This window comes from Malaclemys terrapin, chromosome 2 (genome assembly GCF_027887155.1).
Source record: "Malaclemys terrapin pileata isolate rMalTer1 chromosome 2, rMalTer1.hap1, whole genome shotgun sequence".
NCBI classification, from domain to species: Eukaryota; Metazoa; Chordata; order Testudines; family Emydidae; genus Malaclemys; species Malaclemys terrapin.
This window is the reverse complement of record NC_071506.1, coordinates 48,626,216-48,687,163: the sequence shown is the minus strand read 5'-3', so window position 1 is coordinate 48,687,163 and position 60,948 is coordinate 48,626,216. Positions and strand designations below refer to the sequence as shown.

The following is a 60,948-nucleotide window of genomic DNA, read 5'->3' as shown; positions in this document are numbered from 1 at the left end:
ATACCAAGACAGACACAGCTTCACACACACACTCACACACACAAAATAGATAATGTGTTAAAAGCAAACAAACACCTTACCTGCTCCCCTATAAAACAATCAGTTTTTTCCCCCCACAGGCCTGGAAAGGAAGAAAGAAAGAGATTATTTCTATTGTTAAATACTTGGGACATACTCAGCTACTCTGATGATGAGGGTCATAAAATGCATAGACATTTACAAGGCCTTTTCCTGTATGGTATAACTTAGGTGTTTTCTTGATTCTTTCTCTTGCTTTTGAGGGGAGAGGCTTTGAATCCTTTAACTGACATGAAGTCAGTTTGCTGCACATCCTGTACTATTTAAAGCCCACTCCTGCAATTGGAGCTGTGCAGGCAGACCCCTGCACCTGCCTGGATCCAGTTGCAGGACTGGGGCTTATCTAGATGCAGGGCTGGCTCCAGGCACCACCCTGGCAAGCAGGTGCTTGGGGCGGCCACTCCGGAGAGGGGCAGAACATCCAGCTATTCGGCGGCAATTCAGCAGACGGTCCCTCACTCCCGCTCGGAGTGAAGGATATCCCACCAAATTGCCGCCGCAGATCGCGATCGCGGCTTTTTTTTTTTTTTTGGCTACTTGGGGCGGCCAAAACCCTGGAGCCGGCCCTGTCTAGATGCATGGGTGAGGAGCCTAATGCTCCAGGATGCTGAGCACTATCAGGTGCCACTTACCCCCCTGCAATATTGGACAGCAAGCAAACATCCTTTGTTAAAAATGTCACTATTAATAAACAGCTCAGATGGGAACAGCAAAGTTTGGGTCCAGATCTGAACTCTTCACAGTCTTGGCCTTTTTCAGGTCCAAGGTTTGTGTTCAGGCCCATCCCTGATGAATAGGAACACAAATGATCCCATCAGCGGTTGGAATCACAGTCCTGGCTGTTGCTACTCGAGCAATGTTACCTCCTTTAGGTGACTCCGCGCTGGAGGGGGCCAGGTCCCCCAGCTGGCGGAAGGTGGGAATTACAAGCGGCGCCTAGCCGCTCCCGGCGCTCAACCAGACTTTATCAGCCTCTGGGCGCCGCCTGCCTCCTTCAGAGCGCCCTGTGTCTTGCTCAGTCCAGCCAGACGTTCTGCTCCTCTCGCCAGCAAGCAGGGACGTGGGTGGCCATGCTGCACTGGGGATACGACGAGCACAACGGTGAGGGGGGACAGCTCCTGGGAGGCAGGGGGGTGAGCCCAGGTGAGAGAAGCCAACCTTGGCTCGGCAGCAGCAGGGGTTGCCCCAGCGTTTGCTCCAACTTTTCGCCCTCTACAGTGAGGGGGCTGCCCGCAGGAGGTTGAGCGCGGGCGCTGGGAGCTGTAAGGGACGAGGCTGCTGTTGAGAGCAGGGGAAATTTGGTGCCTGCGCTGAGTTGTCAGGTTGAACAGCTTTTCCCCGCTGGAGCTGGTACTGCCCCAGTAATGGTCCTTGGGTCGTTCTCTCTTCTGGTTATTAGCACCGACTTGAGCAAGCAGGTGTCACGCTAGGGAGCCCCTGCAGGAGGCAACTCAACATGGGAGAGTTTCTTTCACTCCAGGTGAGTGAGGTAGATCCTGCCCATTTCCCCAGAGGGGACATCCTGGTGCCAGGCAGTGTCAACACTGCAGCACAACCTTTGGGTCAAAGATTAGGTTTTGAAGTGGACTTAGGCAGGTTATTTTTTTTCTTAGCACAGCCAAATAGTTCACCATTAGAACATTTTTGCTCTTGAGAGATAAGGGGTTTATCCTCGGATAAGAAATATTGTCCTATTATCAAGCTCTGTAATAGCTGTTAGTGGAAATAGACCAACCGGCTTTAATTAGAATAGTTCTTCATGCTAATGGCAATGTGTTTGCACTTGGAAGTATATATTTATCAGCTAAATGGTAAACAATTTAATAACTATTCTATAGGAATTTGATTCCCCCTCCTTTTATTTTTGCAGTATTAATTTTTGTTTTCTCCTATTTAGCACTGCTAAAAGAGTGTTTGTAAAAGAAATGTTAGTTCCTCACAGCCTGCTTTTTGCTTCTACATCTATCAACCAGTCAATCAATCATATTTGTAATGAGCGTGGTACCAAAGCACCAAAATTCTAAGAGCCAGAATCTGCCATCTTTACTGGAGTTAAGTGATGCCTTACTCTCTGAATATCTCCACTAAAATCAATGGGGCTACTTGTGGAGGAGGCATAGCAGAATATGGCCCTATATTATAAAAAGAAAAAACTACCTTGTACACTGATTCAGTGACAGTAACTGTTTCTTTCATATAAGAAGAGTTATCCAGATGATGCACTGCCAGATTGTGAGTGGCTGCTGGTCATCAAAAGTAGATACAGAGACAGTGAAAATGTATTTGCGCTCTTAGAGGACTTAAAACTTTAAAAATGACTTTGGCAGCTATCGTGTTTGTAAGAGAGTTTAGCTGGATGGAGTATAACTCAAAGGAATATGCAGCAGGTTGAGCTGCATCTGTAGATAAATTACAGAACATTGCAAGTTGAAGAGCTGTGTTTTAGTGTATACTCTGATCTATGAGAACGGTGTATTGGTTAATGGCTAAGTAATATAATTGTTCCTACAAAACTATTCAAGCATGTTCCTGTTAGAATGATGCTTGTTTAATTTGCATATGGACAGTCAACATCAGCTGTATTTTGAAATGGTTGAGTTAATTGTAGCTATTGTATTAAGGAATTTCTTACTGACTTCAGCTAAGTTCTGCTCTGTTACACAGATGTCAATTCCAAATACTTCCATTGAAGTCAGAGATACTCAGGATTTACACCTTTGTAAGTAAGAGCAGAATGTGACCTATTTCTGTTCACCACTGGTGAGTTGGCAAGTGATTTTTTTTTCAACATTTTCAGATTTCCCTCAATCTTCTCATTCTTTTTTGAACTCTCAGGATTGATTTATTTGTTCTTAGTGTTGGGGGGTGATTTTCCTCTCATCTATAATGGCAAATGACTTCAGTGGAGTTGCTCCTGATTGACGCAAGTGTGAGTGAAAGGAGAATTCAAGATTTTGTTTTCAGTGAGTTCATGAAGAGAGGCAGCCCTAATAAAATAAATAAAACTTAAAAATCCTGAAATTGTTTCATTGCTACACAGGTAACCAAATGAGAAATGTGAACGTGTAGCTATATGGTGACTATGTCTTTTATAGATTGGGAGTCAGGAGGAATAGCTATGCAAGTCTCTGCCTTCTTTCTCTACCTCTCTCTGTTTTCACTGCACTTGTGGGGATATACTTTTCAGAATGGTTGGGTGATGTGGCAATGTGGCAATGTTGAAATGATCAGATTTGTTCTCTATTGTTATACATTATACTCTATCCTGTCCCTCTCCCCTCCCCCAAATTGAATAATGTATGACAACTCCTCCTTTATGGAGGCTGAAACCTAAAAAACAAGAATTCTGGGCCCCACCTGCAAGGTCCAGATAAGATACCCTTCCTCTCCTTCTTCTCCACCCTCCCAGCTTCTGGGAAAGGGGAGGGTGTTGGAATGTCTATCAGTTTTCTGTCCCTGGACCCTATGGAGGCCCCAATCTCTCATATCAGGCTCTGCTTGATGACTGATAAACTTGAAACTCTACACACCCCTTAACCCCACCAATATTCTCTCTCTTCTCCCCCTTGAGAGCCCCCAGCTGTTGCTAGACAGACAGATCTTCATTAGTCAATCTGTGGAAGTGGTATCTGCTCTCTACTCCTCCCTAGCAACATTTCTGTTTAGTTCCTCATCTTTTTGATTCTCCATTGCCTGTCTCTGCTCTTGCTCAGAGCTTTGCCGAGCAGCAGAAGTATGAAATTGATGTGATTCTTGACAGTTTCACTGCTCTACATGATTCTGAGTATGTTCTATAAACTACCTAGTTTTAATTTCATTCTGCCAATGCAGTTGTGTCTTCCTGATTCTGCAGGGAGACAGCTTTTTAGTGTCTTTGCTGCTCTTCAAATAGCAGGGTGCTGCTGCTTGGCAAAGCTGCTATTTGAAGAGCAGCAAAGATACTAAAGCTGTCTCCCTGCAGATTCAGGAAGGTAAAACTGCAATGCTTTACATTCAGTTCACATTTTGGATGTTATCTTTGCAACCATAAAGATGAAAGCTTTTTTTTTTTAAAAAATGAAAGTTTATGTTTGCACAAATTGATGGTTTAGGTGCCACCTGCCAGGAAAAGCTTTCTGCTTATCACTGTTAAGAGAGCAAGTGAATTTTTTCAAGCATTACACTGTATTTGTGTGTGTATGTCCCAGTGTATAAATAGATAGATATTGAGATGCACTATGCTCACTGGTATGCTATATAGCTATAGATATACACTATATTCCCTGGTTCCAACTGGATGAAATGGTCAATGCAGATTGTCCAATGCATTTATGTCACCAATACTAAGAGTGTTACTTTGTCACCACACTAATCTTTGCTTTGTTCTTATAAGTGCTCCTATTTCACATGATGTAGGCATCTGATATTAATATAGGGAGGCACAGTAGTGGCACTTGGAGAACTGGCTGCCATGTGGAATAGGGCTCGGTCCTGTAAGGTGCTTAGCACCTCCTATGAAGAGATGGGTGCTCTCAGCACTTGACAGGATTGGCCCCTTAATGACAAATGGGGAATGGTTACCTTTACCATGCTATTTCTCTAATAAGGAATTTGAAAAATGCATGTATGTGTACTGTGTATGACTGTAAAGAAAGTTATAAAGCTGTTGCAGCTATTTTAGGATTAAAGTCTTTTTGTGGTCACTGATAAAAATTAAACTGTTGTGGATAAAGTAATAAGAATGTTTGAGTTTCTCAGGGCATACCTCTGCCCCCATAGGTAGGTTAATTTCAGTGTCTGGTTTGAGAAGTACACGCTGAACTCTGCATTTCTAACTTTTATTTTATTTAGCGCTAGCATTCTTGTGAAACAATATTTTCTTAGAGCACTGTGATGTGCTAGTGACCTTAACTTCAATTTAAGTTTTTTGTGTGGGATAAATCCATGCTATAGTTGCTCTTTACAAATAATCAAAGATGTAATCCAACAACAAACCAACAACCTTACTCTGTATAAAAGAAGCCAGTCCACAAACTGAATATCCTCAACTCAGCTCCTGCAAAACACCAATTCATGTCTACAAATATAAATCTACACCCTCACCTGAATCCTGCCCCCAAAATGCATATAGTATCTCTGATAGTCAGGTCCCAAGATATTTAGGGTTTTATAGGTGAACGCCACTACTTTTAACGCCACCTGAAAATCAGCAGGCAGCCAGAGGAGATTTTGGAGCACTGGTATCATGTGCTCATCATGACAAGCTGCATCTCTTAACACAGGCATGGCTGTCCTCTTCATGAGCTTCAGTTTCCAAGTTGATACAGGGTGTAGCCCTATGTGGAGCGGATTGCAATAGCCTAATCTTGAAGTGACAAACATATGGGTGACGTAAAGTGAGCTTTGCAAGCACGATAAAGGAATGCAATCTTCAGATGGAGGGAAAAACATCCTGGTCACTGTTGCTATATAATCATTTAACAGTCCCTGGGATTCTTAACAAAATACTTTCTGGGATCTCTTTGGCAGGGCTTATCTACACTTACAGTGCTGCACCGGTGCAGCTGCACTGCTGTAGCACTTAGAGAAGATGCTAGCTACGCCAACGTGAGAGCGTCTCTCACTGCTGTAGTTAATCCTCCTCCTCGAGAGGCAGTAGCTATGTCAATGGGAGAAGCCCATCCGTTGACATAGCACTGTCTACACTGGGGATTAGGTTGGTATAACTGTGTCACTTGGGGTGCAGATTTTCCACACCCCTGAGCGACATAGTTATACCAACATAAGTTCCTTGTGTAGACCAAGACCAAGCCTCAGAAGATAATGAAATAACTGCAAGGCAGACCCATCTACTTGCACTCAGATCTGCATGGTTTTGAAGGTATCTGATAGATCCATTAACATCATCATGGACACCTGCGATGAATTCCTGGCCCCAGTGAAGTCAATGGGAGTTTGACACTTACTTCAATAGAGACAGGATATCACCTCATATTTTTTTTACATTGGTAAGAGATCAGTGACCAATGCTAGTAGTGCAGTCCCATTACAGTAACAAGGTCTGAAGTCAGATTGACAAGAGTCAAGAAGATCTGAGTCCTCCTCATTACAACCTTATCCATAAACTTAACCAAAAATGGAAAATTAGATACTGTGCAATATCTGGCCAGACTGTCAGTGTCAAGTGATAGTTTCTTGAGCCACTGCTACACATTTTTCCTTTAGAGCACTCAACATTTGGCCGTTCCTTAAGTATAGACGATTTCCACTAACAAAGGATACAGTATTTTCCTGATGACCGTCACCAGAAAGAAAAGGCATGAGTCCAAAGAACAGGTTTTGGAGCAAAGTTCTCTTAGTATATCCAGAAATGTAAGGAAATAAATTAGTATATCCGTTACAGATTACTTTGAGTTTCTTAGGCAAGTCATGTGGGCATATTGTGAAAGTGTGTATCGACTTTCCTTTAAGGAAGTGCATTCAACATTAGAATGGGGGAAGCAAACAACATCTTCCTGGCACAATGGAGGCATATAGGTCACAGATCAAATTCTGCAGTGATTAACAATCCATTAAATCCCATTGATTTTAAATAGGGTTTCACAGAATGTAGGTCAGCACTGAATTTGGCCATAATGTATAAATAAGAAAAGTTAAAGACTAAAACATTTTGACCTTCTGGCCAGATTCACTGAAAAGCCAAAGTTTATGGTTGCTTTGTGTCACTAGAGTGATGCAAAGCAGCTGAAGCAAACAAGTGAATCTGACCCTCTTGACTTATGAAAAGTAGAAAAGCAGATGCTCATCTCTGTTACATATTTCTGCAATTTCTTTTTTAAACCAAAGTAAACTTTTGGGTGCACAGCTAGCTAATGCCTTGTACTGGTCCATGTATTTTATGTACCAAAACAGTTTCCAACCAGACTTGCAGAATCAGGCCTTTTCATATATTCTAAAGCCAAAAGGGACCACTGTGACATCTATTCGGGCCTCCTGCAAAGTCCAGGCCATAGGATTTACCTGAAATAATTCCTTTTTGAACTACAGCCTATCTTTTAGAAAAGCATCCAATCTTGATTGCCAGTGATGGAGAGTCCAACACAATCTTTGGTGAGTTGTTCCAAAAATGTATGCCTTATTTCCAAGCTGAATGTGTCTAGCTTCAACTTTCAGCCATTGGATTTTGTTTTATATTTGTCTGCTAGATTAAAGAGCCAATTATCAAATTTCTATTCCCCATAATGTACCTACAGATTGTGAACTAGTCACCCCTTAACCTTTCTTTGTTAAGCTAAATAGATTGCGCTCCTGTCACTACAGGACATAGTTTTCCAATCTCTCAAACATTTTCATGGCTCTTCTCTGAACTCTCTCTAATTTATCAACATCGTTCTTGAATTGTGGACACCAGAACTGGACACAGTTTTCCAGTAGTGCTTGCAAAGTGCCAAATACAGAGGTAATATGACCTCCCTACACCTACTTTATCTGTCACAAGTCCAGAGAAGATAAAATTGTCTTTGTTACAATAATTCACAAGAAAATTCTCTCCCACTTAAGGATGAAGTAGTTGTCAGTAATAATTTCAAAATAAATTATTAATCTGGTTTTGTTGTGTTTTAGGTTTTCGATTACAAACTATTTAGTGGTGGTTACAAATTGTTAACATTAGATTGGTAACATTAGGTTTTTTGGCTGTCAACTTATGACTTTAAAATAGTTGCGTTTGAAGTAAAAAGCTATGATGACTTCTTGATCTGCCATTTCAAGCTAGTAAGATGTGTATTGTAAATTCTGCTATTTAGTTAATAGATTTTGAGATTCCATCTTAGTAACTAAAAATTACCCTCGGACAAATCCCAGACCGAAAGTCTCTACCTCTATGCTGTGTGCAGTCAGCCTTTTATCTGACATATAAATTATTGCTCTTCTCTGAGACCTATTCTGTGCATTTTCCCTTTGTTGTTTAGGAGAGCTGTACTCTCTTTATGGAAGTGATTAGAGGAGAAAGTGCTTTCTAAAACTGCTTTCCTAAAACTCAAGTAAGCTTTTTTGGACACACTGAGGGCTTGTCAACCTTGGCAATTAACAGCACTGCAACTTTCTTGCTCAGGAGTGTGAAAAAACACCCCCCCTAAGCGCGGGTGTAAAGCAGCACTGTAAAGCACCAGTGTAAACAGTGCCCCAGCGCTAGGAGCTACGTCCCTCATTGAGGTGGGTTTTTTAGAGCGCTGGGAGAGCTCTGTGCCGCGACCACACAAGGCATGTTAAAGTGCTGCTTTAGCTCTGCCAGTGTAGACTTGCCCTGACATGACACATTGATGCTATTTTAGGGCCTATGAGGTACTGAGTACCAAGCACTCCATTTGAAATCAATGAATGTGAAAGGTACTCAACACCTCTCAGATTTAGGCCATTAGTTGTAAAGCACTGAATGTGCTAGGGGAAGATGGAGCCAAAATGGATGAGGAAAGGGCACAGCTAGTTTGAATAATGGAGACAAGCAAGCCTGGTGTGAATGAAGCTGACGTTTCAAGAGTATTTAATAGCATCCCTAGAATGAATTTAGCAGTGTAATAGTGGGCTAACATTGTGATACTGGTACATTTCTAGTACTGAGGAGACAAGTCAATTGCACTTTTATCAGAGGATAATAGTAGTGCCAACACAAGTTACCATGGGCTAGGTTCTCATATTTCCTTACTCCTTGAGTAATCCCATTGAAATCTATTTGCACAGTGAGACAACTACTCAGCATCTGATTTACCATTGCTTCTAATATTGTTCCTGCTTTTAATTTATACCCTGAAATCTATATAGCCAGATTCTGATACTCTGACTCATACTAAGTACTAATGGGGCTACTCAAAAAAACAAATATCAGAAGCTGGCCCTACATAGCTAACTCCTCACCAATAAATTTTGCTCAATATCAAGAATATCTCTTTTGTGTCTCCTTAAAAGTGATAACCCTACACTCAGTTCGGTATATCTCTTGTACTATTGTTTTCTGATTATCACAGATTTATACCAAAATTCTTTATTTTGCCTGTCATTATTTTCTAACCTTTTATGAACAAAATAATATGGAAATTCATTCAGTCTTACAAAGAAAGCACAAATTATTGTTGTTATTATTATTATACATATGGAAAGCCAGGGAATATGTAGACCAGATAGCCAAGGTTATTGAGACAAATCAGTAGAACTTGTTTAAATACATCAAAAGTCAAATGCCCATATCTGAGTCCACCAGATCAACAAGAGCTAGAAGAATCATTCAAAGCAGCATTTGTTTCTAGTCTGTAAGAGAAATAGTTTTGTTTGTTTTTTATTGGGATGCATGAAGATGTTACTAAAGGAAAGACAATTCAGAATGATGAGCTTGACATTTAGTTATGAATATGTGAGAATCATGGTTAGTCTTATTATACACAGGAATGAACTCCGTGGTCCAGACCCAGCTCCTGGGAACATACTGTCTCCTGCACGCATGAATCTGCCCCTACTGATAAACCATTTTGTTGTCTTAATGGAATGTTGCTGCCATGGCAGGTCTTGATGACTGAAGGAAGGAGGGTGTTTTTAGTAGTTAGGGCCAGTCTTGAAGAGAACGTTAATTACTGGGACAGAGATCTCATACTGGACTCTGTATTCAATAGGCAACCAGTGCAGAGAGTGTATCGTAACCTGTGTTATTAAATAGACGGGCTGCTGCATTTTATACCAGGTGGAACTTGTTCAGTATGTGTGGTTTTATTCCTGAATGTAATTAGTTTGGGAAGAATTATATTTTTATCACTGAATGTTAGTAAATGTCACACACACAAACTGATGAAAAAATATTTGTATCCATAATAATTGAAATTTACAGATAGGCACAGTAAGAAAAATGCTGATTGAGAATTTATTTGATTTAAGGATGTTTACTTTGTATATTTTTACATGTGATGTTAACCCCTTCCTCACCCCACAGTTTTATGCAACTGTGAAAATTTAAATAAATAAAAATGGAAAAAGCTTAAAAATAAACATTGATAGTATCCATCAAAATTATATAACATCAAATTCTGTTAAGCCTATGTATAACAAATTGTAATAATCAAAAGGTTATAAATGACTGGATTATTGTGCCCTAATTCTGAGAGTGACAGGATGGGATATAAACTTCTGGTCCTTATTCTTTGTTTGTGTGGGTCCCCCCGCCCCCCCAATCTCTGTTTGGGTTTATGGTAGCACTGAGGAGACCTAAAGGACCCCAAGCACAGACAGACTTAACAATTTTGAAAGCAGATGCCCTTAATAATGGGAGAAGGAGGAGGTTATAGAGGAAACAAATTCCTCAAAATTATTTCCTCTTCTTAGTGGCATCCTCTTAGTCTTGCTGGATTCATTTTTAGCCATTTGCACTCCTTCCATATGCGGATTTTGGCTAAACACTGAGCATGCTGAGAGATGGTGCTGTTTACATTTGTCATAAAGGAGATATAGAGCGAGGTGTCATCTGTATACTGTTGACACCTCAACCTATTTGGCCTCACCATCTCATCCATTGGCTCCTTCCTGAATAAAATGGAGGCCGGGGCGAGAAGGGGGAAAGGACTGATCCTTATGGAACTCCACTTGTGTGGGCTCTAAAGATGGAGATACAATTGTCCAGAATGCCCCTGAAGTCTGAGTTGAGCCATTTCAAGGAACCTCCATCCACCTCTGCGGCTAGTGGGACAGGAGAATTTGATCAGTGATAACAAATGCTGGAGAAGTGTCCTGCAGGATCAGAATGGAAGTACTTAACTTGTCTATGCACAAACCCCAGCATCCCTGTGACAGGTTGGGTCACAGAGACCCCCTTGGGACTGCCATCTGATATGCTGAGACTACCTCTGAGCCCGTTTCCCCTGCCAGCTGGGGACCCCAGAACCCTGTCTTGTTGAGCCAGACATGCTACTCTGTTGCAACACAGACCCAGGGTCTGAACCACGCCCCCAAAGCTGCAGACTTAACTGAAAACGGCTTAAGAAGTGCTCCTGTCTCTAGCACCCAGACACCCAGCTCCCAATGGGATCCAAACCTGTTTTACTCTGTATAAAGCTTATACAGTGTAAACTCATAAATGGTCCGCCCTCTATAATACTGATAGAGAGATATGCACAGCTGTAGCATATTTTTTATAAAATTATATGGAGTGCAATGTCACAATCCCCACATGAAAATTCTGTGCAGAAGCCCTCTGCCTCTCTTGGCATCCCCCTATTTTATGACAGTGTAGATCCATTGGGGCCACACTGTCAGAGCTTCTGCCTCCAGGGATACAATGAAGAGGGGGCCTTGGGGAAAGAAAATGTACTGAGGTCTAGATGAGACACTGTGTTGGATTAAAGCAAGATCTTTGGTGGCCTGAAAATTCAGTTGAAGCTCACAGTACGCCGGAGGCAAGACACTGGACTGGAAGGAAAACTTGTTAGATATTGGTGTTGCTCAGATGAAGAGTTAAGTATCTCTGAGCTTCCTGAATGTACGGGTGCCTGCTGCATTCCGACTGGCTAGAAATACCTGGGAAGAGGCAAAAAGTGCCAAACTAATGTTCTAATTTGTGTTTGATCAATTAGACTGGAGAAGGATCTGTGATGAGACCAAAGAGCTGTCTGATGACCCAGCAGAGACAGCTGTATAATATATTGAATTCCATTCTTTGGTGAATCTTTCTGTTTTTAATTTAAAATAAATAGATACAATTAATTAAGATAATCCAGGTGAGTTCTTGTGATTGATTTTCTCATTTGTCAATTCCTTTTTTCTATGAAAATAGCAAACACAGTATAATTAATTAATTAATTTTAAACACCTTCTCTCCCCTTCTTCCTCACTTTCTTCTAATGAATTTTAGGGCCTGCTCACTGGAAAGAGGTTTTCCCTGTTGCTAATGGAGACCGTCAGTCCCCCATTGACATCCAAACTGAAGAAACCAAATATGACCCCGCTCTACCTCCTATTAACCCTAACTATGATCCAACTTCTGCTAAAGTCATCCTCAACAATGGACACTCCACAAGTGTAGAATTTGATGACACAGAAAATAAATCAGGTTTGTTTCTGTTCATATTTAATTGTACTTTCTTTCTTTCCCTGTCTCATGAATGGAGTACAGTCTGGGTATGTTACACTGGAGATTATATGATGTCATATGAACAGTAACACTGTAGTTTTCTGAGTCCAAAAGCGATACTTTTTCCTGCTTTTCAGTATGTTGCAATTTTGAGATGATTTCTTAAAGAAGTTCTAAATCACAGTTCTCAGAAAATGCCTAGGATCACATTCTGTTAATTTTTTCCCACATGTTATGGTCTCATCCGTACAACGTCCAACCCCCAGTTTGAATTGTTTTATAACACATTTTTCAAATACTGCTCCACAGCATGGAAGGAGCTTTTGTGTCTTATTGCAGGTCCATTCAAGTGAACAAGGTCCACTCAAGTCTTTTATCTGCATTTAAATGCAGGTATTGCATGATTTATGTCCTAGCTCTGAACTCATGTCAAGAGTTGATCAATAAAGAACGAAGAAATTATATGTCAAAGGATCCTTTTTCTTTCTAAGAAATGTCATTGTCCCATTCTTTTTTGTTTGTTTGTTTGTTATAAACACCCATTGACTCCCCTTTTGCAAACAACTATGGAGGCTCAGAGGTTATCCTGTCCAAAAAAACATTCTGTTATATTTACTGACTTCATATGGGTTTTCAGAATGCCTCCTTTGCATAGCAGAGAGGCAAGCTTGCATCTACAGAAAGCTCTTTTTCAAACAATAAAAGTGTAGCCCTTCAGAAGTGAGAGAAGCCTCTTGTGGTTGATCTGTTAATTTCAGATACTGCCTCACTACTTGGAGAAGGTTGGTGAGAGAAGCCTTTGTTATAAAGGCAAGTGAGAAAATAAACCCAATTTAGTAAAGAAGTGTTTTGATTTTTCTGTTTGACATTTGCAGGATGTCAGGATGTATGAGTAAATATTCTCAAACCTTTCTTTGTAACTCAGTTTCATTAGCAGGTGCTGTAAGATCAAAGGTTGTTTGTATGTATTACCAAGTTTAGGATAGTTAGGAAAGTGAGCATGGACCAAAATAAGATTTACAAAGAAAGCTGAGCAGGAGAATCCTTCCTTCCTATGTTACAGAGGAATGAGGAACTGCTTTAGGCAACAGTTTCATTTCCTTGCATTTACTATATCTTCCCAATTGTTGAAACTTGTAAACTTCTGTAAACATTGTTACACTTTACCCTATTGTGCAGTATATTCACAAGGCAGTACATGCCACATTACTTATGCAGAAGCTGTAACCATATGAAGATTCCAGCACAGCAGACATTATTTTAGGGTTACCATATTTCAACAATCAAAAAAGAGAGGACGGGAGGAGCCCCGCCCCGCCCCCATCCTGCCCTAGCCCTGCCCCTTCCACTCCCTCCCACTTCCTGCTCCCCTCAGAACTCTCAACCCTCCCCCCCACTCCTTGTCCCCTGACTGCCCCCTCCTGAGACCTTCCCCCCATCCTAACTGGCCCCCTAGGACCCTATCCCCTACCTGTCCCCTGACTGCCCCAACCCTTATCCACACCCCCACCCCCAGACAGACACCAGGGACTCCCACGCCCCATCCAACCACTCCCCACCCCCTGACAGCCCCCGCCCCAGAACTCTCGACCCATCTAAACCTCTCTGCTCCCTGTCTCTTGACTGCCCCCTCCAGAACCTCCCTGCCCCTTCTCCGACCCCTTGGCCCCCTTACTGTGCCGCTCAGAACAGAGTGCTGTCGAGCGGCGCGCTGGGCAGCAGGGGAGGGGGAGCAGGAGCAGGGGGAGGAGCTCCAGACTGCCGGAGGCCTGATGCGAATGGCCGGCCGGCGATCTGTGAATGCAGGGAGGGGGAGGGAGGGAGAGAGAGGAGGGGAGTGATCTCAAGTTGCAGGGGCGAGGAGGGGGAAGCAGAGGAGGGGCTCTGGCTGCCAAAGCCCCGTGTGAGTGGCACGATCCAGCCGGCTGCCCCTGTCAGCGCGCGCGCTCTGCATGGGGGGGGGAAATCCGGACATTTATAAATTCCCCCCGGATACTATTTTTTAACTCAAAAAAGCCGGACATGTCCGGCAGAATCCGGAAGAATGGTAACCCTAATTATTTTGAATGAAAATGTTTGTAAACAGAAATGGAACAGTGATATGCTATGAAAAAGGGTTACAGATAATTGTATTGGGAACTTTTTGATGAATTATTGAATATTTCCTTGAACAAAGCATATTTTTCAGTTTGCTTATTTGTAGGGCTGTCGATTTAATCACAGTTAACTCATGTAACTAACTAAAATAAATTAATCGCGATTAATCCCAGGTTTAATCACACTGTTAAACAATAGAATACCAAGTAAAATTTACTAAATATTTTTGGAAGTTTTTCTACATTTTCAAATATATTGATTTCAATTACAACATAGAACACAAAGTGCACAGTGCTCACTTTATATTATTTTTATTACAAATATTTGCACTGTAAAAATGATAAAAGAAATAGTATTTTTCAATTCACCTCAGACAAGTACTGTAGTGTATTCTCTTTATCATGAAAGTGCAACTTACAAATGTTAATTTTTTTTGTTACATAACTGCACTCAAAAAGAAAACAATGTAAAACTTCAGAGTCTACAAGCCCACTGAGTCCTACTTCTTGTTCAGTCAATCACTAAGACAAACAAATTTGTTTACATTTATGGAAGATAATGCTGCCCACTTCTTATTTAAAATGTCACCTGAAAGTGAGAACAGGCATACTTTTGAAGAACTTTTGTAGCCGGCATTGCAAGGTATTTACGTGCCAGATATGCTAAAGATTTGTATTCCCCTTCATGCTTTGGCCACCATTCCAGAGGACATGCTGCCATGCTGATGATGCTCATAAAAAAAAAATGTGTTAATTAAATTTGTGACTGAACTCCTTGGGGAGAATTGTATGTCTCCTGCTCGGTTTTACCCACATTCTGCCAAATATTTCATGTTATAGCAGTCTCAGATGATGACCCAGCACATGTTGCTCGTTTAAGAACATTTTCACTGCAGATTTGATAAAACACAAAGAAGTTACTAATGTCAAATTTATAAAAATAGCTACAGCACTTGACCCAAGAATCTAAAGTGCCTTCCAAAATCTGAGAGGGACAAGGTGTAGAGCATGCTTTAAGAAGTCTTAAAAGAGCAACACTCTGATGCGGAAACTACAGAACCCGAACCACCAAAAAAGAAAATCAACCATCTGCTGGTGGCATCTGACTCAGATGATGAAAATAATCTGCTTTGGATCCTTATCAAGCAGAACCCATCATCAGCCTGGACACATCCTCTGGAATGGTGGTTGAAGCATGAAGGGACATATGAATCTTTAGCGCATCTGGCACATAAATACATAAATGCCTGTTCTGACTTTCAGGTGACATTGTAAACAAGAAGCGGGCAGCATTTTCTCCCACAAGTGCGAACACACTTGTTTGTCTGAGCGGTTGGCTGAACAAGAAGTAGGACTGGGTGGACTTGCAGGCTCTACAGTTTTACATTGTTTTGTTTTTGAATCAATTATTTTCGTACATAATTCTACATTTTTAAGTTCAACTTTCATGATAAAGAGGTTGCACTACAGTACATGTAATGCGGGAATTTAAAAATACTATTTATTTTATTATTTTCACATTGCAAATATTTGTAATAAAAAATAAATATAAAGAGAGCACTGTACAGTTTGTATTCTGTGTTGTAAATCAATATATTTGAAAATGTAGAAAACATCCAAAATATTTAAATAAATGGTATTCTATTATTGTTTAAAGTGCAATTAAATGCATGATTAATCGCGATTAATTTTTTTAATCACTTGACAGCCCTACTTATTTGGTTTAAATACTGTGTTTTTTTAGTTTACAAGTGTGTGTTCAAACAATACTCAAACAAGTGTGTATTCAGAGATATAAAAATCATCCAAAGCACAGGACTTGGTGGTGATGGGGGACTTCAGTTACTCAGACATCTGTTGGGAAAATACCACAGCAGGGCACAGATTATGCAACAAGTTCTTGGAATGTATTGGAGATCATTTTTTTTATTTCAGAAGGTGGAGAAAGCTACTAGGGGAGAGGCTGTTCTAGATTTGATTTTGACAAATAGGGAGGAACTGGTTGAGGATTTGAAAGTGGAAGGCAGCTTGGGTGAAAGTGATCATGAAATGATAGAGTTCATGTTTCTAAGGAATGGTAGGAGGGAGAACAGCAAAATAAAGACAATGGATTTCCAGAAGGCAGACTTTAGCAAACTCAGGGAATTGATAGGTAAGATTCCACGAGAAGCAAGTCTAAGGGGAAAAACAATTGAAGACAATTGGCAGTTTTTCAAAGAGAAATTATGAAGGGCACAAGAGCAAACTATCCCACTGCTTGGAAAGATAGGAAGTATAGCAAGAGACCACCCTGGCTTAACCAGGAGATCTTCAATGATCTAAAAATTAAAAAAAAGTCCTACAAAAAGTGGAAACTAGGTCAATTACAAAGGATGAATATAAACAAATAACAGGTATGTAGGGACAAAATTAGAAAGGCCAAGGCACAAAATGAGATCAAACTAGCTAGAGACATAAAGGATAACAAGAAAACATTCTACAAATGTATTAGAAGCAAGAGGAAGACCAAGGACAAGGTAGGCCTGTTACTCAATGAGGGGGGAAAGAACAAGTTAAAAATTACTTAGACAAGTTAGATGTCTTCAAGTCACTGGAGCCTGATGAAATATATCCTAGAATATTCAAGGAGCTGACTGAGGAGATATCTGAGCCATTAGCTATTATCTTTGAAAAGTCATGGAGGACTGGAGTAGGGCAAATATAGTGCCCGTCTATAAAATAGGAAATAAGGACAACCAGGGGAATTACAGATCAGTCAGCTTAACTTCTGTAACCGGAAAGATAATGGAGCAAATAATTAAGCAATCAATTTGCAAACATCTAGAACATCATAAAGTGATAATTAACAGTCAGCATGGATTTGTCAAGAACAAATTGTGTCAAACCAACCCGATAGCTTTCTTTGATAGGATAACAAACCTTGTGGAGGAAGCAGTAGATGTGGTATATCTTGACTTTAGTATGGCTTTTGATACTGTCTCGCGTGACCTCATAAACAAACTAGGGAAATACAACCTAGATGGAGCTACTATAACGTGGGTGCACAACTGGTTGGAAAATTGTTCCCAGAGTGTAATTATCAGTAGTTCACAGTCATGCTGGAAGGGCATAATGAGTGGGGTACTGCAGGGATCAATTCTGGGTCCAGTTCTGTTCAATATCTTCATCAATGATTTAGATGATGGCATAGAGAGTACACTTATAATGTTTGTGGACGATACCAAGCTGGGAGGGGTTGCAAGTGCTTTGGAGGATAAGGATTATAATTCAAAACGATCTGGACAAACTGGAGATAATAGGATGAAATTCAATAAGGACCAATGCTCTTGTTCAAACACAAGCATAATAGTTGTGTTTGAACAAGAGCATATATTTTAAAAAAAATCCAATCTTGATTTTAAAAATTCCAGCAAGGTAAAATCCAGCCCAACCCTTGGTAAATTGTTCCAATGGTTAATTATCCTCACTGTTTAAAAAAAAAGGTGCTTTATTTCTAGTCTGAATTTGTCTAATCTGTTTTTTCTAGTCTGAATAGCTTCAACTTCCAGCCATTGGATCTTTGTTTATCTTTGTCTGCTAGATTGAAGAGCCTTTTATTATCAAATTTCTGTTCCCCAATAGGTACTTGCAGACGGTGATTAAATCACCCCTTAACCTTCTCTTTGTTAAGCTAAATAATTGAGCTCCAGGATTCTCTCACTATCAGACATGTTTTCCAATCCTTTAGTCATTCTTGTGGCTCTTCTCTGAACCCTCTCCAGTTTTTCAACATCCTTCTTGAACTGTGGCCACAAGAACAGGACGCAGCATCCAACAGTGGTCGCACCAGTGCCAAATGCAGAAGTAATATACCCTCATGACTCCTACTTGACATTCCTGTTTGTGCATCCAAGGATTAGCCCTTTTAGCCATGTTGCACTGGGAGCTCATGTTCAGCTGATTATTCATCACAATCTCCACAACTTTTTCCTGTGTCCCAGGATAGAGTCCCCCATTCCGTAAGAATGACTTACATTCCCTGTTTCTAGATGTATGACCTTACATTTCACTGTATTGAAATGCATATTGTTTTATTACAAACAGCTCACCAAGTAGTCCAGATTGCTCTGTATCAGTGACTTGTCCTCTTCGTTATTTACCCTTCCCCAATCTTTGTGTCGTCTGCAAATTTATCAGTGATGATTTTATGTTTTCTTTCAGATCATTGATTGTTTTAAACTTTGTGACACTGGCTCTTTTAAAGCAGTGTGTAATTGGCTGGGATTTTATTCTCTTTGAATATACCAGTAAATATAATCAAATCATGATAAATTGTATCTAAGTAACTTTTTGTTCTGTGATCAGTTCCTCTTTATATATCAAGATGAGGGTGTAATATAGAATTCCACCATGTTGGACGCAACACTTCTTGAGTTAAGAAATTGTCATCTATATTTTTTTCCTATTTAAGAAGCAAGTCATCCCGTTCTCCACTCTGATTTGGTGTGGGTATTTTAGATTACACCAACTAGTATCCTATCATGTACTTTATCTGTTAGAACATCGATCCATAAGCATTCAAGGTCATTTACTTCTGAGTTGTCAGTGACTCGGAAACAAGTAATGCCATTTTTGACAGTGCCACTCCCGCTCCTCCTTTGTCCACTCAATCCTTCCTAAATAGGTTATAGCCAGTGATTTTAACATTCCAGTAATGCAATTTTTTCCACCAGGTTTCAGTAATACCAACTAGGTATTACCAACTCATAAATGTGCAGTTTCAAATCCTTTTGTTTGTTACCCAGACTCCTAGCATTAGAGTAGAGGCAAATACAGAAATTCTTCTCTTTTCATCCTTTGGTGGATTTTTGTTCTTGATATCTTCACTTTGTGCTAAACGAATGCTCATTTGTTCCTCCTTTTTACCCTCCACTTTTGTTGTTGGTGTACGCCCTACCAGCCTGTGCCTTAGATGACTGGATCCTCTTTTCTATATCTCTATAATGGGTCTAGCTAGAACCCCAGAGCACAACAGTACTTTTTCGGGCGGGTGTGGAGGGGTAGCGGAGAGCTGAAATCAAGATGAAGCTTTTTCTAAGAGGCGGGGGATTCAGCATCAGGGCATTACAGAAAGAGACTGCAGATAAGATCGGATCTAAAGTTCTGATCTTGGATTTTGGTTTGGATCCATCTCTAGTTGGTTTGGTTTTTTTTAAAGAGACAAATATTTAGACAAATAACACACACACATGCCTTTACATATGTTGTTAATGTGCCATTTATTTACATTTTACATGTCATTAATTTTGAACTTGGACAAAACAGATGCATTATTAGCTTCACTTTGTTTATAGTAATTTTCACTGCCTGGTTTTCATGCTTTGGTACAGTACGGTTTCATCTGGGTTTCAAACAGTGCCAAGGAATGTTGAAATAAATTTTTAACCAACTGACCTATTTTCCTCCAATTTTATTAAAGAATCTACCTTTTATGGCACCTAATCTTTAGGCCTAATTTGGTTGTCAGTATCACTTTGAAATGTGTTGATAAGAATGTAGCCGCCAAGTAGGCAGCATAATAATAATTCAATTTCTCAGAAGAATTAAAAAAAAAAAAAAAAAGGTACTGCTTCCTGCCTATAGTAAGACACATTGGGTTATCTCAGTTCATCCCCTAGTAGTAGTAATTAGCTAATTTACATATATAACTTAAATTTTGAAGGGCATATTCTCTTCTTTCTCTTGTTGTTGTGCAGTAGTGGTATCCTATTAATACATATGCTTCGAGAATCTATTTGAGAGCCTGGATCCTGAAATGGTGCTGTATGCATGAAAGTGTAGGTCGGAAGCTTTTATTATAATGCATGTCTCCTTGGCTAAAAATCTCTTATTATCTGGTTTATAGTGCTGAGAGGGGGACCACTCAATGGAAGCTATAGGCTGCGCCAAATTCACTTTCATTGGGGGGCCAGCGATGACATTGGCTCTGAGCATGCAGTGGATGGAAAGAAGTATGCAGCCGAGGTAAGGCATTGCATTGAATTATATAGAGGCCATAGTCTCTCTGTAGTTAAGGCTGTGACTAGCGTTCCATTATAAGACAGATTTTGGCTCCCTAACTTTTCAAAACATAAGCAATATGCCTGAAATTTTTCATGTGTGATCCTATGCCAAAGGAGAATATATTTGGAGACTTTGGCAAAGGATAAGACAAGAAGTACATGAGATATTATAAGTGGAAAATTTAGAGGATTTTTATTGTTTGAGAATTGTTTTAATCTTTTTTGTTTTTATTTTTTAACTTTTCCTTTGGGATCGTTATATCTCAAAATAAGCCTGACATAGAAACTGCAGATTTGGTTTTTTAATCGGCCTTACTGAGGATATGTGCATTTTACTATTTGCAGAAGAGTTGGGTGGTTATTTTTGTGGTGTATGTAGCAATGTGACAGTTATGCCTTTGTTTTCTGTGTACTGCACCTTTAAATCTCTAAGGACTATGCTGCCTAAAGAGACAGGCAGCCATTATGAGTGTTCCATTTAGTGCAGAATGTCACAGAGGAGAAACGCACAGTGTGCTCTCTTGTGGAGTCTTTACTTTTGCTCTTTCTTGTTCCTTGCTTTTGATTATTCAACAATAAAAGTAATTCAGACTGAAAGTATCGGTTTCCTCTTTGCGTATGGGAAAAATAAAACAAGTATTTTAGTTAGGAAAATGGGATCTCAAACAACAAATAGCTCAGAGAAAGTAAGAGTTTTCCTGGGTAAAAAGGGAAAATAGAAAAGCTAAAAATCAATTTTTATGAAAATATGGAAGATTTTCACTATAATGCAAAAGAGGAACAATTTGAAATATATGTACAAAGTCCTGATCAGTATTTTATTGGAAATGCTATAGAGGACAGTGGTAAGAAAAAAAATCAATTTTTCTACCACTGGTGGGGAAAGTGACATTTGCAGTGTTTAAAGGCTTATGTTTTCCACAGGAACCAGGTGAGATGGAGTATAAAGAATTAATAGAGGTGCTTAAAAACATTATGTACCAAAACCAAATTTCTAGCTGAAAAAAAAAAATAAGTTCCATCTCAGAAACCAAATGGAAGGAGAAAATATATCTGAATTTCTAGCCAGTCTAAAAAGCTTCCCACTACTTGTCATTTTGGTAACTTTCTGCAAGAAGCGCTTTAGACATCGTTTTGGTTTTGGGATAAGGAAACCAGAATTAAGATCGAGGCTGCTGAGCACTGGTCATGCAGAAGAAATACCCCAGGAGATGAGAATGCAGTTTCAGTGCTGAACTCCCTGAAGAAAATGCTCTAACAAATCAAGAAAGCACCTCTGCCAAATTGGCACATGCTAGAAGAAAGAGAGAGTTCACAAGCAAAGAAGACTACGTGGCTTGCCCCCTGTCAGAGGACATCAGGAAACAAGAGGGCTCCCCGGTCCTGTTGTGTTGTGACATCGCGTTGGCCAGACCAAGTTCTCTTCAACAAGCTGCAGTGCAGGAGCGGTGGTAAGATGGGATACATCCCTTAAAAGAGAAGTCACAAGCCATTGAGAATGGGGCTCTACCCCAAAATGTTTCACAGCTCTTGTTTTTTTGTTTTGTTTTGTTTTGTTTTTTTGCAAAATTACAGGGAGTAGTGTGGTTTATTTAGCTGTGGGGATTTTACTTTTTGTCCTTTCTTGTTTGTTGTTTTTTAATTCACAATAAAAGTCATTCCGATTGAAAGTATCTGTTTCCTCTTTGTGTATGCAAAATATAACATTTTAAAAGTTATTCAATCTAGCTTTTGTGAATCTAAAATCGTGAATGGTCCGATGGTGACATTGTAAACTCCAGAATACTAACATGCATACATGTGCACACAGAATGGTCTATTGGACTGAGAAGTGAGGTATGAATTCCTATATTCTATTTCTGGTCTTAATAATACTACTTTGGACTTCTGTGATAGCTTTCCTACAAGGATATCTAAGGGCTTGTCTATGCGGGGAAGCTATTGCTAAATAAGCTAGGGTATGAATTTAAAGATTAATAGTTATTCTGTACTAACTCCCCAACGGGACACTCTTACTCTGCAGTGAGAGCACCTGGGTGCAATTTAGCTTCACTTCTAAAATGTATTAAGCTACGGCACACTCAGACACCCTTCGTGTGGAATAAGATTGTCCACACAGGAGCTATTCTGTGCTACCTATTCTGGGCTATTTCCTCATGTAGATTAGTCATAAGGCCACAATCCAGCGACACACTTAAGCATGTGTTTAACTGTAAGCATGAGGGTATTTCCATTGACTTGAATGGGACTTTTCACGTGCTTAAAGGTAAACATATGCTTATGTACTTTGCTGGTTTGGGCCTAAGAGCTTAACAAACGTTAATTATGCCTCACAACACCAAGTACTATTATACCCATTTTACAGATAGGGAAACCTTAAGGCCATAGAGATTAAGCAGCTTACCAAAGCCAAGTCCATGTCTGAGGCAGGGTCTAGAACCAAGATCTCTGAGACCCCTGTTTTATCCACAAGACCACACAGCATCCTATGCAGTTCATTCGGGCAAGCCATTAAGATCCATGTTTTCTAAGGAGGCCTTTACTTTTGGTGGCCCCAGTTTTTGTGTGTCCACCTGGAGCTCAACAAGTATGGCTCCAAGTGAAGTCACTGGGAGCAACAGATTCTCAGCACCTCTGAAAATCAGGTTCTGAAAACCTAAAGATGGACCCAAAATTAAAAGCCTCTTTTGAAAAATTTGATCTTCAACTACTCTGAGCTTATAGACTCTGGGTGAGTTAGTAAATCTTATGAGATTAATTAGATAATTCTTGTACAGTACTTTGAAAATAATAAGTGCTATATAAGAATTACTTTGTCTACACTCAACAGCATGGTAGTGCCGAGAACAGCAGTACTCTGAACAAGGGAGGAGAGACATCTGACTCTGTGACTTAGCTCCTTCTGTAGAGACTTGAGGACTCCTGACAGGGGAATACGAACATGATTTTGGGGAGCATGGCTTGGTGGGAGGGGTTGGAGGGCACTGGGGCAAAGATCACTTTGTTGTTTACCTGGTCAAATCATGGCAATCCTAGGACTGGCCAGAGTGGCTCTTCCAAACTTTGGACCAGTCTGCGTGGAGCTTCCAAGCAATTACACATCAAACAAGCGAGGAGTTGCTCATTACAAATCTACCACAAAACATTCCCAGTCAGAAATCAATTGGAAATGCAGGTGCTCAGCACCTCTGAAGATCAGGCCACTTTTATTTAGATGCCTAAATCCAAAAGCTGGTAATTTTTCCCCCAAACTTCAAGTTTTCTTTGAAAAATTTTCATAAAAAAATTTAAATTTGAGAAAAAAGAGGGGAGGAGGGAGATTTTTTTGGTGAAAATTTCATTTCTCATCCCCCTCCTCATTTCATGATCAGCTGTAAAGCTGATCAATGTTTTGCTGAAATTTTGACTGAGGAAATGGGGCAGGGGAGGGGAAAATGCTGATGAAATTTGCATAATTTTATTCCACCACTTATTTTTACCAGCTCTACTAAATGTGGATTTAAGAGCCTAATTTTAGCCTTCAATGTTTGAAAATTTTGGCCTATGAAATTGCAGTACTTTCCAATATTTAGAACAGTGAGTATCCACAGTATTTCAGATGGTGGTAACTGTTGCTAAATTTTGACTTTTAATAGTAACTGCTGTACCTGGAATGTAAAAACACTGTTAATTGTGCCATTCTCATATCTGTTCAAATCCCAGCCACATCAGTGCTTGTTGTTGCCCTTTGTATGATTATATATTTCCAGATTTCAATAAACATAAATATTTGCAGCTGGAAAATTGAATGCGTCTGAATATAAACAGGTGAAGTAGAAACCTCAACACTAGTACAATTGCATGTTAATTGTAATTGCACCAGTTCAGTGGGAATTGACACTATTTGTGCTTTTGCCTTTCAGCTTCATGTGGTTCACTGGAACTCGGACAAATATTCCACTTTTGTTGAGGCTGCTCGGCAGCGGGATGGATTAGCTGTCATGGCAGTATTTCTAAAGGTAAGCAACGATCGCTTTATCCCTTTTAATAAATCTGTGTTATAAGCTTAAACAACAAAACTGTTATTCTGTAGCAAATATCCCTTTACCCATAATTCTGCAGCAGCAAAAATATGAAGGCAAAACCCACATGCCTAATTTTTAATGTGTTTGTAATAGTAGATTGCTGCACCACCTGGAAGACACCAAAATTCATAGCGTTTAAGACCAGAAGGGACCATTAGATCATCTAGTCTGACCTCCTGTATATCGCAGGCCATTAAATTCACCCAGGCACTTCTGTATGACCCAATAACATGTGTTTTTTCTAAAGCATATCTTCCAGAAAGCACTAGTCTTGATTTGAAGATATCAAGAGATGGAGAATTCACCACTTCCCTTAGCTGTTTGTTCCAATGGTGAATTGCTTCTTTTCTGTCTAAAGAGGAAAACACACATTAGAGGTTTCCTTAAAATCTCTGAACAAGAGTGTGCCTTATACACGTGATAACCTGCTCATTCTAGGATAAAAGAAATCACCCCTTCCCACAGCCTCACTGACTTTGTGCAAGGAGCCACATAGAGGACACAAAAAACTTAACCTGTGATTAGAGGACAGGGTGCCGGGCAGCTCAGTAGCCCCTACTTCAGTGTCAAGTTAATACAGTGATGGCCACTGCCACTTTTGAAAATGTTATTGCCCTGGTTTGGAGCAGTGCTTATGACCCTTGCTGTTGACAGGATTTTGTGGCCTTTGCATCCACATAATTGCAGACCCCTGGCTACACCACAGGCACACACCCTGTCTTTGCCAAGCAAATGCAAACCAAGCTTTGCTTGATATCAGGGATCTGGAGGGCTCCTGCACAGCTGCCTTCTCCCCACTTTCCTCCCACACTATGTAACTACAATGGTTCTGCTTCCTCTGGAGCCTTTGGTTCCTGTGCTGACAGGTGAATTTCACTTCTGTGACTATGTCACAGCTGTCATGCTGCAGAGATCAGTGTCATCAGGGATCCTTGACGTGTTTTGTGCTGCTTGTTCATGTTGAACTTATCCCACTCTTGTCAACTAATTACAAAGTACTCTTTTCATGAGCCACTCCTTTATATGTGTTGTCACCTTCCCAGTGTACACCTTCCTGACCCAGTGAACATTGCTGAGAAACCTGATTCTGCACGAGTCACACAGAAGAGTCATGTTCGTGAATTTTCCAGTGTGCTTTAAGGAACTTAAGCTTAAAAAGGCTGTAGACTAATTTATTCACATCATGTATACAGCCTGAGGTTCTTACAGTTCCTCTACAAAACATTGTTAAGAAAACTAGCTTTTATTCTACTGCTACAAAAAGTGAACTAAAAATAAAATCCACTCCCCAGACTGATGCAGCTAACGAAAAAATAGTCTCATCAAAGTGAATGACATCCCTCTTTCTGAATAATCAGCATTTGTTCCAGGTTGTTTTAATTAATAATGGCCTGATACTGCATCCATTGATGTTTATCAGAGTTTTACCATTAACTTCACTGGGTGAAGGATCAGGCCCTATGTGAAAAATTTTAAAATTAAACATTAATAAATGGAAAGTGAATGCATATTCTTCCCTCGAGAGTATGATCTTGGACTATTTGCCTTTACAGATTGGTGAATGTAACTCTCAGCTGAAGAAAATTACTGACCGTTTGGATGCCATTAGAGCCAAGGTAAAGTAATTCTCCTAAAATTCTCCAGTACTTCTGCTGCTGTTCTTTTTCTTCCATGCTTCACATTCACATTCCTTAGGTATTTACAGCTGGTAAACAAGGATTAGCTCTGATGTGGGGCAGTTTAGGGGCACTTTTGCTGGATAAAGTCAGACGCAAACCAGCACATTGTAATTATTTTGTTGTACAATGTGGGGGGACGGGGGGAAGATCATTAATTAGCTGTAATAATTTAATCCCTGACAAATAACTTTATCATCAAGATCACTGACATTGGATAATTGCACATTTGATTTTAGTGGAGTTTTTTTTTTTTTTCAAGAACATGGGGAATCGAGACATATTTTCTCACTTGTTTTATGGGGGGAGAAGAGGATCGTGTCCCCTTCGATCAGAACATGGAGTGGCCTTGCATGCATTAATTGGCCCTCCATATGTGAGGGGGGCAGTTATCTCTGTGACACCAAACCCTGCAGAGGCCTCTCTCTCGGTCCAAAAATCCACATGGGGTGGGAGGGCATGGATCAGTGGGCCAGGGAGGCATGAGTGGGCTGGTGTCAGGCTGGAGAAGACACAGCTTGCCATCCCACCAGCTCTCCAGACATTCCAAGCAAAGGAGAATACATCCAGATGTTGTATTATTTTTACGTCAGAGCCCCCATCACTGGGCTATTTGTAGTCAACAGGAGTGCTTGGTAGCATGACTTCAGTGGAACCCTGCTGTCACCAGAAGGAACACTAGGGGCACAGGACCTTCACATGGGTGGCTCTGGCCCACTCCCCTCCCTAGGTTTCAGAGCCTAAGCTTCAACATCTACACAGCTATTTTTAGCACGGTAGTGCAAGCCAAGTCTGTGGACCCAGGTTGGGAGGCTCACTGCCATGAGCTGTGTAGATGTACCTCTGTGATCCTCCAGAGCCATGCAAACCTTGCCCCCACCAATGGAACAATCTCTTACAGTTTTTTCTCTCCATAATTCTTCTTTGGAATGATTAGTGCGGGAGATCCTGCTTGACACTTTTAAATAAACAAAATGTTCTGACACTATAAAGAAATTAACTAGACTGCATAATAAGTGGTTGCTAAATGTGGTGGTTCTGGGTTAGAATGTGCATGCTTCTTTTTCCAGGGTAAACAAGCACTGTTCACAAACTTTGACCCTTCCTGTTTGCTTCCTCACTCTCTGGACTACTGGACTTATCTTGGCTCTCTTACTGTTCCACCTCTTCTTGAAAGTGTCATCTGGATAATTCTCAGAGAGCCTATAAGTGTTTCCTCTGAGCAGGTACACTTTGATTCCCCCCAACCCCTTCAAATATAATGTTTTAAAAACTGAATTGTGGTTTATAATGATACTCCCAAGACTATTTTATTTATAGCTTTAGATATTTAATTAATTATGAAATTTCTTATCCTACCAAATTTTGTGCTTTACATTTTTGTCCTGAGTTTCTAGAGAAATGTGAAATTAATATGAATTTTTGTTGACTTCCCTTGGCCAACAGAATGATCAAGTATTATTAAAATGTTTTGAAATTTTTAAAAAATGGTTTGGGAGCTACAAATTGGGAAAAATGCAAGAAAGAAACTGATAGTTAATTTCATTTGAGGTTCTGGTGATGATAAGAACCACTTGAATTTCATTCCATAGATTTTACCATCTCCAAAATGCTGCTATTCATTTATTTCTTTGCATTTAACTCATTCATTATAGAATTCCAGTTCAGCAAATGGCCAAATAAATACAGAGCGTTTCCTAGATACTAAGAGTATGAAATTTGGTCAATCTGAATACTATAGTTACTACTAATAACTAGTTCCTAACAATCAGGCTAAATGAATGTAGGAGAGGGATGAGCACACCACTTGGAACTGCCCTTTATATTTCTCATGTTACTTACAGCTGTAAAATTGGCCTTCTGGCTGTATATTTGTAGACCAACAGTGACATCCAATGGTTACTGAGGTTAATACTCTTAGGCAGTGGAGATGCTAAAGGGAATATGATTTTCCAGTTTCTATTATTAGAAATTGGTAACCAGTGCTGCTGTTGGTGGGTATCATTACTCCAGTTGGCATATTAAAAACTTGTGACTTATCACACCTCGATATTTACCTGTTCCATGTTATAGATAACTCACTCAGTAAAATTAATTGTTCTGGGCCAAATAATGCCACCCTTCCAACCTTGCCAATGAATAGCCTCGCTGAGCCATCCTGTAGCTCAGACTAATCCCTTAGCAAAACTATAATTAAGGGGAGTATGATTGTCCCACTGAGCGATGCTACTCAGTGTGATTAAGATGGGTAGAATTTGGCGTGGCCCACTAGTTGCTAAGTTTTAAATGGTGTGGTTTGATTGGTATCTCTTTGCTGGTGGATTCTAAAGGTGAAATCCTGGCCCCGCTGAAATCAGAAGCAAAGCTTCTGTAGGACAGGATCTCAACCTAGAAGCATTATCTCTCAAGAGAGTTCAAGTACTCAAAAGAAGAGCTGGGAAGTTTAAAGGTCACATGAAGGGTAGATTTCTTTTTATGTGTAGTGTTTTCTTTGATTAGCATTTTACTAAGAATGAAAGAACCAGTTCAGAAGAAATAAGAACTGGCCTGAATCTTTGATCAAAATGCAAACCAGGTGTTTCAGTGGATAGGACACCTGTGAAGGAATCAAGAGACGTTGAGCTCTGGGAACAGCTGGCCTTGAACAAGTCACTTACCCACTCAGTGCTCACCTTCCCCATCTGTAAAATAGGCATAATGCTTACTGGGCTTGGTAAAGCTCTTTAAGATGAAAAGGTGCTATATAAGTATTCAGTATGATGATTATTACTGCTGTCCAAAGTTCAGATCCAGACCTGAACTTCCCAAATCCAAAGTTTTGATTTGGCATAATCTCTAGTTAAAATTCTTTAAAAGTGAAATGTTGCATGGAACAGGGAATGTGTATACCATTTTTAGGGAATGAAATATCAGTATCTGATGCAACACACTTACTCTGTATTATTTCAAATTCGATCTATCCTGTTCAGTGTGTGATATTTTATATGTTCTATAATTAAATACAAAAAAATTGTTTGTTATTACCTATTATTTGTTTCCAGTAGTGCCCACAACGTGCCATGTGCTGTACAAACATAAAGGAAGTCACAGTTCATGCTTTGACTGGTACTACTTTGCAATTTGATTGTTAACTCTTCATTTTTATATTTTTTTCTTAGAAGCTTAAAATACAATTTCTTCCTTTATTGATTTTATTCTTTTCCACTCGGGAAATGTTTTAAAAATAAAGAAACAAAGGTCAGTTTCAAGCTTCCAGTGAGTTACCAGAAACATCATTATGGAAAAAATGCCTTAATTTTTTTAATACTGTAGTAACTTCAAAGGGAGAGTTGTTTTGTTTTTTACTTTTTTTGTTAATTAATTGCTTTATGAAAATTAATTTATTCGCAGATACATTTTTCTTAATTGAGCGGGCCATGTTATTAGCATAGTGGTGCAGGTTCTTAACTTTGGGTTTTGTCAGTGAAATGTCCTGCCAATTAAACCGCGATTAAAGAAGTATGAGTCAGTAGTTTCTGTTTTTATTCTGTGGACTGAAACACTGACATATGTGGTAAGGCTGTGAGTTTGGAAATCTGGATGTATTATGCAAGTTATACTGTTTTGCATAAGTAGTACATAAGCATCACCACCCCGTTTTACATACTTTTCCCTCCCTTGCCACCATCATTTCCGTCTACTCTGGTTCAAGTTTTTCCCTAGCTTTCCATCCCCACCCCCACCTCCTGAGCTAGCTTCCCTCTTGAGTTCCTCCACCATCTCTTCCTTCCCCCTCCCAAGTTCCCCATCTGCCCGTAGCCCCACTTTGAGTATCCCCAATGTAACCCTCTGGTTCTCCCCTGTACCAGGAGCTTCCCCCCCCCCCCCAGAGTATGGTCTGTGCCTAGTGTGTGGCCTAAAGGTGTGGGTAGAGTGACCCTAACTCTATGTATCCTCTCCCAGTGCTGCTGTTCTAGCCATATTTCTAGGATCACAGACAAGCAGCCTAATTCTAGGAAGCTCTGTGGTGAGGGCTCACCTGCAGCTGGATCTTTATGCTTAGAATCCAGACGGTAACTATAGAGAAGCAGCCTAGTGTGCCTCTCTCTCTTTCCTACTTGGGAGCATGGAGCTCAGGAGCCTAAGAGGGGACACTAAGGCCTGGTCCACACTAAAAAGTTAGGTGGACATAGCTATGGCATTCATGGGTTTGGAAATAAAACCTTAGCTATGCCCTCCTACCCCCCAGTGTAGACATATCTGTGTTGACAGAAGAATATTTCCATCAACCTTGCTCCCATCATTCGAGGAGGTGGGGTTCCTACAGCAATGGAAAAATCTCTTCCTTTGGTGTAGGCTGCGTCTACGCTAAGGGATTATGCCAACATAGCTCTGAAAACATGGCTATGCTGGTATAGTCTCTGAAGTGTAGAAATACCCTAAGAATGGGACTCTCCTGGCCAGTCCTGAAGCCTTATGGGCTCTGACTGTGGGCTTGATTCTCTACTCTCTTAGGGCTAAATTGTACTTCTGAGGCACAACCCAAAGCAAAAGGCAGTGATTTACTGAAATCAATGGGAGTAAGTGACAAAATCTGGTCATCAGCGATTTTCTACCCTCTGCTGCTTCTCCCAGATAACTGTCTTAATAACCACTTTATTTTGGATGCTCGTTTTCTGAAGGAAGTTTGTTTTCCCACCCGGACAGTGACCCTGCCATAACATACTATATATCCACTATCAGAATCATGACTTTTGTGCTGCCCTACTAATGTTAACTAAATAAAGGAAATAAGTCTGAAGCAAGCTAGTGTATAAAACTAATAACTATTCACAGTAGGTCAGATTAGGAAGGTTCAGATCTGGAATCAAATCCAGATCTAAATGCCCTCGCAGCTCATAATTATTTGCGCTGGGTGTTCCAGTTTGCCTTATTGTTGAAATAAATCCAAATTGTGAAGTTTGGATAGAGATTTAAACGTTTCCTAATTGTAAATGTGTGTGAGAGAGAGAAAGTTTGGATCAGATATTTTGGCTTGGGCTCATCTCTAGTAATTATTATTTGCTTTGTATTGTGTGCCAGGTAGATGATGTAAAAAATGGTAAAGAAGTGTTTTGTAGCACAGCATCCATCATTCTTCACTGATGGTGATATTTCTGCACCATGAGGGCATACAATCAGACTTTGTTTGCCTGCTCATGTTGGCTCCCAGGCAATCCATTTGCAAAAAAAAAAAAAAAAAAACCACCTTAGTGGGAATGATGCTGGCCTTCGGACTGCAAAATAGGGTGCAGAAATCTTAAAAGAGAATTCTTTTTAGGCTTCAGGTTAGGAAAGATCAAGTGTGAATACCATGCTATACCCAGACAATGCCTGAAACAACACTCACAAAATGTAAATGAAAAAAATAGCTAACAGGAATAAGGGCTGAAATGCCCAAATGGCCATTCCATGTGTGCTCTAGACAATACGATCCCCACACTTCTTGGCGAAATAAAGGTGACAAGTATGTTCATGTTTATTACTTAGAATTCTTCATTTAGCCTTAGCATGACAATTCTCTGCTGAACTCTATACCTCTTTTCATCTGCAGCTAGCCAAATTCCGCAGCCTTCTGTGTACTGCTGAGGGAGAGGCAGCCTGCTGCATGCTGAGAAACTACCGGCCACCGCAGCCTTTAAAGGGACGGGAAGTCAGAAGGAATTAAGGAGTAAAGCAAGAATCAGCCACTGCTGAGACCACTTAGGAGGCTGAATTAGTTTTTAATAATAATATATTTTGTGCCTAATGAATAGGTATTATTTTATTATTCAGTTACAATGCAGTCATTTCAGCAAGACAAAGATGTCCTGACTTGTAGCATTTGGGCCGATTTTAACTGGTGTGAATGGGTTTTGTCTCTATTGGTACGTGTGCATTGTGGTGTTAGTGTTTGCAGCAGAGCTTACTGAACAACTTTGTTTCAGTCTGTGCATGTGAATGCAATCCTACATATTGAGTCTGATCCTACAAAGTGCTGAGCAACTCCTGCAAGGTACTGGACACCCTCAACTCCCTTTCATGTCAGTTGCAGTTGAGAATACATAGCCCCCTGAAGGGTTAAGCCCATTTTTTTAACACCATAAATCTTTCTTTAGGGACTAGACTGGCCTCTTCCTTTAATTTTGAAGGAGAAATTAATATTTAAAGTTGGTAGGATTTCATTACTGATCATAAGCAAAGTGATCCTGTTTAAGCTGGGATGCCATGATAGATTTACTAAAAAATATAGTATCCACTAATGATATTTAACCCACAAAGTGTACAAATGTATTTACAGGCATTAACTTCCTCTGGGTGCTCAACCCCCCGCTCTGCCCCAGGCCCCACTCCTACACTACCCTTTCCCCCAAACCCCTGCTCCGCCTCTTCCCACCCACACCCCAGGCACTTCCCCCATCTCACCCCTTCCCCCAAACCCTGTTCCGCTTCTTCCTGCCCCCACTGCATCCCCGTCCCACCTCTTCCCGCTCAGTTCTGCCCCCTCTCTCGAGTGTGCCCCATCTCCGCTCCTCCCCTCTCCCCCAGGGCCTCCTGCATGCTGCAAAACAGCTGATTGTGGCAGGTGGGAGGCACTGGGAGGAAGGGGGAGAAGTTGATCAGTGGGGCACTGCCAGATAGGAGGTTCTGAGGGGATGAAGGGAGCTGGCTGCCGGTGGGTGCAGTGCACCCACTAATTTTTTTCCCTGGGTGTTCCAGCCCTGGAATACTCACGGAATCATTGCCTATGAATGTATTACAATCCCTTTGTTTTGTCTGCATCATAGGAGTGCTGGTATATTGCACCATGGTTTAGCAATACAATGCTAGTAAGCAATATGCGATCATATCATATGGATTCTGTATGCCCAAATTCCACCTCATGTAAGCGAGACAGTTCCTTGCACCTACAGGGGTGTTCAATGGGGAAGGATGCATGAAGCCTCCCTCCCTTGCATTTCTCACCCAGCAGGTGAGCATGGTCTGGAACATGAGTCTGTAGAATGTATTTGACATGATCCCATATTGCTTAAAGTGCATTCCTAACACTCAAACGTGCACTAGCCACTTCAGAAGATGGCTCTGCCTCCTCTTGCCCCATCCTGCTTCCTACCAGCCAGCTCTCCTGGCCAGGGACACAGAGCATGCTGTACACCCTTGCCAGAAAAGAGAACACCCCACGCTGAAGATATTGTGCTTCTCTGGTGCGTAATGCTTCCATGTACCTGCTGAAGTATTGCCCCATGCTCAGGGCTCTCTGTCAGACACATCTGAGGCCGATAAAGTTACATTTAATTCACATGACAAAACCCCTCTATGTTAATCAGAGGGGTAGCCATGTTAGTCTGTATCCACAAAAACAATGAGGAGTCCGGTGGCACCTTAAAGACTAACAGATTTATTTGGGCATAAGCTTTCGTGGGCAAAAACCCCACTTCTTCAGATGCAAGTGGGGTTTTTACCCACAAAAGCTTATGCCCAAATAAATCTGTTAGTCTTTAAGGTGCCACCGGACTCCTCTTTGTTTCCCCTACATTTAGATAAAGTTAAGGATCTGACACATTCACAATTCCCAGTTAACAGGGCACATTAGGGTGATGTCCCACGGTGCCCATGGATTGGAAGCTTAGGCTTTACCTGTGAATCACCTTGAGTTTGTGTTTCTCTCAGATGCTTTTCATTATTGGAATGTAATTTTTATTAAGGCAATTTTCTTCTTTTGTTTTTAGTGAACCAGCTGTAGCTCTCAAAATAGGAAAATTATGGCCTAAACTGTTCCTTCTGCTTCTATAAGCAAAGGGAACTGAAATCTCAGTAGCTGTTTCCTCTCAATCCTTTTCCTTCAGCACTTCTCCACTGGTTTTCTGGGGAGCTGGTGCCATGCTTTGTTTTGAGAACAGAGCTGGATGTTGATGGGAGTGGAGCAAAGGACCAGCCACTCTCTACAGCAATGTCCCTGTTGAGCCTGTGGATTTCTGCTCAAAAATCCAATCAGGATTTAAGGCCGCATGAAGTGGTGGTAACTCCCCCTGACTCTCTCCAAGGCTGTAACCGTGAAGCCAAGGGAGAATCAGCCAGTGGCCACACAACTCCTGCAGGATTGGGAGGAAGTGTCAGAGCAGCCACATGGAGGGAAAGCCACCCTTCCATGCAACTATTTCTTTCTCCAAGATGCCTAGGACTGTAGGTTTTGTAGGCTGCACCTCTTGCCTCCTCCACTGGTACTGTGACCCATCCTCCAGGAGGGGAAAATTGAGGGGATACCATTCAAGCAAGGCCAACCTTGCAGAGATTCCTGAGTCCCTCGTATTCCTCTATAAATAAATAGGTTGTTTAGCTTAGTTTAGATAGATAAGTAAGTCTTATTGTTCTCTCCTCCACTCCAGTAGAGTGCCTCCTCTAAAGGGGAGCTTAAGTTGCTTCTGTTACTGCAGGTCCTCTCACTGCAATACAGTATTTTGAGCAGTGAGAAAAAGAAAACTGGCTATGGGAGAAGCAATAGAGCCAATGCAGCAGCAGGAGCTGTGGACAAGAATGGCCAAATGTAAAACCTGCAGGCACTTTTTTTTCAGTCCCCGCTAACCAGGATAGGCAGGAGGACCCAGGTAGATATAAAAAGACTTGAGTGTGGTCTCATTCAAATGACAAGTATATGTGTAGAGTATAATTATTGGCGTGTGTGTTTTTTCACTTTCTTTTTTGATCTGATGTTGCATCTGGTATGTTTCCCTGTCGTGTGAGTAGCTGCGGAACATCATGAATGAAGTTTACACATTGTGTAAAGGGCGTGAAGAACTGATTTGCCTGAGGACAGGAATAATGAGGCTACTGCTGTGTGTGTTCATATATAAAATAAGTTTTAGCTGTTTTTCCTGCATTGAAAATAAATAGTGGAGGGGATACAGTGGTTTGATATTTGTAAGGATTTTATCAAATAAAAACAGATGTTGTCAATGTTTCTTGTACTTCCCACTGAATAAACTGGAGTTTGTCGACAGCCTACAGATTTGCCTAGATGCCTACAGCCAAGCTTGTGGTTCAGTTTCAGCATTTGCTTTTCAACTCTAGTTTGTGATCAATCCGAAGACGAAGTAGTTGAAAATAAGTCTGGAATAGATATTGTTAACTGGATCTAAGTGAAGTGTCTTGGGCAATATTAGGTCATCCAATAGTTGGCACTCTTTATTTTAGTACAATGCGTCTAAAATATTTTGGTGCCCTATTAGTTTCTGAGACATACTGCAACTGAGCAGGCAATGCTAAAATATGGACCTCCTCTGCCTCTTAGCAGTGGCTTTGTTAGCTATATTGATGGTGTTGGCCTCCTTCTGTGTTTGGGACTTGATACCGAGAAGTATGAAATGTGCAGTCTCCCAAAAGATGAAGAGCATTTGCTGAGAACTGGAGCTGTTAGGAACGACATGTAGCTGGGTGGCTGGTTGACACAAGACTTCTATTTTCAGAATTAAACAGACCCTTGGCTCAGGACCTGAGTGAGGCAGGGGAGCTTTATGATTCTCAGGGATGTCAAAGGCCATTTTGCCGGCACAATTTAGAGCAGCCTCAAGACTGTTGTTACTTGTGCCTGGCTGCCCCAACCTCCAAGGAGCTGTTTCAGCAGCTGGAGATACTGGATCAAGAATGCAATCCAGCCCCCTTCCTTTTCCACCAGTCCTTCCCCCATGTTGGGGCTTGTGAGAGTGTTGGTGTGGAGTTAGCTGTGCCAATGCTTCAGCAGTTGGGGATTTCATTACACTGAGGGAATCCCCAGAAGCTGATTAAATGGGCTTTAAAGCCCCTTTAACCTCTCTTTACCACACTGGTGGTGCATAGTGGGGGCCAGAATCTAGCCCACGTTTTTTATTTAACAGAACGGTAAAAAAGCACTTGGAGCTCAACTGTGCCACTATTGCACCCTTTTGTGGGTTGCGTCCTGTTACCCATCTTGCATCCTGTCAGCTCTGCTGCCTGCTGATGTGGGGGCGGGGGAGTTCCACTGCCTCCGAGCCCCTTTGGGGCACTGTGCTCCTGCAGGGGAGGTAGGTGGGGGAGCAGTTCCTGTGCTCTGGGGAGCGTAGGGTCTGCAGTTTGGTTTGGTACCTATGTGGACTGCACAAAGTGGTGAAGACCCCTAGAACCTTCCCTTCCTCAGGCTCTGCAGCTGCAACAGTGCCAGGCAGAACCTGGCCTCTCATGTTTTTGTAGGGCTGTTGCTTTTCTGTGGATGTGCGGAGGCGAGGGAGAGGGTAGAGTCACAATGTCTCTCTCCCTTTGTATGGACCATGCAGAATTCAAGTCCCTGAGCTCATGGTAATACAGGTTCTGCTTCCTTCTATTCTCGTGGGTGCATGGTGCCCAATTGAGGGTGGGAAGGAGGCATGGCCATGGTTCCACCCCCAATGCAGCAGCCAGTAGAGCTGCCCAGCTGTGCAGGAACATGGGGGAAAGAAAGCTGCACCCTATTAGATGGCAGCCCAGGAGCATGCCCACTCCAGCAGAATGTTTCTCAATGCTCCTCCAGGGGTAATGCATCTTCCCACAGCCCTTTAAGAGGCTCTGTCTAAATGACCCAATCAAGCAGATCACTTTCTCTGGGTCAGATCCTGCAGCCTTTACCCACAGAGAAAGCAGGCATTAACCAATGGAACAATGTATGAAGAGCGAGGTGGATTCTCCATCATTGGCAAGTTTTAAACCAAGAGTAGATATTTTTGTAATAGATCTGCTCTATGAATTATTTTGGAGAAGTTCTGTGGCCTGTGTTGTAGAAGAGGCCAGGCTAGATGATCAAAATTGTCCCTTCTGGCCTTGGAATCTATGAATCTACGAAAAGTGCAGGATGAAGTTCTAAAATAGAACCGTAGTTTGGTAAAGGGGCAGAGGGATGAGCAGAGGCTGCTCTAGTTATAGGCAGACTAGGCAGTTGCCCAGAGTGGCAGTGGCAGTGGCAAGGGATAATGCTGGCAGTACTGCCTGAGGAAGAGATCAGTCACCAGCCAGTGCTCCAAGGAGCAGGAAGCAGCCCTCACCTGGGCTGCTGGGGAAATGCTACTACTCCCCACCCCCAGCAAAGGTAAGTTCACTGCCATGGCCATGACTCATCGCTGAGCAACTCAGAGCTACTCCTAGTGGCACTGCGAGTGCTGCAGGGTTTTTGGCCACAAATGCAGCAACCCACCCAGCTCCATGTCGGCCCTGGCTGCCACTTCAACTCCACTATGTCCAGGCTCTGAAGGTGCTACCACTGCAAATGCTGCAAGTCCGACAGTGAAGAGTGCATCCAGAAAGGTGCAGGGGTTACAGAGGGACAAGTGGAAATCACAAGCGGAGATAGGGGTGTGGAGTGCGGGTGGCTGGGCAAATGGTACAGGCTGGGAGGGATTGGGGGTGCGAGTGGCTGGGCAGAGTGTGCAATCTGGGATGGACTGGGGATGTGGAATACAGGAAGCCATGCTGGGAACTGGCAGTGGGTGGTGGGCATGGTGTGAGGCAGGGCCAGGCTGGGGGTTCAGGGGCCAAGGTAAGGAGACTCCCATTCTGTCCGGTGGAAAGGAACCCACTGTCCCTTGTGTGAGGGGGATCAGCGGTTGCAGCCCAGGTGGCTTCGTGCAGGGCAGGGGTTCTGTGCTTTCCATTAACTGGGGCCCCACAGGCTGGGAGCTGCCCCCTGCCAGTGCCTGGGTGTTGGACTGTTCCTATACCATGGGGTCTGTCACCAGGACCCAGCAACCTCTGCAGCCCCAATCCACCCCCCAACCTCCTCCCCCACATCTCCTTTCTCTATCACTGAAGACAACACCACCATCCTGCCTGTAAATCAGGCCCATACCCTGAGCATCATCTTCAACTTGGACATCTCTCTAGATCCTCACCTCCAGGCTAGGTCTAAATCTTGTTGATTCTTTCTGCATAACGTCTCCAGCCTTCCTTATCCATCCACTCAGCTAAAACTCATCCAAGCTCTGATCATCTTACGTCTCTATTGTGGTAAAATCCTTCTCTCTGGCCTTGACAAATGCAGTCTTGCCCCATTCATATCCTTTTGCAATGCTGCTGCAAAGATCATGTTCTTAGCCATCACTTTGGCCATGTCACCTCTGCCTTTGTATGCTTCCATTGTCTTCCCCTTCTCCAGCTCATCAAACATAAGCTGCCCTTTCATGGCCTATTCCCACCCTGCCTATCATCTCTCACTTGCTCCAATTGGCTCAATGCCAGCCTCTGTTGTCTACTCATTAATTTTCAAACAAGCACCTTTGTGATTTCTCCGATGCTGCCCTCACGTTTGGGAGGAGCTCACCACAAACATACATGAAACTAACTCATTATCCCCCTGCAAAATGCTCCTCAAAACTCACCTTTGCTCTGATCCCTACAAAAAAAACTTGACAACGGTTGGGCTACTGGTGCACTGATACCACTGCCTATCATGCTGGCCAATATTGTCTCATTGTTTCCTTGTAATTCTCTGTCGGTCCGTCTCTATCTGTTGTCTGTTTCCTTATACTTCGATTGTAAGCTGTTTGGGGGTAGAGACCATCTTTTTGTTCTGTGTTTGTACAGCACCTAGCATAGAGAAGTCTCTATGTATTCTATGATTCCATGACCACAAATGTGCTCGGATCCATCCCTTGCCTTAGTATGTAAGCGTTCATTTTAAAAAATGCTTCTAGGCCTCATGACTGTGAAGAAAACCTTAAAAACAGGAAACACATGTAAACCAATGGAGTACTGTGTTCCTGACTCTGCAGAGAGATTGAGACAATAGCTCTGGGAGATGTGAACTGCCTTATTCCTCTCAGTGGATGTTGACTCTGAAACCTAAAGATGATAATGTAAATGACAACTCAATTAACTATTTCACTGCTGATCATTTTAGCAGAAATAGCCAACAAATATACTGCTGCATCCCACAATCCTAAACTGCCTCCCCAGTTGGATAGTTAAATGTCAAAGTAATACCAGGGTTATTGAAATAAGTTGATTATTCAGTATCATATTTAATTAATCAAAACACTCCATTAAAATATTCAAATAAAGCTACTGTAGAATTTCCAAAAACAACAAAGAGTCTGGTGGCACCTTAGATGCATCCGAAGAAGTGAGGTTTTTACTCACGAAAGCTTATGCCCAAATAAATCTGTTAGTCTTTAAGGTGCCACCAGACTCTTTGTTGTTTTTGTAGATACAGACTAACACGGCTACCCCCTGATACTTGTAGAATTTCCAGTATATTGCACCAGTTCCCTGCAGAAACCCAGGATCTTCCTGCATAATTTAGATCCAGCTTGGCACAGAATACATGGGGCCTTGGTAAGAATAGAACCAAAGGCTAGGGTAGTCTGCATGGATGCCTGCTGTCGGATATTGAGTCCTTGTTTGAATACTACTCTATTGCAGTTAGACTGAATGGATAGATGAATAAATAAACCTTTAGGCTGGAATGATGTAGGTGCACTCGGACATGGGATCAAAGTCATCCTCTCTCACTGCTGGATCAAAGCCAATGCAAAGAGGAGGCAGCCAACTTACTGGTAACACTGATTGGTGAAGCAGAGGCATTTGTTTTCAAAATGAGAGCTATTTATTCCCTGATAGCATTATATAGCTGTGACTTCCTTTCCACTTTACCTGTTGATTAAAATACCAATAGAAGAAACAGATAATTCAAGAACATGTTTGTTTTTCTGATCTGCATTAATACACTACAGTCACAATTACTCATTTTACTGGGATTGGTTGGATTGTGGAACAAATTTGTTTTGTGGTTAAGCCAGTCAGAAAACACGTAATTTATGAAAATGATACTGTTTTAAATTGCTGTACTTTGACCAAAAGGCTCATTTCTGTTGTCCAGTTATTTTGATTTGATTAGTAGGCAATGGTTGCATGTTGTGTAATTGGTACTTATTATTAATTGTTAGTCTTTGAATAGTAGATAGTATTCTCATTAGCAAGGCAAAGCAAATAATTGAACTTTTCTGTTTGGTATTCATACACTGACAACATTTGTATAGTTTGTCAGGCCAATAAAGTACTATAAAATTGAACTGAAATTGTATCCCATTGCCTGACCTCTGATGGTATGGGCCTCAGTCCCAGGGTAGGTTTTGGTTCCTGGATACTATAATGATGGTTGTGTTAGAATTCATAAGATTTATTAGCCAGGCAGTGTGGAGAATGTTGGGGTATGTGTTGTGTTTATATTATTTTAGGTGTGAGCTATGTGGGAGGTAAAATATACGAGTAGAGGTCAGATAGTGGTTTGAAACCTATAGACTCTGTGAGGCCCATTGGGTTGCTATGAGCCACTCCGGAATGTTGGTTCAAAAGCCAGCAGTGGAAAGAGTGTGGAGAATTGCTAGCTGTAGGTGGTTTGGTCTGGGCTTATGGAAGTTGCCAGGAAAGGTCTCTCAGACTCCTGAGACTGTTCCATCAGGGATGATGATGGCCTGGGCTGCTGAGAGGGTAGTGTGGAGACCAGATTAAGAGAACACTGGACTCTGTGGCTTATGGAAAGGAAGCCTGAACTGGGGTATGAAATAAGACCTTTGGGGGCACTTTCAGATCAGTACCGGAATTAATTCATAGATTTTAATGGAAAATAACAAATTACAAGTTTGTTAATTCAATCTGCAGTGGAGCTGTTGTGAAGGGTGATTTCTGCACCGGCCTTTGAAAAACACTGACCATACAGATCAGGGAGCTCTGCTCCTAAGGCCAGGGTCCTTGTAAGAGGGAACAGAGGGAAAAGGGCCCTGAGGTAAAATTTCCAAGTGAGAAGGTTGGTGTGGTGGCTGCAGGTATCCAAGACAGGCTTGTAGGAAACCCAAGGTTATGACAATGGAGATTGTAAATTCTACAGGGGAGGGACCATGTCTACTTGTTTGTGAGAAGTGGCTAGCATATTTTCAGGTATTCAAAATTATTATTACCAATAGAACAAGATTTTGTGATCACTCCATGCATATTCTTGTAGTGGCAGGGATCATCATGCTTTTCCATGATTAGGAGGGTAATGAATCTGCAAAAAAGCGTAATGAATAGCTTTATATTAACTCAGTGAATGAGAGACTTCTACTGGGCACAAGTGCTTGACAGGAGTTGCCATGGAGAAGGAAGAAAAACAATAGGTAATGTGGTGAATAGAACTGGCAGCTCTTAGTCTTTGCAGCCTGTTTCTACCAGTAGGTGTCACTGCAAACAAGCGGCGGTCAGTGTCAGACTCTTAACTTAATAGCTGGGGAAACATATGTACCACATTAAGTTTAAGCCATAGGGGTGGGGGTGGGGGGGAGTGTAAAATGATCTAAGGATGTGCCAGTGCTTATGGCTTATTTCCTTTCTTAAAAGTGAACTGCAAGACCTTTTAAAAAGAAAGGAATGAATGAGATCTCAGATTATTAGAAGAATATATGTGCAGGTTTGATGGGCTGCATTTTGGGTGATTCTTTGTACAGAATGCACATGCAACTGCTCACTTACTTTACATGAGCAATTAGTATCAACAGTTTCCCAACACAATTGCCCATTTAGACCCCTGACTAGCCTTTTGCAAATGCAAATTCCCAATTTGCAGTTGCAATAAATGTGCGCACACACACAAACACATAAAGACCCTAGATAAATGATTCAGACACATCTGGGGGGGGGCCTACAAAGTCATTCAGCTGGGGCGCACGTCTGCAAGACCCTAGATTCAGCATGCACACGTCTTCTCCACCTGCCACATGCTTATGCCACGCATTTTGCTTGAGCTTGGATATCATTGCAGCTGAAGGTGGAAGAGAGTAAGTAATGCATCCAGGGTGATGCATGTGTTTGTGGAGAGAATTAGCAAAATTGAGGATGGAGGTTTCATTTAAATAAACCTACCATCTGCCTCTGTCTCATGATAAAAGAGGTGCAATCCTACTTCATCAGGATTCACAAGTTGTTATCATCTCAGCCAGCAGGAAGCAGTGTATATCCAACACCATAAAACACTGGAATATGATTAGTAAACTTAACAATAACATTTGTGTGTGTTCTTGACTTGCAGTTACAGGTTTGACAGCATTAACTGCAATCCTGAACTCAGGGTTTCATGTTTCCTCTGCAACAGTTGAGTTGCAAAACCTCAAACAACAAAATCAGAGCACAAAAGGAGACATAAAATCCTGAACTCCAGTATTGACAAGTAAGTGAAAGAAATGTTTTCAGATTCTGGATCTGGTTCTCCTCTTACAAAAGTGTAGCTCCATTGGCTACAGTGGGACTTCTCATGGAGTAAGGTAATGTTCAAAATAAGGAAGGGTGGCAGAATCAGGCCCTTTGAAAGCATACAAAGGATCCCATTCTCCTCTCAGTTACATCAGCGTGTAAGTCAGAAATAACTCAGTGGAAATCCATGAATTTCAAATGATGTAAAACTTGTTTATTGTGCTCAAAGTGTGTTGTTTTCTTAGACCCAAGTGAGCTATGTTCTCCACATTTAACCATGCAACTTCATGCCCCGACACCTTGCTTATGTAACACTGGCAGACTCTGGTCATTGTTGGATGGGATCGAACCTGGGATATTTGGAGTTTAGTGCATGAACCTCTACTGCGTGAGCTAAAAGCCAACTGGCTGTTAGCTAAGCTGTAGAGCAGACTCATTTAACTCTCTCTCTCTCTAAATGGTCTCGGTGCCACTAAATGGTACAGAACACCAAACCCAGGAGGTGTGTGGGTTACACTTACATCTGTGCAGACCTGTTGGGGTTACTATCCCTGTCTGAGCCAGAGTTCTTCCATGTTTTAACTCTGTCCTTCCATGTTTACCTCTGATCGACCTTAACAGCCAAGGACAGGAATTGGAATGTGTAAATAGCTAGTTAGCAATTACGACCTTGCTCATTTCAGGTACCAAACAATAATGATGAGGTTTGCATGTTTCTAGCTGGGGAAGGGGTAATAAACTAAGGGTAAACAGGACCAAATAACTGTTTAGAGAGAAGTTACTAACAAGCTAGATTTATAGCCCTAGAATGATTTAGTTGCTTAAATGTATAAACATGCCTTCGGTAGAGAGGGGAGGGGGAGTGGGAGAGGTGGTAGGAAGGGGGACAGGGGGAGGGCTTAGTTGTAAAATGTATAAAGAAGAGAGAAACTGTTTTTGCTGGTGTGCTCGATTTGAGACTTGCCTGTCTCCTTGCACCACTTTGAGATCTCAAATAAACTTTGATTGTTTCTCCACCCCGGTATGTTTATTGGCGTGAAGCACTCCGGGCAACGAACCTCACTGTTGCTGTCCTTGGGCCCCTGTGCCGGCAACAGACCTCTTCAATCAGGTTTCACAGTTATAAGTGGCAAGACGAGGATCTTTCAGGAGCTAATTGAGCAGGAGAAGGAGGAGGAGATTTTGTTTAAAATTTTATCCAGGTTAGCAGAGGCATGATACAACACACCCTTTGCAATCAGCAGAGAACACGAGACGTCTCTCTGTACTGTTTACGGTATCAAATATGTGTGGAGTACATACTGGAGCACTGTTCAGTCCTGATATCATGAGTGCTCCCGCCCTGTAATTAGATGTCCATGTTGCAAAGCTGGATTATTTCCTGGTTATTGTAGTGTAGAAAATTTTGGAAAGTAGGCGATGGGCCATATTGCGCTTCCAATACCCACATGCAGCTGACACAAGGGATCATATCTTCAGCTGCTGTAAAGCCATGTAGCTCCATTGACGTCAACAGAACACCCATGTACACTGACTGAGGATCTGGCCCAAAGAATCTGACGGAGATATTCAGGTCTCCAACTCTTGATCCAAACAGGATATTCTGTGTAAGTGGGACTGTCAGATGTAAATTGCTGAAAAGAAAAATCTTCACCGGTTCACACGACTCCTTTTTTGAAAGCAAACTGTCCACCTCTATTAACTGAAATGTGAACTGAATGCTTATGAAAGATAGGCAAATGTATTTGTACACAGCATAGCACCTCACTCTATTTGTCATGCTTCTCCCCCCCCCCCACCCCCCCCCCCCGGGTAAATAGAGAAATACAGGCATTTAAGCCTGGGATTTTTTCAGAGCATTACACTCTCATTACAATTAAAAAACTGCAGCTCACTTTTAAACCAGTAGTCAAATATGACTGGTGAAGGTTTTTCCTCTCAACAGTGGACCTGATAGGGCTGATTATATAAACACCTGTGTGTCTGAATAGGAAAGAGCTAAGTTTGAGACCTGAATGTTTATTAGACTCTTAGGGTAAAATTCAGACCCAACTGAAGTCAGTGGGAGTTTTACCATTGACTTTAGTGGGGGCCAGGATTTCACTTTTTGTGTCAGCTGCATGTGAGTATTGAGGGCATAATATGGCCAGAGCCTACATTCAACAAAGCTCTACACTAGAATAATTAGGAACCAATCTGGCTTTGCAACATGGACGTCTAATTGCAGGGTAGGAACAATTGTGATATCAGGACTGAAAAGCACTCCAGTATACATATTTCACTCCAGTATGTGCACTTCACATATCTGATATTGTTTAAAAAAATACAGAAGTCTCATTAGCGTGCCTCAGTGTTCTCTGTTGCCTGATGGGTGGGTGTTGCATCAGAATGATGTACGCATTGTGAAGGCTTCTATTGCAGGGATATCTATAACAGATGATGAACAAACTCCCCAAAGGCTGAAAATGCGTCAGTATTCAGTCTCTGCTAAACTGACTACTGTTAAAAACAGAATCTTTCTCTCCAATGTTATTTATGGATGGGCTTATGGAAGAAGGAAAATGTAATTGCCTCAAATTCTTTTGATTGAAATAACAATGGCCCACGCTCCTATTTATTTATACATGTGTACTGGATTTGGTCTCTTTGTTATAACTTATTCAGTGTTCTTTGGAGTCAGCGGTAATCTTTCCATCACTTTCACTGGGCATTGGATCAGGACTTTAATGCACAGCTGTTCAAGTGTCAGGAAGATTTTCTGTACTCGTTACAAGTACTTAACACTCTTATACTGCTCTAGTTTATAAAGCATTGTCCAAACATTAACTAAATAATATTTGTTATCGACAGAGAGATTATGCCTTTTGCCTTTGGCAGAGCCAGGGTGGGCACAAGCCAAACCTATTCAACCAAAACACAAAAGCCACTAAAATAAAATAAAATAAAATAAAATTTTATATGATTAAAAAAATTCCTCAGTTTTATATCCTTGTGGGTGCCATTTTCTATTGCATTTTCAGAGGTTACACAAAGCCACAGCCTACCATCCATTTTTTAGTGGAAGTGCCCAGAGAAACTAGTGGAGAGTTCTTGTTAAAAACCGATGGTCCAGTATAGCCCCTAGAAAGGGATTGTATTAATAATAACACAAAGTTAGAATTCAAGAAAGAAAAATTGGGAGAAATTAGAAATCTAGGGCCAAATTCTGCATACCGTTACAATGATGTAAAATCACAGCAGTTCCATGGACTTCAGGGGAATTACTTCAGAGTTACACTTGTAACTTCTGTCCATGCTCCAACCCTTGCAGAAGAGTTGGAAGAACTTTGGCCAACTAGGGCCTCATAAGTTGACTTCAGGTATGTTTAATGTGTGTTTTAAATCTGTTTATTGTTTTTTAATATGCATTCTCTGTAATGCTTAGGAATAAATGTGCTTGCTTAGAAAGAGCTGTGGGGGAATACGTAACTTCTGGCAATACACTGTTCATAGCCTTCAGTGGGAAAGCAAAGTATAGGTGCTGGCCAATAGGCAGACTGGCTTGTTGGGGACATCACAGTGTGTGACAGGGGGCTGTGCAGATTTAAGACCACCTGGTCAGTAGGGAGTGGGACAAGGGTCCCTGCCCAGAGACAGGTGATGGCTGAAGACCTGACTGTGAGGTCCTGGAGCAGACCATGGAGGTGGGAAATATAAGTGCAGTTATCCTGAAACTGTGACACTGCCAACCTTAATAGTACCTGAATTTAGTTAAATTGACATCAGTGGGACTATTGAGGAGTAAGATATTACACATTGTGAGTAAAAAATGACAGAAAGTGATGCGAAATATTGAATTCATTACTTAAATCTGTCTTTAACAAGAAATAACAAAGGTGCGGCCCTTAGTGTGGATTTCACCATATATTGCTATGAACAAGTCTGCATTAACAGGTAGATAGAAAAAAGTCCATCTCTAACTAGTATGATTTTATAAGTTGGCCCAGGACAGTGTGATAGCTGATGCAAATGAGCTGGCAGCTATAGTCTGAGTGAAATGAACACAGAGCTGCGAGACTAGGCTCTCTTCCGAGCTTTGCAACTGACTTTGTGGCCTTGGCCAAGTCACTTAGAGCCAACATTTTCAAACCTAGGTGCCCAAAGTTAAGCTCCTGAATCTGTATTTAGGCATATAAATAGAAGAGGCCTGACTTCCATAAGAACACAGCTCTATATTTCTCATTGAAATCACTAGTAGCTGCAGGTGCTCACCATTTCTGGGATCAAAGCCATTTCTCTATAAATGACTAAATATAGATTTAGGAGCCTACTGCTAGGCGCCCAGGTTTGAGAATAGCAACAGAGAGTCCTGTGGCACCTTTGAGACTAACAGAAGTACTGGGAGCATAAGCTTTCGTGGGTAAGAACCTCACTTCTTCAGATGCAAGAATTCTTGCATCTGAAGAAGTGAGGTTCTTACCCACGAAAGCTTATGCTCCCAGTACTTCTGTTAGTCTCAAAGGTGCCACAGGACCCTCTGTTGCTTTTTACAGATTCAGACTAACACGGCTACCCCTCTGAGGTTTGAGAATGTTAGCTTAGCCTCTCATGCCTTAGTTTTCCCATCTGTAAAGTTAGACTAATGATACATACCCACCTTTGTGCTTTAAGACCTACAAATTAAAAGAGCTATATAGATGCTAAGTGTGTGACGCCTGTGGCCAAGGTATAAATAATAATCTGTATTATATAATATAACTATGTTGACCCATCTCTTCCAATCTAAGCCATATTGCTTTGGCAACTGGCTCCGCCCTGCTGCAGGCTCTTGGGACTGGTGTTCCAGGGATCCTTCTAGAACTAGATCTTCAGGGATTGTGACTTCCTGAGCCAGACATCTGATCTCCCGTCTCCTTTTATAAATCAGATATGCCCAAATGAGTTAAAATGTCACCTGAAGAGAGAATGTGCTTGTAGCAAATGCATGGGGGCAGGACCATCACAAAGCGATGGGAGGATAGGTCTGGCAGCAGTCCTACCAGTAAAACTAGGAGGCCAGGCAGGATACAATGAGAGAAATAGGAAACAATTTGTGCGGGTTGGCAAGTCTTTCTGTCACAATAAATATCTAAAGCAGGCTGGAGCCCCTCCCCTTAGCCTTTCTTTCCCTGGGCCAAGTGACACAGGAATCCAAGTTGCAAGCTTTGCCCTGGGTGATGTAGTGGAAACTGACCCAATTTGACATTATCTGGCAGCCTTGTAAAGATCATAAGGTAATAGTAACCACAAAGGGGAACCCGTCACCCTTAATAATATAAGGAGAGCGACTCTGTTCCAGGTGTGATGGAGTTTCTCCTGCATACTTTTCCTTCAAATCGAAGATATAATTGAGCCATCAAATCTGATCCTCTTGCAGAAGAAGTAGATAATTCAGCCCAATATGGCTCCTTAAGATAATTAGGAAATAAACTCTATTCCCTGCCTGCTGGTGTAAAGTTCGGCTACTTGTCAAAGCAAATAGAATCAGAGACAGAGAGCATGCTCCCGTCAATCAGCCTGGCCAGGGCAGTTGGAGAATGAGCTGATTCATTTTCCATGAGAAGGATGCCAGTGGAGCCTGATTATTATGGAAAGCTTTTCTCTCTCAGCTGAAAATTCAGAGGAAGGACAGCAGTGGTCACACTGTCTGCTCTTTCTCAGGATGAATCCCTCCTTAAGGTGCAAGCGGCTTTGCTGGCCCACAGAGGTGTAATTTATTGCTCCTTGTGCCGCCGCTAGTGAAACTCACCTTAGACATTTTTCAGGAATCATTTCTAAAAAGTTCCAGCCCAGGACACTGAACAAAGTCTTGTTTGCCCTGTTGTGTTGCCTCCTTATGATTTTAAGAAAGCATTATTGTTTTAAAGGGAAATCTCCAGCCCTGCCGCCCTCTCCTCTGGAAGCAAACTTGACTGTAGTGAAAGGGTCTTATCACAAGCCAAGGGAGGACATTGTCATAGGTGTTGTTTGTTAAAATATTGGCAGCCTGTCATTGTGCCTTTTGTAGTATTTTTTTATTATTTATTTTATACTTGTTATACTATTAGTGAAGACAGCAATGCTTTCCAGACAGAATAGGAAGTGAATCTAATAGGCGTAAAAAGAGTCAGGTGTAGATAGTTTAGCAGTTACGAAAGCTTTTGTTTTAGGATACAAGACCAGAAAGTGCTGCTGCTGTCACTGATCTCCAGCCGTCATTAGCATTCTGAAATGTTGTTAGGTTATGGATTGTCTAGACATGCTTGCAATGTGAGACCCAGTCGCTGGGTTGGGAGCTTGTTCTCTTTAGGCCCAATCCTGCCAGGTATTGAGTATCGTGAACTTTCACTGAAGTCAGTGGGAACTTAGGACACTAAGCACCTTGCAGGATCAGGCCTTTTGTTGCCAGTGGGGTGATCTCTTTAACACTTTGCTGAACAGGAACCGTATTCCTTTGGCAGATTGAGTGTTGTAACTGATAGTCTCTAAAAAAGACAGTCATCGTATATTGTGGTGACATAAACTAAAGCATTGAGATTTATTTGTCCAGTGGATTTATTCTTTTAATACATTTGACTACCGTTACCACAGTGAACCTTGTGGTACTATCTAGTTTGTGCTTTAAAGTGTTTGCCATTATCTGGTACTCATTTAAAGGACTGCAAAAGGACCATGAGGGCGGAGGGAGAGAGGGCGGAGAGGCTGGTCACAAATCAGTGAATGATACTGTTTTTTGAGTGGTAATAGTCCGGCAGAAAGAATTGAATAATGTGTAAAGTGACACCTCTTTCTGAATCATTCTCCTTAAGATCAGCTGTACCATGTCACACAGTTCTGTGTTAGGAGCTCTTCTCTGCAGGGTCCAAACATGGCTCACTGAGTCTCTTTTGCATCAGTGTTATCTAGGTTCTTAATGTGAAAAAAATAATAAATACAGGGGGTTAGAATACTGGTCTTGTAAACTGGGGTTGTGAGTTCAAACCTCACTGGTTTTGATTTAATCATTGAAAAAAAACTATCAAGGGAAGTGGTAGAATCTGTTGAAGTCTTCAGATCAAGACTGGTACCTTTCAGGAAGATATCCTTAGTCAAACACTAGTTACTGGGCTCAATACAAGAATATCTGGATGAAATTCTAAGTCCTGTGTTATATAGGAGCTCATACTAGATGATCTAATGGTCTCTTCTGGTTTAAAAATCTAGGAATAATAATAATTAGCCCTGCCTTGTGATTTTTGCTTCACATCAAAATGCAGCCTGTATCCTGCATCCAAGATGTCTAACCTCAGAAATCACATAATTTTATTAAATTTAATTTGATCCAAACAGAGGTGCTAAGTAAAAATATGCATTTTATGAATTATTATTACTTATATCACATTAACATCCACAGTGTGTGAGGCACAGTACAGATATATTAGAACAGGGGTCGGCAACGTTCGGCACGCGGCTCGCCAGGGTAAGCACCCTGGAGGGCCGGGCCAGCTTTATTTACCTGCTGACACGGCAGGTTCGGCCGATCGTGGCCCCCACTGGCTGCGGTTCGCCGTCCCGGGCCAATGGGGGCGGCGAGAAGCCGCGGCCAGCACATCGCTCGCCCGCGCTGCTTCCCGCCGCCCCCATTGGCCCGGGACGGCGAACCGCGGCGAGTGGAGGCCGCGATCGGCCGAACCTGCCGTGTCAGCAGGTAAATAAAACTGGCCCGGCCCACCAGGGTGCTTACCCTGGTGAGCTGCCTGCCGAACGTTGCCCACCCCTGTATTAGAAGAAACAGTCTTTGGATTGTAAGATCTTTGGGGCAAAAAGACAGACAAAGACATTGTGTCAGGAAAAGGGTGCAACATACAAGTAAAGTGGTGAAGGAGATGACTGGCATATGTCTTGATCATTTCATGTCTTTTCATACAGGGGATGGATCACATGATGATTCCTGTTCTGTTCATTCCCTCTGGGGCACCTGGCATTGGCCACTGTCGGAAGACAGGATACTGGGCTAGATGGACCTTTGGTCTGACCCAGTATTGCCGTTCTTATGTAATAATACATGTTGTTTATGCATACTCTCCCCAACCATCTCTTTACCTAATCTTGATTAGCTAATAATGCATAGACACCACAATAGAAGTAAATCTTATGTTGGGATTCAAATGAGAGGTTGAATAATGATACCTACCTTGTAATCCATGCTTAATGTGTTTTTACTCTCCTTTAAGTATCAGCAGTCTTCGGGTTGTATATTATATGACTGTAAAATATATCTTTATACATCTTATTATGTTAATTTTATGTCTCAGAATATGATCCCTGGTTTCTGTACATTGCTTTCTTCCTTTACTGTAAAGATAACAGATTGCTATGTCACTGGTGATTGAGGTATTGAGACAGAGTGGTCTGCCAATTGCCAGGTGGATTACATTATCAAGCTGATTTAGTTTGCTTTACATTTTATGAGACCATGTGCTATAAGAATTTTTCTGTGTCATTTTTGGTTGTCATCACTAGTTCCTTTGGTTTTCATATGTAGTCCCATTTGGTATTTTCCATCAGTTTTCTTTTGGAAGAATTCACCGGAAGAATCTTCTTCTTAGTGTATGCACAGTGTGCCTCAGGCAGCACATGACCAGGATTCATCACTGAATTTGGTCCACTGGTTGGATTATTAGCTTTCCTGGCTCAGGCCAGTTACTGACTGGGAGTGTGATGCGAACACTTATTCATGTCCCCCTCCAGAAGAATAAAAACAAGAAAAGACAGGATACTGTGATTTATGTTAGAAATGGGCCTGAAGTGAACAGTGGCTTGAATTTGTCCCCTGCTTATCACCACATATAGACACACAGAGGTCCCCAGACTGTAACTGGATCCCTCTGAGTGGACCTTTACACTTATGTAGAGCATCTGTGACTTCCATAGAACTCTATATTGATGTAAAGGTTCACCCACATGGATCCAGTTGCAGGATCTAGATATATATCCAAACTTTACAGCTTGGGCATCTCTCTACCACGAGCCTGAATTACAAATCCAAATACACCCACATTTTGGGAAAGTTTAAATTGTGATCCAAATCCAGGTGCAAACTCCATGGCTCCAATCCACATTGAGTGTTTAAGAAGGTAGTCATGTTTATTTCAGGAAAATGGATGGTAATTAGGGTTATTTACTGGATTTTTGGTTTTCTAAAATGTACACCCAGCACAATCCCTGTGTGCATTTATAAAATATAATAAACACCACAAAGTTGTTTTAGGATCATGAGTACAATCCCTTCCCAAAAGGATCAGGTAGGTAATACAGTTAATATAATGGCCTTTCCAGTCTCATTTATTCTGTTAAACAAGCAGATTTATTTTGGGAGAATTGAAGAGGGGTAAGCTAAAATGACCTTTGACTGAAAAAAAATTGTAGATAGAAATGGAGGGCATTATATGCTATAGTGTTTGACATGCAGGTTGAGAACAGAGCTAGCAGTGCTTTCTTTTTCTCAGAAGACATAGAATTCATATGACAAAAGAAAGCTTAGAGGAAGAGCCTTTCTGGTCTTAAGGTCAAGTGAACATTGTTCTTGGAGGTCAGGTCTAGCTAGGGTGATGTTGAAGTTGTTGGTGAATGACAAAGTAACCGAACAGCAGAGCTACTTCCTTAGTTCAGACAGGAACAGTCAATGGAAGATCTCTTACTGCAGCACCCATGCTGAAAATAAAATAAGAAATTTACCTTCATCTCTGATCTATGTGCAGTTCACAGCTGTTTATTGAATTAAATAGTTGTTTCGCTGAGGCAGTGACACAGTGTGGTTTCAATAACACTCACTAAGCCACTTTGTTGTTGTTTATTCAGGTTTGTAGCCAGAATACTAAGCTCCATAATCTGTTTCATTTACAGCAGTTAGTAGCATTTGGTACTGCTAATGAAGGTCATAGAACGATCTGACTGCATGCCAGTTAATCATGTGTTTTCTTGCAGGACAAAAGCATGAAGAATGTTGCTGATGAGTATAAACATCTACGTCTCAAGAGGATTATTGATTTTAGATATGTTTTCTGTATCAGGCTACTGCTATTATTAGGTTTGGTGGAAAAGGGGTTTGTTATGGGGAGGCAGACATGCTTTTTGTTTTATGACTGTTGGAAAAGGGCAGTTCTTATCTCCTAAGGTCTAAGTTGAAGGGTAACATTTTTGTAGCTAGGTGCCTGTCCACAGGCAATGCTCCTTCTTGTTGTTTTGAGCATCAGGGCCTGTGGGCATGGGCAGCGTGTGGCGACCCCTCTGGTCCCCCCAACTGGGAGCTGCTGTTAGAGTGATGTGCGGGTTGCTTTCAGGAGCTGCCCAAGGTAAACGCTGCCTGGCCAGAGCCTGACCCCTCCCTGTATCCCAAGCCCCAGCCTAGAGCTGGCACCCAAACTCCCTCCCAGCGCCCTCACCCCCTCCCACATCCCAACTCTCTGCCCCAGCCCAGAGCCCACTCCCTGCACCCAAACCCCCTCCTGCACCCACACTTCCTCCCAGAGCCTGCACCTGGCACCCAAATTCTTCTGAAACCTGCACCCCTCACCCACTCCCACACCCCAACCTCTGTCCCAGCCCCCAGAGCCCTCACCTAAACTCCCTCACCTAAACTCCCACCCAGAATCCCCAGCCCCGGCCGACCACCCCCAGCCCGCCCAGCACTGCCGGCCCTCGGCGGCCCAGCGCACCCCCCCGCTATCCCGGACCGGCTCCCGGCCCCGCGCACCCCCCAGCGGCCCGGCCCCGGCGCACCCCCGGCTCCCCGCCCCGCGGCCCGGCGCACCCCCCCGCTACCCCGGACCGGCTCCCCGCCCGGCCCCGCGGCCCGGCGCACCCCCCCGCTACCCCGGACCGGCTCCCCGCCCGGCCCCGCGGCCCGGCGCACCCCCCCCGCTACCCCGGCTCGCGGCCCCGCGCACCCCCCCGCTACCCCGGCCCGGCTCGCGGCCCCGCGCACCCCCCCGCTACCCCGGCCCACGGCCCGGCGCACCGCCCGGCTCCCGGCCCGGCACCGCGCCCCCGGCTCCCCGCCCGGCCCCGCGCCTGGCCCGGCACCATGCCCCCGGCCCCGCGCCCCCGGCCCGGCCCCGCACCGGCCCGGCCAAAGAGGCCCCGCCCGAGCCCTCCATCCCTCCCTCCCGATTTTCCCGGACATGCCCGGCTTTTGGGGATTTCCCCCCGGACGGGGATTTGAACCCCCAAAAGCCGGACATGTCCGGGAAAATCCGGACGTATGGTAACCCTATGTTTGGGCCACATGTTGCTACCTTTACTATCGCGGAGCAGTGTCTTACTGCAGTAGTTTTACTGACTCCACAGGGGCTGTTTGCAGGGTAAAGTACTTGTGTAAAAGTAGCAAAATCTGGCCTTTGTGATGAATTTAGTCTCAACTAGCCTGAGAAGCATGTGACTTAAATCTACACTTAAACTTAGATATTTACAGTATGAAGGAGAGCTCTTTATCTCATTGACTACCTTTGTTTCCATGTTGTGCTAATAAGACAAGTGAAAGTAAATGAAACAAACGACATGTTTTCCCTTGAAAATAGCAATATTTAGCACTTTTACAGTACTATTCAGTTTCAAAATACTTTTATAATATCAAATAAAATAAAGCACCTACCAGGCAAAAAGGACAAATATTAATTTTTATTGTGCAGACAACTGATAGCTAAAGTTGCATTAACAGAAGTGATTCCTTTGCAAAAATTAACACATATTTACTATAGTTAAATGAAATCTTTGATTAGTTAGCTAAGCATGAACACTGACTTATTTTATTCAAAGGATTTATTTTGCTATTTATCACCACAATATCTAGGTTATTTAATAAATTTAGTAAAAAGATTCCAAACATTTTAAAATACTTAAGGTAAAAGCCACACATTAAAATGCATTTGCTTCACAATGCACAAGAAACAGATTCATTTCAGTAAATACATTACAATCAATGGCAATAGCATATGGCAGGATATGAGCATTGTATCTTAACCAGAGATTCACTTTTTAAAATATTTTGTGAATTGTTATTGGCCTTTTGTTTAAATATATTGGTTTTGAGAAAATATTTTCACTTTGACTAATTCTTAATTACCTGGAATTAGGTTCTCACTTGTCTGCCCTTCAATGGCTGGGGAAGCCGATGATTGGTCAATATGAGGCTGCGGAATTGGGCCAGCTAAATGAGGGGAAAAGGGACATAGCATCCAATTTAAATACCATATATTAAAAAGCAGAAGCAATCTTTCTTAGGCTGGTTCTATAGTTAGTATTTTTTGTTCATGCTCTTAATCCAAAATCTCATCATTAAAACAACCCTCGACAAATGGAAATAAAGAGTCCACTGCAATCAGTGGAATTGTGACAGCATTAAATCTGAGTAACACAGTGATGAATCCGGAGCTATACTTTTAGATGACTATTTGAATGATCTGACCACTTATTGCATTTTATCACCTTTGTCACTGGCAAGTACAAAAATCTATCAAATACAGTGATGACATTGATGCATCTGTGTAATAAATCAGTTTGATAAAGACAACAACTTTCTGTGAATTCCCCTACTGCCCTTGCCCCCCCCCCCCCCCCCCGCAATGTGGCAAACATCTTTTAAAGTTTTACTTTTAAAATGTTGGTAATTATTAGTTAAAACTCAGAAGAGTGCCTTTAAGATAAACTTCCTTGTTTAATTCAAGTTTGGTTTACAAAACTGCTTTTTAGCCAAAATTGTTTGTACCAAGCTTCTATCAAGTGTACATTAAAATGGCCTAGGTGTCAAGATCCCTTACCATTTATTAGGGGATTATTAATAAGTGATCTCAGTGTTTTTCATCTCAAAAGATCTTTACAAAAATCATATGTGAAACTTACACAGAAAGGACTTCATTCATACTGACATGCAGCCACCTCTAGAATGATAGGTGACAACAGTTTAATGGCATAAAAATGTAAGAAAGTGAAAAATACCTTAAGGTTTTTTCTTATCTTATATGTTGAAAATGAGAAAAATAAATAAATAAATCATAGTGCACAATATTATACAATTCTCCAGTTTCTCTGTGAAGAAAAGTCTTGGGTTTTTTTGTGGTACTATACCTGCTCTGAACTGATAGTAGTTGGTTCCTTATAGATAATCCAGGTGACACTTTCAAAAAGGGGAGGATGAGTCAGAGAACCAGGATAGGTCCAGTAATCCAAGGATCCAGGAAGTAAAGTTGATGGGTCAAAATTAGTAAATGGAGCTTTTTTACCCTGTGGAAAAAGTGTTTCATTTAATGAGACTGATAGTGAGAGTATACATCAGTCAGATATTGTTTATATAAAAGATGAGAATAAGAATGGAGATTTTATGCACTGGAATGAAGTAGGGTTTGTTTTAAAAATACAGGTGTTTTCCTATGGGCTCAAACCTGCAAGGTGCTGAATACTGATCCTGATCCAGCACTTAAGCACATATTTAATGTTTTATTCTTGTTGAATTTAACAGGACTACTCAAATGCTTACGTGCTTTGCTTAGGACCTGACTGCTGAATTCCTCCCAGGATAAACCCATAACCCTTTGTAAATACTGTGTGGGAAATGCATCCTATATCTTAAATACATCATATGAAATTCATAACCTGTTTTACTTGAACATTTGGACAGCATGTATATATGTGGTAGGGTGTAGAAATGAGGCAAAACTAAGTCCAGTCAGTAGTTGGATATATGGTGAAAAGTGCTAAAGATAAACTGTGGATGGATGGATAGATAGATACTTAAAATAACTTAAATTAATGGGAATTGAGAGCTCTTATCATTTTACAGGAGGCCCTTGGCAGCTTAAGTGCTGAGCATTAAGACTATAAATTATTCATTTGTACTTTTATAAAGGTCATGTGTATATCTACTTCTAGACTCAGAAAGGCAATTTAAGCTGGACGTTCAATATTGCCCCTACATGAGCAGCTTGAACCCTGGATTTCTATAACAAGTATAGAGATGGAACTGCTATGCAATGCAATCTCATCACATTTCAAACTGGCATAAGGTAAGGAGCACAACTGAGAATTTCAAGAGTGAACTCACTAGATTCTAAATCAATTCCCTACTCTAAAGTATTGTGAGCATGCAGTGATGTTTACCTTAGTCTTTATCGAACCTAATGCCTTCACAATGTCCTGCACATGTTCATTAGGGGGACCAACCTGCAAATAGAAACAGTGAGAAAACTGTTGAATCATAAACATAACAATTAATTTATATTAACATTGAACCTTCTACTCCAAGATCTGAATATGGTTTAGAAATATAAATTAGTTTGGCCTCACAACCCCACTATAAAGTAGCTAAGATTTAGAGCTAAGCAAATCATTCATAAAATCAGATTGACACCTTTATTTGTGTGGAGTAAAATACTTTACTCCCCAAGTAGTGCCAATGAAATGAGTGGAGCTACTTGGTAGAATAAGCTACTACTCAACGTGAGTAACTGTGTCAGAATCTAGACTCTAATTAATAGTGTATCTGACAAGCATAATACAACATTGGCTCAGTTATTTTTTCAGATTAACTGTGTGAATTAGTTCCGTTCAATTTGAGCCACACACTTGAATACAACAATGTCTTCCCATGCTCTGGAAGAGAACATTTTGGAAAACAACAACAACATATACTGCAATAATTTAGGTGTGTCTTGTGTAACTTTACAATAAAAACTATTGTCAGATATTTATAACTAAAGTAAAACAATAGTAATTAATTGGGAGTAGGCCAAACATTTTGACATATAAAACCAGAGACAATCCATTCAAAGATTCAGCAATATAAAGTTGTTTTGTATCCTACAGAGGTATCATGATAAAAAGGAGTTTAATAAGGACTTGACCATTTCACTATTTGAGGTTGAAAAAATCAATCAGACTACTGAAATCTAAGACAAGTCAACAGAGATGTGTATCTAAATACAGATAATGTTGCTTTGTCTAGTCTCCTTTACTGAATGGATTCTGGTTTGTGGATAGGATAATAAATAAAACAATTTGTAAAAGGGGAAACAAAAAGAGGTAAAAAAAGGGTTTCACTATCTTGTGTAACTGACCTTCAGAAAAACAGCAATGATTGACAAACCATCAGGCTTATCTGAAGCCTCAGCAAAACTTGAATATTTGTCTGAATTCCAGTGAACCAGGTGAAGCTAAAAAGCAATTGACAGAGAAACAGTTACTAAAGCCAACAACATTAGAGACAAACCAAAGCTACATTCTTAGGGCTTGATCCTGCAATTGGCAGTGTGCACATGAACTACTGCTCCATCATGGAGCACCACTGACTTCACTTTGCTCATATGCTTTTAACTAAAGGCTTGTGACCTTAAATGGAAGGATGCAGAGCTACAGGCTTTTCCTGTAAAATATAGTGGGTATATAAATATATGTACCCCCCCCCCCCCAAATAGAAAGAGTAGTTTTCTAACCCAGCCTCTAGCTATCTGCTGAGGATGCCATTATTACTATTTTTCTTTAAATTTTATTCTTGGAAATACTACTTTCTGGGATGCAACCCTTAGTCATACAGGAGGTTCTTACTCAGAGGAGTATCCTATTGATTGCAATAGAGTTAGTGGTGTGATTAACAGTTACAGGCCCTATGCCTGTGATATGAGCAGGCATAGCTAGAGGACAGTACATACTAGAAGTAGATATTTCAGTGGCTTTTCCTTTACATATCAGCTGTAAAAGGGCATGGTACTTTTGTTTAACACTAACGTTTTTGCCTATTGTATCTTATTATTGAGTATTACACCTTACACATGATGACAATATATTTAGAAATCTGGAAGTCCTGGAAATCATATGCTGAGGTTCTTAATTCACCTGAAATTTTAGAAATTATTAATATTTAGAAACATTTGGAAGTTCCTCAAGTTAGCAACTATGTAATTTTAGCAGTCTAATCTAGTTTTATTGGTATAGAATTTTCCATCAATAGATCACCAAAAGCGGTACAGCTTATTAAAATGGCAGTGGAAGATCACTAAAAGCAGGGGCACATTGCAGAAATCATCATGCAGTGCACACAATTTTTAAAGACTGTGGTTTAAAGAAGTAAAAACGGGAAAGATTTTCCCAGCTATGTTTTTTAAGCTAAATGGAAGTCTTTCAACTGCAACAGCTTCATTTTTTAAGACTATTTTAAGTGGCTGATGCAAACTGATCTGTAATACATATTTTTTTTTCCAGTGTTGTTCAAACGCAGTCCAAGTTCACTATCTAATTATAGCAGGAAGCCGTTCTAAAGGGAGGCCCCTTTCATATCTTGGCTGCATAAATTAGATAGCTCTAGCACCATCAACGGTGGAAAATTTCCTAATAGGAAGAGCCTGTTGGTTGAGAGGCACTGCCTAAATTACAGACAAATACGCCAGTCCATCTCATTAGATTCACATGTAATAATGGTCTAAAATCTAAAAGATTAGCCAAAAATAACATTGACTAAATTGTTCTTGGTATGTTGATAATGAAAAGCAAACAAAAGCAGTCAGTTCAGGAGTGGCTTTCATTTCTTGAAAAGTGAGTCTCAGTTAACAACCTTTCCTTCCATTATTTTCTTCCAGCTTTGCCCTCTCATTGCTATTCTCCTTAAGCAACAGAAAGTTACATTCCAGCAACAAGCATTGATACTACAAGGTGCTGAATATCTTCAACTTCTACTGTCTTCAATGGTGGCTAGGGGTGATCAGGCCCTCTGCAAAGCAGCAAGCTTCTGATTCTATAAAGGGTTACGCATGTGAGTAGTTAGCTCCATTAATGCCAATAGGACTGCTCACAAGAGTGCACACGTTTGAAGCACTGGGCCCTCTTTTGGTACTTAAATATGGATTTAGGTGAAGTAAATTCGGGCAACCAAGTTTGAAAATGTTGGCTTCAAGTCCTAACTTTATCCTGCAAAATCCCCTTTGCACAGGCAGAGCAGGTTGTGGCTTATGCAAACAGATGCAACTATCCAAGCAGTAAACATAGATACAGATGTTGCATGAGGATTTACATGTGCATATCCTTTTTGAGGGGGACATTTATGACTCAAGCTTTGAAAATGGGACCTTTACTTTTGTTTCATTGACTACCTCTGAGGCATATTTTGCTCCATCCACAGTGTGTTCAGAGCCATGATCATCAGCCTGGCCCCAGTGAAAGTGAAACTGATGCAGCCTGTAGTTTCCAGTCAGAGGTCCACCGGTCACCACTGCACAGAAATGAAATAACTTGTTAAAATCAAGTTAAGAGACCAGCACAGGCATCATAACATCCCCAAACTTCCCTAACTACATGTAGACAATTATAATATTAGATCTATTAGTCTATTTTAACATGTAATTTTCATTTGTAAATTAAAAAAAATAAGTGTGCATAGAAGCTCTTCGAAATAAAAATCTTGATATGTACGTATTATGGCTTAGTTACAGTAAATCAGCATGCCTGTCAAATTCAGCCCTAAAATTTATGTCAACTCAACATGACCAGAGACTATTAGTTACTTAAACGAGGAAACAAAAGACAGGAAAACATACAGTAGCAGCCGTTTGTTAGATACAAGATTAGGATTCCAAGAGTGACAGATGGAAACTACTTGTTAGATCACTAAGTTCATTCCCTTCCTAGGGCAGGAGAGAATCCACCACTAGAGGACACAATACTAGATCTTAAAATTGCCCTTCTGTGCAAGAAGAAAAACCAGTAATGTGTACAAGATATTCTGAGTCTAGTATATTAGTTTTTCCCATAATATTTTACAGCTAAGCTTAGATGTTCTTGTTAGTGATGTTGTAGGCCACCATCAATGATACATAAATTTCTAACATTGAAAGGTGTATTCAGTCCTACTGGCAGATAGGGTCTGCATTTGCTTAACCATCACACTAAGAATGACTTGTCTGAAGATTCATGCAGGAGATAGTAGTAGTATTTGCAAATCAGAAGCAGCAAACAGTGCCTCACAGTCCCTTTTTAAAGCAAAGCTAAATCCGTAACTCATATCTGAGTAGAGAATTGTTGGTAGGAAACCCACCAGAAAACAGTCATGATTGTGGATATTTTACTACCTGGAAATGTCCAGTAAATATGGCCAATTTTAAATTTGCTTGTAACAATGGATCACTTGCCAACAAATCCTCATTTTAAAATGACATATTTCAGATCTTGCATGGAGTGTAAAGTTATATCATCACATGGTATAGCATGCTAAATCAGTGAGCACATTTGAATTGGTATTTGTGCTGCTGAAAGTCCATTTGCCTTTGTTTCTAGTCAAGGGTCAGAAAAAAAAAGTTTAAAATCAAACAAACAAAAAAAACTCTGCTCACTAACCTGATCGGTTATCCTTGTCCTCAAAGTTCACGTGGAAGGAGTGTCCAACGTTGACAATCTCTTTGCAGGTGCTCAAATTCCAGGAGATCTGGAGATGCCCCAGAGCTGGATCTTTTTTGACATCCTTGGTTTTAATGTCAATAGGGGACTGATAGTTTCCATTGGCAATAGGGTATAATTTGTGCCACTGGTCGGGTCCTAGACAGACAAATTTATGTCTCATTTAATTCTTAATTGCTACTTTAGGTTTTATATTTTAATATTGAATTGTGGTGTTTTCTTCTTGTATAGCTATAAAAATAATAGATTAGACCTCTTTAAAATAGCAAGAAATATATCATTCTATATGGTTTGATC

At 41.4% G+C, this 60,948-nt stretch overlaps 2 protein-coding genes across 9 annotated transcripts in view; one reads left to right on the top strand and one right to left on the bottom strand.

The window, feature by feature from the left end:
* The first annotated feature begins 1,077 nt into the window (after positions 1–1,077).
* LOC128832310 (carbonic anhydrase 13-like) lies at positions 1,078–33,430 on the top strand. 8 transcript variants are annotated; one of them, XM_054019581.1, is made up of 10 exons: positions 1,095–1,179; positions 2,743–2,797; positions 7,105–7,167; positions 11,945–12,142; positions 20,144–20,262; positions 21,225–21,260; positions 24,203–24,298; positions 25,918–25,980; positions 27,111–27,266; positions 31,613–33,430. In XM_054019581.1, the coding sequence occupies exons 2-10, from the start codon at positions 2,743–2,745 to the stop codon at positions 31,724–31,726; spliced, it is 900 nt and encodes a 299-aa protein (XP_053875556.1). In that variant the 5' UTR covers positions 1,095–1,179; the 3' UTR covers positions 31,727–33,430. The 8 variants fall into 8 exon arrangements, with proteins under 8 accessions (XP_053875558.1, XP_053875563.1, XP_053875560.1 ...); XM_054019584.1 differs by lacking the exon at positions 7,105–7,167 and adding an exon at positions 1,478–1,558 and having other exon boundaries at positions 1,103–1,179; XM_054019582.1 differs by lacking the exon at positions 21,225–21,260 and adding an exon at positions 1,478–1,558 and having other exon boundaries at positions 1,103–1,179.
* Positions 33,431–53,880: 20,450 nt separating this feature from the next.
* The window catches only part of CA1 (carbonic anhydrase 1), a 7,311-nt gene continuing 243 nt past the window's right edge, over positions 53,881–60,948 (bottom strand). Inside the window, exons 2-7 of the mRNA XM_054018974.1 lie at positions 60,592–60,789; positions 59,352–59,470; positions 57,327–57,422; positions 56,371–56,433; positions 55,342–55,497; positions 53,881–54,424 (exon numbers count right to left, since the gene is read on the bottom strand). Of these exons, the coding sequence (XP_053874949.1) occupies positions 54,347–54,424; positions 55,342–55,497; positions 56,371–56,433; positions 57,327–57,422; positions 59,352–59,470; positions 60,592–60,789 (710 nt within the window). The 3' untranslated portion in view covers positions 53,881–54,346. The remainder of the gene's footprint in view (positions 54,425–55,341; positions 55,498–56,370; positions 56,434–57,326; positions 57,423–59,351; positions 59,471–60,591; positions 60,790–60,948) is intronic.

Bases quoted from the DNA above. Each gene is read 5' to 3' on its own strand.
- LOC128832310 (XM_054019581.1), top strand. From the start codon at position 2,743: ATGTCAATTCCAAATACTTCCATTGAAGTCAGAGATACTCAGGATTTA. The intron at 2,798-7,104 runs GTAAGTAAGAGC...TTTGAACTACAG, and splicing joins TACTCAGGATTTACACCTTT to CCTATCTTTTAGAAAAGCAT. The intron at 24,299-25,917 runs GTAAGCAACGAT...TTGCCTTTACAG, and splicing joins TCATGGCAGTATTTCTAAAG to ATTGGTGAATGTAACTCTCA.